Source organism: Melopsittacus undulatus, chromosome 6, assembly GCF_012275295.1.
Source record: "Melopsittacus undulatus isolate bMelUnd1 chromosome 6, bMelUnd1.mat.Z, whole genome shotgun sequence".
Taxonomy (NCBI): domain Eukaryota; kingdom Metazoa; phylum Chordata; class Aves; order Psittaciformes; family Psittaculidae; genus Melopsittacus; species Melopsittacus undulatus.
Genome location: NC_047532.1, coordinates 18,027,891 through 18,094,152, shown reverse-complemented (window position 1 = coordinate 18,094,152; position 66,262 = coordinate 18,027,891). Strand labels below are relative to the sequence as shown.

Here is a 66,262-nt window from a genome sequence, read left to right as displayed (position 1 = left end):
CCCCAAGTTCAGAGAGTCTGGCTATTGCCTGGGAGGAGAGGGAAAAGCTAAAACCCCAACTCTTCAACCATATCCATGTGAATCTCAAACAGGATGGCCAAGAGAAGAAGCACGGAAGAGTTGGCTGGCTTGGTGGGAATGGAGAGTTTCAGGAAATAATTATCCCAGATGCCAGAATAGAAGAAAATTGGAAGTGTAAACTATAATCAGATGTTAAGTTGCTTTTCTTCTGCTAATTGAAATAGTGTTTCCTCTGCTACCCACCACTCTACCCCTTTCAGATGCTAATCCCTATCAAACACGGACTTACAATTACGAATTCATAGGCATCTTTCCCAGGAGCAGAAATTGCTTTGCCCTGTAACCTCTAAGATGAGGTCTTAATAGGAATTCACGAGCAGTCGCTGGTAAAGCTTCATTAGCCAGAGAGAATAGACAAGGGCAAGTTGCAGTGCTCCCTAACCACTCTAGGGAAAAATTAATTTAAATTACTTTGTAAAGTAACAAGGCCAGATAATGTGTTTCCTTCTCGGATTATTGTTTTCCAACACTCTAATGTGCTCCTAGATTACGTTGCTCTGCTTGTGGTCTATGCTAAGTTGTGGGTTATGGAGAGCAAAAGCCTATGGAAAGAGAAACCCTTGGGCCAGAGGTGGATGAAGACAGGGTGATGATTTGGCTGTTACTTACTGGGTTGGGTTGCTCAGAGACTGTCGGGGAGGCAAGAAGCAGCCACGTTCAGCACAACTTCAACACATCCTAGAGAAACCTGGATATTGAAGGTGTTTCCCTGATTGAAAACTGGTCCAAGCCAATGGAAGGAGTCCTGATGATTTGGGACAGCTCCAGATTTGTTTCCTGGAGCAATGCTGAGTACTCTGCTCCCAAGGGCTGAACAGGCATGGGAAACCTCTTCCAGAAGCCATCATCCTTGAGTAAAGGTACAAGTGTGAGGCCTGATTCCCAACCAGCTAAAACTTAAAATGCATTAAAACATACTAAAGCCTGAAGTGCCAGGATGGGGAGCTGTGATTTCACACCCGATCTCCAACCCTTACCGAGCCTCTCCAAAAGGAGCTATAATTCTCTTCCCCTGGCACCAGGCTGGGTGCTCTTCATGCTGGGCTTACAATTCAGTGTGGTTTTACAGAGCTTTGCAGAGAGCCAAGCAAGGGGCCGCGGGAAGATGCAGTGATAAAGGTTTGGCAGAGGGACTGAGACTGTTCCCATCACCCTGGGCTTGCAGCCGGGCTTTGGATGGTGCTGCCACGGCCCAGAGTTATTAACCTGAGACTTGTCACACAGAATAGGCCAGTCTGGCTAAATCCTCGGGGACACGAGCATCATTCAATGAAGAGACAAAGAGTTCAAAGGGCCTTTCGGCAGCAAAGAGCGCTGATCATCTCGGCTGATTAAATAGGTTCCCAACTGACTGGGGAGTCCTAGGAGACCAGACTGAAGCTGGGAAGATTTATAGGGAGCTACCTGAATTGGAGAGGGAATATATTGATTTTATTCCTGGCTTCTGAAGGGGATAGCTGGGGGGGGAGGGGTCAGAGCAAAGATAGGGCTGGTGAGAGATGGATTGAGACAGAGGGGTAGATAGTCAGGTAGAGGAATGAATGGATGAATGGATGGACAGACTTCCAGCCTATCTAATCATTTTCTTGTCCCTACTTGCTTGGAGGAAGACAAAACCCCATGGCACCCAGACCTGCCTTCTGTCATTCTCCATGCAAAACTGCAGCATTTCAAACTGGGACTGTAACCCCCAAAGATGAGGGTTTATGTCAACCCACCTCCTGCAGTTGCTTGAATTTCTTTTATCCCCATCAGCAACCCATTGCCCTCCAAGCCCTGACAAATTCTGGACCACCTTTGCTGGAGGTGAGCCCTGTGTTTCAACAGCTCCAAGCACTATTAAGTGCTCCCTAGAGTCCTGCTTGCTTCTGTGTCTTGCAACAGGCTCCTAGAGAGCAGAGGAGCATCAGAGAAGGCTATGCCCCATGAGGAGGGCACCGCTGTGTGAGCCTCTGGGTCCCCAGTGGATAGAGAAGAGCCTGATTACAGTAGGAACCACCTTCTCAGCACCATCTGAAGAAGGTGTTTTCCTTCCTCCAGCCCCCACAGCCTTATTGGATTAAAGGAAGGGCCCTGGGCAGAGCAAGGAGCACCCACAATATAGGAAATCAGCCTGAGCATCCTTGCACTGTGGGGTTCAACCTACCAGAACCATGCCAGTGGGCACCAGCCCTATTTATTTCCATGCTCATCAGCAAAAGCAGCACATTTTCAGGTGGCATCTCTCTCCCTTCTCAGCACCAGGGCTTTTGCCTGGCATCCGAAGGAAAAAGAATAACGGGGCCATCAGCAGTGAGCAAAATGCATCTAATAACCTCCACTTCTTTTCAACGAGCTCCAGTTGTTGCTTTACAAGTGTACTCCAACCCCGGCAAGTGCCAGACAAAAGCTCCCCTCTCCTTCTCTGTGCCTTGTTAAACAGCCTTATTATTTCAGTGAGCTGCATCTGCTGGGTGGCAGCCGCGATTACCATAACACAGGGGCAGGATTTGGCCTGGATGCTTCACCCTCAGTTCTGCAACAGGCGAGAGCATTGGGCTGGATTTAAAATTAAATGAAAAATAAGGGGGGAAGGAGGAGGGAAATTGAGTGTACGCAGTCACTTTTCTGGCTGCCACCCAAGCAAACAGATGCAGGTAACAGAGGAGATGGGAAAAATCACGTCATCTGCTGCTCTGAGCAGTGGATCCTGTTGTTTAGGAAGGGGGTGGGAGGGACATGAAAGGCCAGAGGGATTTCATGCAAGTCCAAAGGGTGAAAGAGGCATTTCTCAGGATACATTGCAGTTGGGGAAGCTTTTTAGGAGCTTTAACCCGTTCCTGAAGCCTTGGAAGCTGCTGGCCCTAGCAGGATGCTGCAGTAGCCAAGCAAGTATTGTGAGATGAGGTGAAGGAGCCAGGGCTCCTGTGGGAGGGATGACATGGATAGGAAAGGGCTGAACAACACTGAGCTGTACCATTGTGCCACAGCAGCTGAGATCAGGCTGCCCTCAAATCCAGCTCTGAATAGGTTTTGAGGACAAAAGGTGAAGACCCCTGAGAGATGCATTTGCCTGGGACTGGGGAGAAGAGGCTGTTTCCAGGAGTGGCTATTAATTAAAACTCAGTAAATAGCAGTGCATTGCCACAGCCACCAGCATTCCCACCAGGAAGAGTGAGAATTCAGTCACCTCACCCCTGCCAAGGTCCTGGGGGATTCAGCAGCCTGCGCTTCCCTGGCAGAGCAAACAGGGAGCCAGTGACCACAGGCACAGAGCCCATTACCTCCATGCACTGGGGAACGGGGATATATGGGGCAGCACTGAGATGTCCAGGGCCTGGCTGAGCTGGGGGAGCACCATCTGTTCTGAACATTCTCTGTGCCTTCCTACCCACAAGTACCCAACTCTGCAGGAAAATAGCTGTGGTGTTCAAGTATAGAGGTGTTAACATAATGATTACATCTATGGTAACTCCATGAAGACCTGGAGAACTGATCACTGTAGGGGGAAGAGTGGGAATGGAGTGGGAGAATGGGAGAAAGAGAGAAAGGGTATGGGTATGAGGAAGGGAAGGGAAAAGGGAAGAGGAAAAAGGGAAAAGGGAAAAGGGAAAATGGAAAAGAAGAGGGGAAAGGTCAGCCTTTAACATACATCATTTGTGGAGCCCCAAGAACACCCTGAACCCTCTTACCAAATCGTTTCCTCACCCCACCTCGGGGCTGCACTCGTCGGGGCCGCGGGCGCCCTCTGGCGGCAGCAGGCGGTGCTGTGGCCGCGGTGGCAGCGCTGGGCCCTGGGGGGCAGCAGCGGGCGGGGATCGGGGGTCGGCTTTGATCTGCCGCTTATCGGCGACAAGGGGCTCCCCCAGACCCGCTCGAAGCAGGCGCTGGCCCGGAGGTGGTTGCTTCGGGGCTGCCCGTGGCCGCTGGGACCGGTGGTGGGGCTCGGGGTGGGGGGGACACCCCGTGTGGGACAGTCCTGCCCGGAGCCCCATCGGGCTGCGGCACTGCGAACACATCGATTGTGGGGTCCTGAGGGAAGCAGACCCAAGCGTGCAGGGCAGTGTTGATGGTGGCATCGTTATCACTGGGGCAGTGTCACCATCGGAGGGGACAACGATTGCTCGGGCTCACAGCGCCCTCCTGCCAGCCCTGCCCGAAGGCTGCTGCTGGCGGTGGTTGTGGGAGCTTATCCCCGGCACCTGCACCCAGACAGATAGAGCGGGGCAGCTGGAGGGTGGCCCCATGGAACAGGGCAGGCAGCCCTCCCGCCCGATGCTTGCCGAGATAGGAGCAACGGCTGTGGCCTCTGGCAAGCTGGGCAAGCTTCTGTCACCTTAGAAAACACCCTGGGAAAAGCATCCTGGGGTGGGCTGGTGTTCTGTGACATAGAAGGGAAAAGGCAACTCAACAGTTAGCTAGGATAAGGCAGGGAGCAGCTGGGGAGTGATTCCTGCTGATGCAACCAAAAGCAAAACCACCTTGGTGTTTTCTACAATGGGGACCACCTGCAGACACCAAGCAAGGGGCTGGAGACATATGTGTGAGCATGTCATGGGCTTGGGTGGCTTGAAGACACATGCAGACTATGTCCTCAGATGTGCATCCATGGATGTGCCTGCAGATCTGAGACGTACAAAAATGAGTTGTGAATGGGTTCATGCACCATCACACATGTGAGAACACATGGACCATGCATTTATGAGCAAGTCAGTGTGCACATTTGACTGTCATGTGCATGGACAGGTATTTGTGGGGTGGAAGAGTGTTTGTGACTTCTTATGCACATAAGCTTCCCACCAACAGCACCCTCAAGTGACATGTTGCAAACTGGCTCCAGCCACCCTCAGGCTACCCCCAGCTCCCATTTCAACACCATTCCCAGGCATGGAGCAGGCCGGGTGCTCAGAGGGGTGATGCTGCATTGCTGGATGGTTGCAAGAAACACTGCTGGATGGGTGTTGATGTGTTTTATTTCAGCTCCAGCAGCGTGTGAAGGGATGTGTCACTGGTGGAAAGCAAGTGAAGTGCTTTGGAGATGGAACAGCTGCTGTAAAGCATCTCCTTGCTCACATGCCCTCCCAGGCAGCATTGCTTGGGCAGTGGTTGAGACCCTTGAGACATGCCGGAGAACCTTGCCTCTGGATTTGATGCCTGTGGGCAAAAAAATGGGCAAGCAAGTAGGATGTTATTCCTGCCCCAGGGGCTGTGCTGCGGATGGTGATGGTGGTGGAAGCAGTCCCAGTTCCTTCCCTGAGGCATGGCCAGCAATACCTCTGCGGTTGGAGGGGTTGGTGTTCCCTGCCACAGACACAGCATGCACAACGCATGTGTGCAGCCACTCTAGGCTGTGATGCTTGGCATCTTTCTGGCCCTTTAAGCCTAGCTCAGGGTCCCATATCAGGAAGGACCACACAACAGCATCTCACACAAAGACCTGCCGCCTCCGCCTGCTGTCAGTCTGCTCCCTCCACGTGATGCAACCCAGGATGGTCTGCCAGGGCTTTCCCGGATGCCCTTGGGCAAGTCCCCAAACCTCTCCCAGCTCAGTCAGCAAGTCACCTTCTCCCCTTGTTTCCAGCATCCTTTAGCAACACAATGCCAGCAGCAAGCTGCCTCTACTTTGCACAGTGCACACACAGAGGAACACGATACCACTGTGGCTTTGCTGGCCTCTACCAAAAGCCCTTTGCTGCAGGACCCATTCCCACCTTGGCACAGCAGGGTTAAGCTGGTGCCATGCAGGATTTACTGGAGGGATGGACAAGGAGCGAAGCCCTTGGCCCCACCACGTGCTGCTGCCTGGGCTCAGCCCCGGCACATCAAAGTGATTTAACCACGATCCAGACGCTCCCTCCCATTTCCTGCTGGATTCCCGTCTCGCTCCCTGTGCCCGCATCAGCAAAACAGAGTGTAAAAATAGAGGCTGGGCTTCACCAAAACACAATAGTAAATTGTTCCCCGGAAAGGTCACCGGGGCTGCTGAGAATAGCTCCAAGAGCAGGGGAAAAGGAATGTCTACTGGGGGGACGAGTTTGAAAGTGCCTGCTGGACCCCCCATGGAAGGTTTCCTGCATCCCCATCAGTGGTGCAGGTCCCCACTCCTTAGACCCCAAGGTCTTGGAGCATCCTTATCTTGTCCCATCCAGCCCCACTGAGTAATCCCAGCTCTTCCAGCACCATTTTTTGTATGGATGCTGAAATAAAAGAACAGGGAGCAAGAAATAAGGCAAAAGGAGAGGCAGGAGGACCAGAGAGGAAGAAAATGGATGGGAGGAGAAAGGGATCCTGCTCACTGCTCATCTCACGGTGTGTGACAGCAGTGTCCCCTGGGCACCGCTGCCTGGCTGCAGCCTTTGTGCAGTGGTGGGAATGTCAGGGATGAGCCCGGGGATGAGGAGCGTATCAAGCAGTCCCAGAGAGCCATAAATTACTCCCTCCTGTTGTCACTGGCCTGTAATAGCGAAGAGGCAAAGCTTTCTCATCGCCTGCCGGGGTGGGAATGTTTGGGTCCTGTCATTTCTGTGAGCATATTTGATTCAATTATGTGGGAATGCTCTTAACAAAGCAGGTCCTTGCTCTTGGCTTCAGCGGTGTTCCCAGGCAGGGGTGCCAGTGCAGGCTGCCCTCAGCATGGCTTTGCCAGAAAGGCTGTAATTAAACCCAGGTAATGAGGCTTGAAAATAAAAGCTGTCCAAATTTGGGGTGATTTGGGGGGGGGGGTTGTGTTTCTTGTTTCATTGTCTCCCACATTTGTGTCCCTCCCACCTCCTCTAGTTCATTTCCATTTTAATCAATTTTATCTCAATGCCACTTCCCCTCTGTTCTCACTCCCCAGTGCTATCCAGGGGAATTTTCTGCCACCAGGAGCCTGAATGTCACCAGGTTCCTGGGACACATTAGAAATATGGATGAACAACATATCCTTAAGTGCACCTGCTCCAAGTTTGTGAAGAAACTGCTATTTACCAGACAAATTGCTGGAGAAAGCTTGTGGTGCCACCAGTGAGAAATGAACTGCAGCCCTGTCCCGGCCTAGAGCAATGGCAACCATGACACCCAGGCTATTGCCCTGCTATAGGGGATACTAGGACCTAAAGTGCCTTCACCAACTTTCTTCTCTCTTTTGCATAAACAACATAAAAACCAGGCTGGGTTGGTTTTTTTTTTTGTCCCTGTACATTTGAATCCACAGAGCAGTGCTCATCACCTTGCAACACAACACAGCTGTAAAATAGTAATACCATTTGATGGGAAATGAATGAAATATTCCACCAGAAGACAACAGTGAGAGGGGCTTCCAAAAACTACTTTAAAAGAAGATAAAGAAAGGCAGATGACGTCTGCTACCTTCAGTGACATTTGCATCTTGGTGACTGAGCAGCAGGGAGGTCCAGATGCTCTGGAGAGGAAGGTGCTGGAAAGAGGATGCTCCTTCCAGCACAGCCAACATAGAGCCACCAGCCACCCAGATGGGCACATATCCCTGGAGCCTTTCCCAGCATGGCAGCAACCTGGGTCTCCCCACCACTGGGTTACATAAGGAATGATGTATGTTGACCATCCCATTGAGGTGCGGGTGGCATCAGAACCCTCCCAGAACTTACTATAGTCTATAGAGCTATATATTAAGTATTAGAGCTATATATTAAATGTATATGTGCAGGGAGTGTTTTGAAGCCTTCACCTCAAGGATGTTCTTCTCTTTGCTGATGGCAAAGGGAACATGGCAATGAGGGACCTTTTAACTGAAGAAAGCAAAGAAGCAGAAGGGGGAGGTGGAAGGAGAATAGTCCTGGCAATGTAAGGAGGGAGAGTGCTGGGTGGTGGAGAGCAGAGATAAACGGTAGGTGAGCTATCAGCAGGATGGTGTATGAGGGTTAAACCAGCTGCGTAGCTGTGATCACCCAGCCCCAGATAAACACCCAACAGCCTCACATTGCCCCATGCCTGCCCAACACCTTGTGCCCATGCCTGAGGTGCAAACCAGCCTGGCCTCAGCTGCAGGGGCTTTGCTTGGTCATGCTGTGGGGGCCTCCTGTGTCCCTAGCCTGGGGCTGAGCCTGAATGGGGCTCCCTGCATACCCCAGGTTGGAGCCTGAGAAGGACCCCCTGCTTTCACCCAGGTGGAAATGTCCCCCAGACTCTTTAAAACAAGAATTGGCTGATGGGATGCTGGGTGTGAGGAGAGTTTAGCAGCTAAGCTGTTGGGGGGATGCTTTGAAAGAGTAAGGGATGCTCTAAGAGACCTTGTTTAAGCAGTTAATGACTCTGAAACGCATAGAAATTAAAGACAAGAAAATAAGCTGTGGCACCATTCCTGTTCATCTCCTTTGTGTTATGGATATGATGTTGGCCACCATCAACAGCATGGTGCCGTAGTCATGTGTATATATATATATATATAAAATATATATGCAAATGCGTATTCAATGGACTGTTTATCCTGTAAACACTCCCTAACTAATGTTACCAGCTCAGTTTGTTTTTAATGTATTTATGCATATGGCTGTGATAGCAACTTCTTTTTTCTGTTCTAAAAAAAAAGAGGAATTACCATCATTAGTCATAAAATCGAGGCCAAATACTTGCCATGGTGAGAAGGGAAGCAGCATGGTCCCTGGCAGCCCCCTCCTCACACCGTCCCCCTTGATAAAAGAGGGGAAAAGGCCACCAGAGCCTTGGGGGGACCTGCAAACAATGTCCTGGGGGTAACGCAGTGGTGGCTGGTAGCTCTGGCCTGCAGTGGGGGGATTGTTTTGCTGCCCATCTTCCTTCCTGCTGGCCCCACACGCTCTTCCTCCCTCATACTCTCTCTGCAAAAGCCCAGCCCAGGCTAGACAGCATGAGCCAAGCAAGGGAAAACAGCAGCAGATCCTTCTGCAAGGCTTCTGCTGCCTGTACATGGCTTTTGATAGCTGGGGATGGGCCATCCTGGCATCATCGCCCCACAATGCCCAGGAATGAGATGGCAAAGATCTGAGCTGTGAGGTGGGAGAGAGGCAGACAGTGAGTGGAGGCTGCTTTGTAAAACTTTATTTAGAAATATTCTTGATATATTCATTATATATATATATTTATATATACACACACATTACAACAAATGTGTTTGCTAAATAGCACATCCACAGTGGGTCAAGACTCAGGGTACCAGGTCTGGTTACTTCGTTTCTGCAGAAAAAATGCAGAAATCCAAGGGGAAGGTTGGCAGAGAAAGGGTTGGGGCTGAAATCAACCAACCAAAAGTGGTAAGGTGGGAATTCACTCACACGGTACAGCATTGCCCCGGAGCTCTGTTTCCAACAGGAATGGGGGGAGTGGTGGTCCACACAGTGAGAGGTGAAGCAGGAAGGAGGAGAGGTGGGCAGAGGAAATGTACCATTCAAATCACAATTAAAGTACAGCTGTACATACCCCAGGAGACCTACGGTGAGCTCTGCTAAGGGCTATGAGCAGGCACATGTGTGCATGGGGGTGATGGGGGATACCACCAAGGTTGTACCATTTTCCCAACTGTTCAGCTACCAAAAAGTTAAGGAATAATAATTATAAACTGGTGGGGAATGAGGAATTTCTGAGTGTCCATGATTTTTCTTGCAATAGTTTAATAAAAAGGGGGTAAAACTCCCACCCACCCCAGGGTTATTTTGAATGCTGAAAATCAAGAGCACCTTCCCTGTGTGACCAGAGGGACCCTTCCTGCCAGTCTCCTTTACCCCTGGTGCTGGGACCAGCCCAAACCTCTTCCTCAGCATCACTCCATCACCTGCCAGCACCTCTCCGTGGATCACTTTTAGTAAGAAAACCCCCATGCATGGGTGTTCTGGACCCAGGAAGGAGTTTTCCTCCTTTTCCTCAACTTAAGATGGAAGAGGTTGATGGTTTTGGAGGGTTTGGGGTCTATGTTGGAAACCCTTGCTTGGACCAGGACTGCTTCCCAGGCAATTAATTCCACCTAACATGCCAACCTCCCACGTATTATTTACAAAGAGGCATTAAAACCAACGGGGGACAGAAATGATGGGCTCTGAATTAAGCCTGAGATGGGCTCACAGACACCCACCCAAATCCTCTGTGTTCACTTGTACCTCAGCACCCTTAAAAAGGGATGAATGTGGTGGAAGATGTCCCGGCTTAAAGGACTTTTTCCCTTCCAAAGGATGTTTATGGATTTTGGTTGTTTTTTTTTTTTACTGTAGAATGGTAGAGAGCTCTGTGCCTTGACATATCTGCAGAGGGGGAGGATGGGCTTGGCGCAATTGTTCCATCAGGCATCATGTGAGATGGGCCTGATGCAGTGGTGATGGCATGGTGTGGTCCTCAGCTCCCAGCAGCAGCCTCCTGCTCCCCAGTCCTTTTGTTTCCCAAACATTCAGCTCCGTCACAGGCATCAATTTTGTATCAATCCAAGTACTCGAGAATGGAGGCGAATCCCACCTCTGCTCTTAGTGCTTCCCCCTCAGGATTTGCAGAGGTTGTAGGCTCCTACCAGCCTTGGGCAGCAGGGACCTTCCTATCACCAGAATATATCCAGCACTGTAGTCCAGCCTGCAGGCATTGACACAGCTGAACCACCACCATTTTCATACGATAAAACCAAAAAATCCAAAGCATATCATTAAACCCATTTATAACCCTATGTACACACACACTGTTGATGCATCATAAACCCCTTTTGCCTTTTTGTTGCTTGTTGGATTTAAAAATCCTTCGGTCCAAGGGGATGCTTCACTACCAAATGTTTATTTTTCTTTCCTTTATTAATTCATTTTCCTTGAGAGAAGCTCTGGCCCTACAGAAACCACTGGGGAAACTCCAGGAGACTGCAACAAGCCTGGAGCTTATCCGCTGAGCGTTACCAGCAGAAGAATCAGGGACTGGGAGAGCAGGAGAAAACACCTATGTACCTTTTCGTTCAGTGGATACTGCATGACAGTGTTAAACAGAAGTAATCCCATGTCATAAATACAACAACCCCAAACAATCGAAAGTTAGGTAGAAGGGGAAGGAAGAAAGGAAATAAAAAAGAAAAAAAAAAGGAAAGAAATAAAGAAAAAAGGAAAAATAAAAGAGAGGGAAAGAAATAGTCTTAATCCTTTTAATAGTCCTTTTGCTGAGGGTGTTTTTTCACCTCTTTAAAAAGATACAGTCAAAAGCTCTCGGACAGCAGGAGCATGTGGGCCCAGCTCCTGCTCAGACCATTTGTATAAGCCACAGGAGAAATGCTGCAGCAGTGGCAGGGTTCAGCAGTCTCCAGTGCCACGTGGAGCTGGAGAGCATCAGAGTCCTCTGCCAGCAGTGAAAGAGGAGTTTCATGTCTCAACCAGGCGACTGTTCAAAAAGCAACGGTCGTCCGATGGTCTGAAAGCCCTCTAAATGCTGGAGAGGTGCTGGCCATGTCTCCTTCCCCTCCACAGAGTCACATCATGAGCAGTATGTACAATGAAGATGACTTCAATGCTTTTCTTCTTTGTACGATCACGTACCTGAATATTGAACGTCCATCTAGTTTGGTCTTGTCCTCAGCCAACGTGCCGGCTGCTCCATCCCGGGCTGGGAAGGACAGGGAGCCCATGGGGAAAGGCAGAGTCACAAATCCCACAGGCACACAAATTCCAGCACCTGCATGCTCAGGTCTCGCCTTCCCCGTTGGGGCTTTGGGAGGGATGCGGAACATCATCACCGCTGCGCGTTGCCTTCTACAGGGAGAATGGCGTGATGCAGGCTCCGCGTGTGCTTTGAATCTAGTGTTTCGTGCTCTTCCGTGAAGCTGTCCGGGCTTGCTGCTCCATCTAAAGAACTTCCACAGCTAGAGTTAGGAGACAACATGTCCTGCAGGAGGTCTTCCTGGACTATCCCAGAGTCTTTGTTCACTTTGCCCCTTTGGTTTCCTTCTTCCTCCTGGTCGTTGAGCAGCTTGGCCAGGAAGTTGATGTATTTCATAGCCAGGCGCAAGATCTCGTTCTTGCTGAGTTTTTTGTCGGGCGGATGGGTAGGGATGAGCTTGCGAAGCTCTGCGAAGGCCCCATTGACGTTCTGCTGCCTCCACCTCTCCCGGCTGTTGGTAAAAATGCGACGAACCACTTTCGTATGAGGACCTGCAATTGTAACCATGAAGAATTAGGAGCAGGGCAAAAAAGATCATTTACTACTTTGCTGAATTAACCCAAATTAAGCAATTTATTTTAGTCACGTCAACAAAGCAGTGAAACAGGGGTTTCCAGCTAACCTGATGAGCTGAGGTAGCCATAATTTCCGTTCAATCCACTGGAAGGCAAAAACGGAGTTGTGTCTTTTTACATGTCCCTTGAGATGCCTAAATTTACCTCTCCAAGGAGGAAGGCTTTGGCCATGACCCATGTGCAGAAAGCTGCTGTATTTTTAGGGTATCTCAGCTCATCAGCAAGGGTATCTCAGCAACAAAGATCCTATTTAAAGTTTATCTCCCTAGATGGTTTTATTTTGTATCCCAGAAGTGTCTTAAGGACATACCTTTGGGATAGGAAGAAATTAGCTTGAACAGAGGCTTTGGCAACTCTAAGATCCAGAGATCTTCCCTAATATAGACAGGATCCAGAGCTAACAGGGACCATAGGACTGCCACCAGCCCTCTGGGTGGTTTGTATGAAACGGGGTGGCAGGATTCACCCTGTAGCAATAAAAATAGGCAGCAAGGTGACCCACAGCATGAAAGCAGTGTCCTTGCTAGAAGGGTGGTCATGGGTGGAGAATGAAGCAGTTTCACAGTTGACCTGAAGACCATCTGCTCTCTCTGCACTTAAGTGTTGCAGGGCAAAGACTCCCCCCTATCTGACACTAATTAGAGAAGGGACTCTAAACTGATGGAGGTGTATTCATTTGGCTGTTACATGTGAATTACAGTTAAATCCCTGTAATTTTACAGCTGTATTTCTGACAGCGCATGTTACACAGCATGGATGCACAAAATACACCAGTTCTCCTTCCAGATCATCAAAATAACTCCTGTTGGCACAAGCAAGACATTGTCTCTGTGTTAGAAGAGACCCAAAAACATCTCTACCCAAAAGCACTGTATTACATGAGTACCTTGGGTCCATGGAAACCAGTTCATGTAAGCAGACACTAGTGTAAGATGTTTTTACTATTACACCCATTCCATCCTCACCTCCAGGAGATACCAACAGTGGAAGGACACATCAATCCCATGAAAGGCTGGGAGAATAACCATAGCAGAAAGCCCCATAGCATGAGAAGCATCACATACAATGAAAATCATAAAGCGTGAAGCAGAGACTGGGAAGTGACACATTGATGAGTCATTTGCCAAAGGGCAGGCTGAGAGTGCTCCCATCCACACCATCTCTCCCCTGTAGCCCCCACTCTGATACACTTGCCTACCTACTCTGCCCTGGTGGGAGGAAGTCCCTGGCCATGGTGAGCAGCTTAAGCCATAGCTCTGCCATCACCCAGTGAAACGAGAATCTGGTAGGGGTGGGGGGGAGGCCTTTAAACATCGATATTCTTACATCCTTCACTTCTGCTCCTGTGACAGAGCAGCTGAACAGATGGGGTTTCAGAGGCATCCTAGTCAGGCTGCACCTCGACAGATCCTACCAGGCACAGTTCGAAAAGAGGGATCCACATTCCAGCTGATTAAACACCATCACACTTTCCTCCCTGCAGAGGAAACTTGAGCCCCCTTGGGCCAGCACACCGTACATGCACACCCCCACCACAGGGTTTGCGTGGAGACACACTCCCAAGCAGCCAGATTAAAGCTACTAGCTTCTCCAGTGTGTGAGCAGCCATACAACTCCTTGCAGCATGCTCAAGAGCAGAGGATCCCCCAAAATCACAAAGAGCCCCTGGGATAAGCTGGAGGATGTGAGAAACTCATCCCCTCTAAGATGCTAGTCTGATGCTTTAATAAAGGCAAATTTCCACTCCCAAATAGCACATAATTGCCCTTTGTATGAATTAATGTGCCAAAGCTCATGGAAATGAAAGGTTTCTTGTCCCTGATGTGCACAGACCGCTGTGCCATAGGGTCGTGGTGAAGGTGGGGACCAAGAGGACTTCAACACCAGGCACTGCTAGTAAGGCAGTTGAGAATGTGCCACAACCTACTACAGTAATCCAGCGGTTTTAACACTTAAATGCTCTTTCCAGACAAAACAAAGCAACCAGCCTTGAATCCAGGAGGAAATGCAGCTTAAAACCTTTTCAGAGGATGAAGGGAAATAAAAGGAATACTGTTTATTTAAAAAATAAATCCCAAGATATTTCCAGTCTTCACAGGCTCCAAACACACATCTGTTCACTGAAAGCTGCTGACTAAGGGCATCTATTCATAAATACACCAGAAATCGGGGAAAAAAAAGAACGGTTCGTTTTCATCCAGGAGCACCCAAACCAAGCACCAGCATAATGCTGACACCACTCACATTTTTGATTCCTGCAACAACTGAATTAAACCTGTCTTTTAGAAAGGGATGGGGTTCCGGCCAAAACACATCAGGCAATGGAGAAATGTAAAATGCCCCATAGCTGTGTGATAATAGAAGAGACTCATTTTTGGTAAAGAAACTTGATTCATAATTAATTCAAGCAGTCAGCTGAGAATTTTTGCCTGAATTTTGTTCCAATTGGCTGAGTGATGCTTTTTAAATCGTAATCAGAGATCTGATTAATACTAATAAAAAGATAAAACTTCCAAAGTTCCGGAATATCTTTGCAGATACTTTTAAACATTTTTATCTCCATTTACATCTATTTTTAAAGAAGATATTCAATGCATCAAACTTTCCCCGATAAAGATAAATCAATAGTTGCAAGAAAACCACCATTTGTTTCCTTACAGAGGAAACCGAACAGCAAGTGCTTGTGAAGACTCTCCTGCCCCTCTGCAAGTCCTGGGGGCTGAGGACCGGCAGGAGCGATGCTCAGTGTGCAGCAGATGTCAGCCGGCAGGTGACCATCAGAGCGATGAGCAAAGCCGGGCAGACCACACGGATTCCTCAGCATGGGATGCACATCCCTGCAAATCTCTCCTGTTCAGGCAGCATCATTGGTCTGATAATACCGATTTTTCCCCAGAAAAATCAGAGCAGAGTATTGGAAATTCACACGAGCCAGAATGTGCAGGACTAGGCTTGATCTATACACCTGCTTGAGAGCCCATATCCAAAAACTTGGTTACAGCCAAATATCCTTAATACCTAATTTAATAGCAACTCAAAAGGTTTAGTGAGACGCCGTGATTTGACGGACTTTTCACCGTAACCGCTACGCCTCTGAATGGAAACCCAGACAAAAAGACCTTCGTGTGCCGGGGGCTGAGGCAGTCCGGCCCCACGGGGCTGCGGGATGAAAGCACCAAGGGGATGGAGGAGAGCAGGGAGCGGGGAGAGAGGGTCTGATGAACGCAGATAATGCCCTGAGCCCATCATTTCAGACTGTGTTATTTTAGAGTGATGCGGATTATGATTTGATCTGATTTTAGATCAGCCGGGTGGAAGGAAAGTTATTTGTCGAGTAATTGAAATACAGCGTTTACAATTGCTAAAGAGAAAACGCAGTTTCAATGGATCTCGTTTGTACGGGCTGTTGACTTTGCATATATGAACGTGTCAGCCTTCCACGTGCAAACCGGAGCGGGAAGAGGGATCCTGCCCTGCCTTCTCCCTCCCTCCCTTTCAAATTATCCTGCCAGTCCGACAGAGATTCCCGCACCCTGGATATCTGCTCGGACACCAACCTGTCACCCTTCACATCTACTCCCAGGCTCTGCCATAAAACCAGACACAGGATATTCTCCAGGGCAGACCACAGCAGCGTGTGGATATATCGCAGAATCACAGTGCAGAGAAGGTGTAAAGGGACGGGCAATAATCCCATTGCGACCCCGCAGACTAGGACAGGTTTCTCTCTGCTTCTAGGCACTTTAAAGGCAGGTTGTATCTTTCTGCCCAGGGCTGTGTTCTGCGTTACAAACGTCTCCTGGCTGAAACGGTTTACAAATACAGCATGGCCCTGGTCCAGCCTCCACACTTCCAGAAAGACTGAAATTTAGTGCCTTCCTTCGGATTTAATCCCTAAGCAATGCGCAGGACAGGGATGTAACTACCATATATTAAACTCTTTGCTGCGTGAAAGCGAATCCACCGAGCGTGCTGTTGGACGCAAGTTGGGAACAGATCCGGGTTCTGCTGCACCGGGGGGGAGCTGCCCTTATTCCCCTTTTACGATTTAGGGTTTCCAGCAGCTTGCCCCCTTCAGCAGACAGGACACCCCCCCTAAGAGCGAGCACTGGGGCGAAATGTTCTCACCGTCGGTGATCTCCATTTCGTAGGGTGACGGTCTTCTCTTCACTCGGTTGCTGCCGTACATCGAGAAAGTGTCGGGTTCGCCGAAAAACCCGCTGCAAAAGAAGGGCAGAAGGACCGTGAGGACACACCGGCACCGGTCGAGCTGCTCCGTGACCTCCGGGGAGCTCACGGCTCACGACTCGAGCAGGGAGTCGTGCGCCGACAGGACACGCACCGCCTCCGGGGCAAAACCCACCCCCTCCTGCTGCTCTCTGCCCCGCTGCCGTCGGGCACATTCACACATCGCACCCCCGGGTGGCAGCGGGCTCCGGCGAGAGCGTTTCCCATCCCTTGGGCTTGTCTGCGAGACTTAGAGAAGGATGAAGCCATCCCGGGTAGCTCCGATGATTTAAACCCACTCTTGACAAGTGCCACCTTTACTGACTGACCCCTCTGTTCTGCCCAGGGCGCTTCTACACTGATTTTTTTAGGGGTTTTGTTATTTTCTTTTTTTATATTTTTTTCTTTTTTTTTCCCCCAACAACGACAGTTTTTCGTTTCGGGTTATTTTTCCCCCTCTCTTCCTTTGCAAAGTTGCATGCAAACCCGCGATGACTAAGCGCAGAGCCCCTCGCGGAGGAAGGGATGCTGCTGCTGCTGCCACCCTCTTCCCTCCCTCTGTTGCCTCCCTCTCTCTCTGTCTCCAAGCCCCGTGGACCCCTCGGAGAGCCGCTCCGAGGGTCCCCCTCCAAAAGTGAAGTGGGGTGGGATGGGGTAGACACGGACCTGTTGATGGTGGCCAGCGGTTGACCCAGGTTGTAGAGCATGGCCCTGCCGGGGGGCTGCAGCGGGAGTGCGGGAGGGCTCAGTTGCACCATGCGGGCCTCGCAGGCAGCCTCGGCGGCGCGGCACGGCTCAGCACCCGGCGCTCTCTGCATCGCCTCTCCCGCTGCCTCCCGGCTTTTTATGTCCAGGGAGCCCCCCCGGCGCACCAGCTCGATGACGGGCACAGGGGCGGCGGGGGGCCCGGGGGAGGGCCGGCCCGCCTCCTTGGCCGCCCCGTTGAGCAGCAGCTGGGGTTCCGCCGGCGCCTCCATGCCCCCGCGGCTGCTCTCCGGCTCGCTCGTGTTCTCCGCTTCCGAGTCGTGCCGCCGAGGGGGGCGGGCATCGCGGGGGTCACTGGGGGGCGGCGGAGCGGGAGGCCTGTCCATCGTCCTGCGGAGAGAGGCAGCGGTGAGGGGCGGCCCCGGCTATGGGAAGAAGGGGACGGTGATGTACCCGCCCCGGACACCGCCCCGACGGGCTGGGGCTTCGACGGCGAGGAATGGGGGTAAACGTGGTGGGGAACGTACTTGACGACCCCAAATCAGTTGAAGTTTGAGGCGGGACGGGCACCGTCACCGTTACGAGAGGGGCCGAGGGGCCACGCCGTGCGGTGCCGTGACGTCACGAGGCGCCCCGGCCCTGCCGTGACGTCACGGAGCCTCGCGGGACGGTGCCGTCCCGTGACGTCGCACAGCGCTCCGGTCCCGCATGGGAGGCTGCCGGGCCGGACACCCTCAATACACACATACACCCCGCTCCGCATCCGCGGCGGCTTACGCTGCTACACGCGGAGCGGTGACAGCACCGGGAGGGCGTGATGTGATGCAGCGAGGAGGGCTCAGCCAGCAGCCGGGTATTAAGCTCTATGGGCAAACCAGGAGGCTCAGTACCCCCGACTGGGGGATTCCTCCCTATTTTGGGGGCCCGGAGGCATTCCCCGCTTTGCGGAGTTAGACCCATGGCAGCCCGGCCTGCCGGCTGCGGCCTCATGAGCGACTGCCTGTCCTCCCGTTTTATTTATTAATGCTGTTATATTTAAACCAGCGAAATACACCTGGATCCGCTTTTTGGGGGAGAGGGGGTTAAAGAAGCCCGTGACGGAGTCAATCCCCCCGCGCATTCGCTACCGCAGGAAGGAGGAAGGGGCCCGGCGCGGAGCAGCCCTCCGGCCGCGCACCATCATCTTCCCCTGTCGCCTATAGAACGAATACTGTCGCGACAGGGCACCTCGCGCCGCGGGCAGGTAGCGGTAGCGCGATTATTGACGTACTGTTTATTCCACACCCTCTCTCGTTCTATTTTGTCATTATTATTCCTTTTCCCCCTTATAAATAAGGATCTTGGCGGAGCAGGGAGCTGCCACACAGCAGATCTCCTCCCCGTCCTTCTCGCTCATTTGCCTTGGGCATATTTTGACTCGTTTCTGCTGGGCTGAATTGCGAGAGAAAACCCGTTTTTTCTGGCCATATCTCATCATCTCTCTGGGAAAAAATACCCTCCCACCGCCCAACCTAAAGAAACACAAGCTTTGTGCCTGCCTTCCAGCCCCCTCCCCTCCAGCCCTCGAGAAAGAAAAACCTAATTGCCTATTCCGATATTGTATAGGAAGAGATTACTCACATGTGTCATATTTAAGTAGGGACACCGCAAGTCTCTCCTGTTTCAACAAAAGCGCTCTTGGTGTCAGGCTGAATTTACTCCTCCCACCTCAAGGTACTTACGACTTTACAGGGAGGAAGGACACCCGCACCGGGATAAAACTGCTAAATCCTGGGAGGAAGAGAAGGAGGGGGAGAAAAAGAGGAGAGGGTGGATCTCATGGGCCCGGATTGCCTGAGATCAATGGGAGAGAGGGGTGTAGGGGAGAGGGAAGAAGCGGACAACACCCCGGGGTGGCCCCTGTTATGGGGGGGACAGCGGCCACCAGCGGGTCTCCCCACACCGCCACCTCCTCGCCTATGGGGCCACAACCCCCGGCGGCCATAGCCTGGCGCGGAGAAAATAAATATATTGAAAAGGAAAAAAAATAAGGGGAAAAAAAGCCTCTATTTGGGGCGAATTGGGCGTGTTTTGGACACATTGCAAGGCCGGTCTCCCCGGGAGGAAATCCCAGACGGGGCCGGAGACGGGGTTGTTTTTCTCCCGTTGGGCTCGGAAGGGAGAAACAGCTTTGGCGTTTCCCCACGCCCGGCTGGAAAATCCAATCCCTAAAGGGCAAATTGAATCCCTAAAGGGGCCGGGTACCGGCGGCGCTCCCGGCCGAGGGGCCGCGACGGCCGGGGCCGGGCCCACTCCAGCCGCTGATCAACAGGAAGGCGAGGCCGGTTCCCCCCCCCACCCCTCCGCACCAACGAAATCATGAAAAACACGGGTTTTCCCTTCGTAAAACACGAATTAATCCCGATGGCGTCTCCTGCCGTTTTCGTTAACAACGAAATTCATAAACCCGCAACGACACCAGCGGTCTTTTGCCGATATTTGGGGTGATTTCGTTTAGAAAAATGGGGGGGAAGGCTTTAACTCCCCGCCCGCTGGTGTCTGCTGTGCAAAATCCTTTTGTTTTCCAGCAGCGGATAGGCAGGAAATTTCCAGCCCCGAAGCGCACCTCTCCCGCCGGCCCGTTGTAGGGAAATTGCCCCCGAGCGGAGGGGCTGGAAGGAGCGAAATATGGGGGACCCCCCTCGGGAAGAAGCCATCAGCCCCTGGCCACCGGCCGGGCTGGGGCCGGGTCCCGTTCTCCTCCCTGGAGAGGCTGGGAAAGCCGGGCCTGGTGGGCGCTTCCCTCCGGCTCCTCCATGCCCGGGGGTCCCCGAGGATTTGGTTGGGGGGAGCACCCCCCAGTTTCCAAGGGGAAAGCGTGTTCTTTTCCTCCCCCACCCGCATCAAAGAAGAAGCACAAATGATTAAAACCTAAAACCCAACCGCAGAAAGGATTTGGGGTTTTTTTTCCCCCTATCGCCTGTCTTTTACCTGGGGCAGAAGCCCCCCCCCAGCACCCCTCATTGCACCCCGAACCCCCCCAAACCCTCCCCTTGCCCCTCCACTCGCTGCAGGGCCGGATTCCTCTCTACTCACCATTTGCTTTTCATTGGGAAAAGTGAGTGGAGCCATTTTGTGGCCTACGCATCGCGGCTATATTTGTAGTAAGTGTTGGGTGGCTTCAGCTGGGTAGGCTCTAATTCCACATCACGTCCAGTTTCCTATTTAGTATGGAGAGCGGAACACTACTGCAATGTGGCCGAGAGAGATAAAACCCCAGCAGTGGCCCGCCTGCCCTGATAAGCTTCTAAACCCATTATTTATGAAATGATTCATTATTATTTGGCAATTTTATCGAAGGAAAGCGGAAAATTATTGCAGGGATATGCATAGGAATAACTCCGGAATGCATGCCTTCTAGCTTTTTATGTGTGTGTGCTTAGATGCTCTTAAAAAGACACTGCGAAAAAAAAAAAAGGCGAGTAATAAAAAATTGCACTGTGGCTGCCCGCATCTGAATGGCAATTCTTTATTTCAGTCCTCTTGGAGGTTATTATGCCCCTGTTTTTATTTTTTTTTCTTTTTCCTTTTTTTTTATTATTAAATATGGAAAACCTACTCCGGTCTTAATTAAATTTAATGAGCCAAAATAAATCGTTGGAGACGCAGAGAGAGAGGGAAGGGGTGTGGGCTGCTTTGGGACATGAGGAGGTAAATAGAGCACATGCAGAGGACATGTTTTGGAGGGAAGTGGCCCCATTCCCAGCCTCCCTCCCCCCACAATGGGTGTTTTCGATGAACGAATAAATCGGGGTGAGCTCCTTGTCTCAGCCGGGGAAGCCGAGCATCCCTGCACGGCTGGGGGATAGGGAGCGGAATGGGATTGGTACCCCTCGCCCTCGGGGAATCTGGGGTGTGAGCGGAGGTGAGAGCTTGGCTCCTGGGGGAGAGGGCTCTGGGGAAGGGGAGGAAGAGCCCGTGCCCCCCCCTCCCAAGTGGTGTGGGGCAACCGGCGGGGCTGGGGGGCTGGGACCGCCTGCGCGCCCCGTCGGGGCTGCGGCTCGGCCCAAGCGCGGAGGGATCTGGGATAGAGGGCACTGGGACGGGACCGGGGACAGGGATACCCCCGGCCATCACCATCGCGGCCGTGTATAGGAGCTGCGGGACGGGGCGGCGGGTGTGGGGTGCCCGACGTGGTGTCGGGAAGCGTCTGAAACCCTTCCCAAATTGCAAAAGGCTCCCTGTATAAGCACTGGGGAGAGGTAGGGGCCGAGGGAGGGTTCTGGGTCCGTTCCTCCGGACATCCACAGGTAAAGCAGTCCCACAGCCAGCGGGAGGAGCGGTTTCTGTAGCTCAGGGCATCGGCTGCGGCTCCAGGCCGAGGGGGAGAAGCGGCGGTCCCGTCCGGCGGTGGGGCGGTGAGGACCGGCCGCACCTGCCGTGCGGGCCCAGAGGGGGCGCGGGGCCGCTATTGTGTCCCCACCACCTGCACGCCCTCCCGCAGAGGGAAATGCCGGAGCTGTTATTCTTCCTTTCACTCCTTCCCCTCGACCTCCCACCCTGGACGCTGCCGTGGGAGAGGTTTCCAGTGATCCCCCCCATCCCGGTCCCGGTGGGTGTCGTGGCCCGGCCAGCAGGAGCCCGCACGATGCCGGCAGCGCGCATGGGGCGGCGGGGCAGCGCCGGTCACGAATCAAGACACGGTGCAGAGCCCGTCGTGCCTCCCGTCAGGAAACACGACCATTTTCAAGCCGGCTTCTCTTAGCAACAGGAAGCGTTAAAGATAGAACGGCCGGGGCTGGGTGGGGGGGATGAGGAAGCCGAGCATCTTCTGTGCACCGAGAGCAGCCGCCAGGCCGTTCCCACCCCCGGGTGGGAGCTGTGGTTGTGGATGACCCCCATTTGTCTGCTTGGCTGCCCCTTGCTGAGCAGCACCCACCGACCAAACGGGGACACTGGTGTGGTGTTAACTGGGAGAGTCCTCTACCACTGGTCACAGTGAACGACCCTGGCTTTGCCTCCTAATCCACAGGAGGTAGCAAGCCCCAAAGTCAAACGGAATAAAGAAGTCAGTGATGCTCTGAGCAGGCCCAGGACCTTTTGAGCAAGCACTATAAATAGCTTCCTTTAATTATAATCAAATATAGGTAGAAACAACAGAAGGAGAATTAAAAAAGAAGAAAACCCAACAATAACAGCCCACACATGTCACTGCCTGAGCAAGTGATGGAACCAGTGCTTGGGTTTGGTCACTGGTGCTCAGATTAACAAAGCCAGACCTGGTTTCCCATCTAATTTTGACTTCAAACTGCCATGGGTGCTTCAGGGAAAAAGAATCCAAGCATCTTACAGTCACTCACTGCTACCCTGTGAAAGGAAAGGCCACTGCAGGGAAGGGTGGTTTGCACTGTTGCTGTGGTCAAGCAGATGAAGGTTGTGCTGGCTCAGAGGTTGCTGTCCAGGGCTGTGTGATTTGTGTAACTCAGTTTAACACCACACCCTGGTGCAAGTGGTTTGGCTTTTGTTTCCAAAGTGCTTCTAACCCTCGAGCATTTGAAGAAAGTCTTCCAATGCAACTGTCATCTTCCTGTGTTTCCAGACGTTTTACAATAGGAAACAAAGAACAAAACCCTACAACAATAGCTCAGAGGTACCAATTGCCTCATTCATCTCACTGGAATGTTCAAAAACATTAACTGTTTTTTGACTGATTCAGCAGAAAAAGGGCTGCCAGATAATGAGCTTGTGCCTGATCCAAGGGAGAGTCAGGGATTGGGGGAGGTTTTATTTTGCAGCACAGCAAAGTAGCGCCTTTCCTGAAAGGAAACAAATACGGTTGTGGATAGAAGAGGCTGCGTGAGAGGAGAAACTCTGACATGGCTCGAAGGGAGCTGCTGCCTTCCTCTTTCTGTACTGGCAGAACATAGCAAAGGGCTTATCTCACCCCTAATTCTTAATCCACAAAGGCCCACAAGGGTGGTTGATGCTGGAAAAGACTCTCAAGTCATTGTAATAAATTAATTAGCAATTAGTGCCCGCTCAGACACATCGTGAGTGAGCAGTGCAGTCCCTTGGATTTGATCAGTTTACCTCGCAGTGTTTTAATCTCTAGTTTAACACTGCTGGAGCAGGAAAGACAAGGTCAGCACCGTAGGCTGAACTCCTGTTGAAACAATGCCATCAAAGGTTGAACAAACTCCCATTAAAGTGTGCCAATGAGCTACAAACCAGTGAGAAAACAGAGAGCTCGACCATCATTCCACACTGTCCTCCTGTCAGGAATGGTGGGAACGGGAATGAATCGCCGCTTCCAGCGCTGCTGCCTCCTTTCCAAGCCCAAGAGGTCAGGATGGAGGATGCCACGCTCACCCAGCCATGTCCAGGCAGTTACTGTGCACGCAACAACACAGACTCAGCATCAGGACACCTACTACAGCTACGCACTGGACAAAGGTCCACATCTTAACAGAAATAAAATCATTAAATAACTGAATTCTTCTTAAGCCTGTGATGATAATACCCCACCAGCTAATGGAAAAGAGCTATTTTGCCAATAGGCTGTCACACTCAATGAGCTTTTCCTTCTATGCTCCTACAGAACAATGTAAACCTGGTATTTTCTGCTTACCCCAGCCCCTGGTATCAGGACTCTTGAAGGGCTGACCAGCAAGAGACATCCTCACACTTGCAGTTAGTTGTTCTAAACAACAGCTGGGAAGGGGCACATCTTAAATAAAGGCTACATCAGACAAGTGATGATTTTTTGTTCTGTTTAATGGAACCTTTGACTTTCATGAGCAATATGTACTCCTTAAATAAATAGAAAACACACATTCATTCAAGAAAAAAAAAAACAAATCACAAAAAGGTTTAAAAAGTGCTCAATTTTCCAATTCCCTTCCACGGTTTCATGATACAGGGAGTTACATGTGCCGTGTTGGCTGCATTCAGGGTAATTTTCTGCAAAGTAAAGCCACGGTTAATCTTCCCTTCCCACTAATCCAACCATTTCAGCTGCTTTCTAGAAGTTAGTGCTTTAGCTCAGGTAGCCCTGCTCTGCCTCACACAACGGTGATGCCTCACGTGGCACAAACATGTAAAAGTCAGTGTTTTAAAAGAGCCAACGGAAGAACATTTAAATAAGCATTGTTAAAAGCAGGTTAAGAGAATATCTTGGTCTCGGGTTGATTTGCCTTTTAGATTCCTCAAAATCACAGCAAACTGTAAACAAAAGTGCACACATACTGCAGTGCTGATCAGCACCTCCTCAGCCAGGCACTCAGAGGTGGCTGTCCCCAGCCTGGGCTGAAAACACTGCTCTGCAAGTCTGATAGTGCTACCACAGAGTGACCTCTTCAAAGATAACTTAATCCTTGGTTTCCTGCAGTCTTTTAGGGAGAAATCCCTTCCAGAGCTGAAACCATCTCGGGGGATGTTCAGAACAACTTTGGCAATTGCCTGAGTTGTTTCACATCAAGAATAGTGCCAACAGAATTCATGCTGTTCGACTGGTTTAATGTTTCAAGGACTGGAGTATGCACATTTCCAGGGAAGACCTGAGTATCTCCTTCGTCCTTCCTGCCAGGTTGTTCAGTGAATTCAACCCTCCCAGGTAACAATTTGGGTTTTGATTTTAAATCCTTTAAAATATGAACTGAGTTCTCATCTGCTTGATCTGTTCTAGGAGGAAACATTTCATTTGTAATACTTTTTAATACAGGGCTCTTTAATGTTGGGGGAGAGGCATTGGCACTCAACTCTCTGCTGTGACTTTTTAGATGAACTGGAAGTTTTCCATCAGTTTTTCTGGATAATTCAGTCCAGTGTGTGAAGCCTTCCAACACACAGTTTTTGTCCAGTGTGCTTTCACTTTTGACAGCGTCAGATCTGCCATCTTGAACCTGCAGTTCCTCTTCATCTTCACTACTGTCATTGCCCTGTATCAGCCCATATCGCTTCATGTACTTCTTGGTTGCAAAAGACATATTGTTTGGTGAAATTAAGCTAAGACCCACCATGCTCTTGTCCGTATTTGTGTGCAAAATGTCCTGGAAAGAGAGATCTACAGGAGGGTTTTGGCCTGAGCGACTGAGGGATAGTCGAGATAACTGATTCTCACTGAGATACTTGAGTGCTATAGCATTTGCTTCCATGCTCAGGTCAACAACATTAGGAGTTAAGCCACACATGCTGACATTGGCAAATGACATATAGTTTAGTCCAGGAACCACTGCTTCAGGATTTATGCAGGCTAAAATGCTGAAAGAAAGCATCACAAAGTTAGGTTACCATAACAGGAAAAACTTGCATTTCACAATATCATCTGATAATTTCTATTTGCTTGCTGAACCAATTACTCCTTCCCTCTGATCACCATAGCTTGATTCCGCAGTGTCCAGATCATATGTTCTGCATTCACTAAAACAGCAGCTCTCCAGCTACTTGCACTGGCAGTACCCAAACATCACGTAAAGAGAATTGCTGACATTCCCTTCTAATATTGTCAATATTCCCTTCCAATACTAACCACAATCCTCTCATGAGGAAGAACCTGGCTCTAGTGGGTTTCAGAGCTGATTTTGTTTTTAAAGTGGGTTTGTAAGCTCTTGGCCTATTCTCACCAGTGAATGTGACATTATACATCTCTGATCCTCAGACTCTAGAAGATGCCATCTAACTTAAAATTTACAGATAGGAGATACAAGCTCAATGGCAGAGACCAAGAACATCTCTTTCCCAATTCATGCCAATTCCAGGATTTTTACAGGAACTCTAACATAGTTTCCAGAAAACTGCAAGGTTCGAGGCTTTGAAGGCATTCTTCAGTAAGAGTTATGTTCATTCATTCTGTGCTTGAAAACACATATGGTACACAAGAAGCTGGTGTAAAGACTGAAAGAATAAGCTCTGGTACACTAGTAGTGGTTATAAACAAGTGCATTTAGTACATGCCTCTCATACTAGCTCATAAACACAAAATCCTTGTGTTGATTGTTAAGAGTCTTCCTCTTTCACTGAGCCCAGATCGTGAAGTTTGCTTAGGGAGAATAAACAGGATCAGATGAATAACCACCCCTTATGCTATGGAGTTCACTGTTGCTTCCTTCTCTGCTGAGCTGTAGAACTTTTCTCAGAATTGCTTATCAGTCATGTGAGTGGCAGAAGGAAGAATCCCACCCCGCTCCCCAGGCTGGAAGAGAAAACCCCAAGAATTCCAGTTCTGTTTTACAGGTTCACTTATTAGCATCCTATTGACATTAAAAGAACACTGACAGACTCTCCAGCCAGGAAGGTAGCCCAGAAATTCCAGAAAAATACCTAATGACATTCAAGTGAAAAGGAGATAAAAGAGCTTAGAAACTGTAGCCAGCCCATGCTGAAGCAGATACATAAGTAAATTCCAGTGTCTTAAACATGCCCTTCAGAAACTGCTTCTGCTCCTTCTTCTATTTCATCAAGGCTATCTTACTTGTAATAACAAACAATTAGAAGAGAAACAGTTTTGATATATATATCAAAGCCATGATAATGATTTCACTTGTACTGGTGAAGCACAAGACAAAGGTTAAGTAGCAGTGACAAAATATACAGCTGCTTAACGTTCAGCCTCCCAAGTCCAGTGTTCCTCTGGAATATTTTGACATAGCCCAAAGGACTGAAATTACTCAAGCGGCTTTGGTATTATTCTAGGGAATTGTGTGCTACTGCATGTGCAATACTTTAAGAATCATCAGATACTCTAACAGCTAGAGCTACTTGTGTTATATTTAAATAATCTGAGTTTTGCTAGCAGAGCTCTTAACCTTATCTGAAATACCCATAGCACGAGCCAGTGTTTCATCTTTGCAGGAAATGCGGATCAAGTTGCCAAACAAATCCCCAGTGGCAGTAAACACAGTCCCTTCTTGTTACTCTTTGAGCCAATCTTCATTTCTGCTTGCACCTACAAATTCCTGCTCAAAACAACCAGTATTTTACCTGGCATTCTCCACTTTGTGGGTGTTTTTCTTCAATTTGCCAGGTGAGTCAATTGTCACTCCAAGACTCTTCAGCTGTTTGAGCGTGGCACTGATCACACTCTCTTTGTCCACTGCTTCCCTGTCAGTCTCTGAAGCCATTTCTGTTGTATCATCAATATTCTGATACTTAGGACCATCATCATTAATGAAGCCTGATTTTACAGGCAAGTGATCTTGCTCTTCTGAGGACTTTAGGAGGTGGTTTACTTGGCCCTACAGGAAAAGGGAGCAGGAGAGAGACCACATGGACAAAACCATCACGACATGCAGCTGTGAAAACCCAAAATCCTGGTGTATTCTTGTGCCACTTAAAACATAATTAGATGGACTAACAACTTATTCTGACAAAGAAGCCAAATTCAGGTTCAGTTCAGATGCAATCCCATAAATTCACAGCAGTGTAGGCAAATGCTACAATATCTTACATTTCAAGCTTTCTCTAAGTCTGTTCTGAATACATATTCATTCTGAATATCACATACTGATATTCAAGATTAAAGCCCTTTAAGGGACTTGAAGGTAAAAAGCTGTGCTATTTTAAAGGGCACTAATTTGGGAAGTTAAGAGCTGACATTGTCTTTGAACTACAGACTTATTAGACAGTATTCCATATATGTATGGGAGAATGATGTACAGAATAACCATTAAAACCTTGAAAAAAAAAAAGAACAACCAGGAACTTGGAACTTTTCCATAAATGTTAAATTTCCATAAATGTAAAATGTGAACACCAACACCACATGAAATTTCCATTCATGTGCCGTTTCGACTGTTTCGTTCAGTGCAGACTACCAAATGTACATGAATTACCAGTAAGTCCTGGTAAAGCTTCTGATCCTCTGATGGATTCCGAGGCAGCAACGAGGCGGGTGGCTCCGAGCTCTGCTCACTTGTTACCACCACGTGGTTGCTGGCTCCCTCTGTTGGTTCTTTCTGTAAAGACACGCTAATACTTTCTTCCAAGGAGGAACTCTGAACAAGTGCTTGGGAAACACTTCCATTTCTGAAAGAGAACACAGAGACATCGAATTGTTTCCTTGAAACAGAAGAAGCACTATGTGTACCTTACCTTTTCATGAAGAGGAGAAAATCTGAGTACTGGAAACAGATACTAACGTTTCTTGGTTTGTCTGCTGCTTGAGGCCTTGCTCCTTCCTGCAGTCATTTTCTTTCAAAAGTCCTTTGAGGACTGAAGAAATACACCTTGCAGAATGAAACTACAACAGTCTGACTAGATTTTCAAAAGGCGACTTGAAAATGGCAATGGCTCCTCTGGACTAGGCAAAACTCAATGATACTCTACAGCTAAACCTTAGAGCAGATGGAAGTTATTAACAAGATGAAAGAGTTATTAACAAATTTGGAGTTTGTCTTACGTTTTCAGCATTTTTACGGACACTTAAAAGCCTTTAGCAATAAGTATCTTCCACATATTCTGAAACCTTTTTTGTACCAAGGTAACTGGTAACAAGATTACTGGGGCAGTTTAAAAACACCTTAAAAACTTCTCAAAGACACTGCTACAGGTACCCACATACACAGTGCACACCGAGTATCCTGAACTGAGAACAAACACCTAGTTGAAATATTTCTCCATAGCAGATGTGAAAGAAGAACCATAATCTATCCTGAAATTTCCAGAAAAAAGGATAAATATTGTAGACTGAGTTACAATGTGATGCTCTCCGTCCTCTTCAGATAGCTGGTGTGTACATTGCAAAAGCCATTTGAGACCAGACATATCAATAGTACTATCATCCCGAAGAAGATCTTTAAACGGCCCTCCTCCCCCTTCCTGTTCCTCCTCAGGAGACAAGTGTAAGATAAGGGAATTTCAGAACTCAACTGATCAATTGCCTGTGTTGAAAGCGATAAGATTTAAATCACGTGACATACTAGATAGTCAATGTAGGTTATCAGTTACTGTTACACTAGCAATTATTCATCGTTCCCAAAAACATTCCCCTCCTCCTCAAAGAAATCTGGGTGATGATCTACGTTCTTACTGTAAGATACTCCTACAGCTATTTTACAGGTTTATGAATACAAGTTGAAGAGAACCTTACAATGGCATCTCTCTCCAATACAATGTTCAAAAGACTGATTTGAATCAGTAACATTTATGGTAGCGATATATGTTTGCAGATAATGCTTTAATCAAGGACTATGAATATTCAAGTTATAGCTTAATTACCAGCCTCTTTTCCAACATGATTATTTTAGAAACCTAATTTAAACTGGAAGGGTATTCCCCCTCCTTTGGCTTTTCATACTTAGAAACTATTGGATGATTAGAAGTCCTAAATTGTTGAGCTATTCCCTTTGTAAAAATATCATCCATATAAATAATTAAAAATATGTTTAAAATCACTTCCCAAATTAGTCTGAGATTAGGCACTGCACTATGAAGAATCTGAGCTTACAAATAATTAAATCAACAGTATTGAAGTTGGCACCTGCATTCACCACACACAAAGTAATTAGGTGTAAAATGCAGAGAAATTCAGGGAGCAATCATAAATCCCCCATTCTAAGCCCCTCAGAACTGAAAGGGTTCTGAATATTGACAGGGAAAAGCCACTGTAGAAAAACAACTGACTACAGCAGCATCCCATTCCCCCCACCCTGTGGGATTTAAGGTAAGAAAGGGAATGCTGCCAGCACTGTACATGCTTTTCCAAGTTAAAGGCTTTTGCCATCAGCTGCTGCTGATAGGTAGGCTAGCTAAACCTGCATGACTGATAAATGCAGACTCTAAAGGCAGCTGTTTTTTGGGTGAGCTGTACAATTCAGTGCATAATTAAAAAACAAAGAAGGGAAAGAACACAACAGCCAAAATCAGGTGACTGTAATTCCTGGAAAAAATACTTACGAAAGTAGTAACTTGTGAAAGGCAGTTCAGCTCATTATGTGAACACAAGGTATTTCAGGTTACTTACTGGAGAATATTCTGATTAGTTCCTTCTTCCACATGGTGAATACTGTCTACAAAGCTGGGCATGTCAACCACCTTTAAGGAAGAAGCAATACTTGTATTACTTGCATCTTGTTCAGCATTAATTGAAATGATTATGTCTTCCTTAGAAATCTCTTCATCCTCTTTTTTCCCCTGTGGTGTGGAGTTGTCTTGTTTTTCTGAGGCTGTATTCCAAAATAAGCTAGCACCTAGAAGAGAAAATTACTTGTTTAAAGGAAACTCATTACTGTCTTCTGAGACCCTTTGCCTTTATAAAGCTAAGGGAATCGTTTTCCTCGCATTCAGGACTTTTCACTAGTGTAAAACCGATTTAGGGTTTAGAATAACTAAGAGTTGCCAAAACATCATTCAAGTCCTAGTTTCTTCCAAGGCATCCTTGATGAAAATAAACAGTTGTATTAAAGCATGTTAATGCATTGACTTTCAGCCAGTTTGAAAATTTTCTCCAGACTAACCACAATATTTCCATGGGTTTAAGAGGAACCAAAACATTAATATGTAACTTCACAGACACAGCTGCATAACTTGCTAAAATTAAACCAAATACAGTCTCTGTGCATGTAAATGACTTACAAAAAACTTCAATAATATATTTAATAAAACACCAGATGGGAGAGAAGCTATTACTTTTCAAAGCAGTTTATTAATAGAAAAAAGAGATAGATTTTTTCGTTCAATATGTCAAAATTTAAAGTAGAAGACTAGAGCTATTGGGAAAATACTTCTTCCAGTGATGGCAATCACTGCTATTGCAGAGCCCAGAGGAAAAAATACAACTTCAACCTAAACTTGCAAAGAACACCTAGAGAACTGAGCTGGTTCTTGTACCTGGTGGATGCTTGTGTACATTCAGCACTCCTGCAAAACATTTTCTCTATGCCCAAATGTAACTCAAACATCCAGGAAAAGTGATGCTAGTCTATCTTTACAGACTAAAGCGTACCTGTGCTCACAGCCACACTCACACTTCTCCTCATGTGTGGGCCAGATGAGGATGGTGTTTCCATAGAAACAACATCCCCTTGCTTCTCAGGCTGCAGAGCATGGCCAGTTGCAGCTGGATCCAAGGAACAAGCCTGATGAGCCTGAGCTTCCAGTAAGCGTTGGATCTGTAACAGTTATCAGCATGTTACAATTTGTACAACAAAATATAAAGTATAACAGGCGGAAATGAATTACTAAATTGGGCTCCTCCAAAATCTGGAGTCAAATCCAGACTGCATTGCCACAGAAGCCTGATAACCTTCCAGTTCTCAGCAGTGCATGCAGCGTAAATCAGAACATCAATTTTGATGTTGGCAGAGCTAGCAAAGATGTTCTAAACAAGCTGGCAGAACTACACCAAGACAACTTGAGTAAAACCTATTTGCACTGCATTTGTTGGAAATATTCTCTGTCCCTTTCATTCATATACAAAGCCTATTACCTACTTAACAGCCAAGTATTTATATGCCAACTGCCCCTACATCATGCTAAACCAACTTTGTACTAATTACAAAAATAAGCACTTAAATGATAAAATTAAGTTTGCCCAGGCAATCTTCACTGAAGTATTTGCATCCACCCTGTTCTCAGATTAGTCCACAGCTCCATGGAGAAATACAACAGTAAAGGCTGCGTTTAATAAGGAGAGGTTTCCCTCTCTTGTGCACAATCCATGCTTTGAGAGGTTGATTTAACACACAGCAGTTATATCTAAAGCCTATTTCAGTTGTAATTGTCTAGTTTAAGCAGGAAAAATGTTTTGTGAGCAACTTTCCTATTCCTATCATTCATCACCAATTCATCATCAGTTTCCACTCTAGCTCTTCAGCTCCAAATCAGACTCTGTAAAGTACAGTGCAAGCAGCATAACTCTCAAGAGGCCAGTATTTAGAAGAAACTTCACCTGGTATCAAACCAGAACTGAGCAAGACCCCAAAGCCCAATTTTCCAGCACAGCAACAAACACCTGATGAATCCTGCCAGTCTGCTGCAAACAGAGAACTGTAGTTTCCAAAGCAATAGCCTCAACAGCTCAGGAAGTTACAGGCTTGAAAGTGAGCAAAGTAACACATGAGAACATTCTGTATCCTTACAGTAATTCCAAAGGCTATAACCTATGCAATTTTTTTTTTACATAGATAAGTATATATATAGGAAAGTATATATATAGGAAAGTATTTATACACAGGGCATATCAGTTTGCATTATGAAAGAGTCTGCTAAAAGGGAAACCTTTCTGTTATGGAAACAGGATAAAAATAAATGTAAAATTTAATCAGGCAAGAGTCTAATAGTTTTCATTTAACCACACCAATTAGCAGAGCTAATCAAGACCTCCTTCTATTCCCAAACTGCAGCTGGTATGACAGGTTCTCTTGTTCCAACAGGGAGAGACAGCAGTTTATTTAATTCCTTTGGCAGGGGAATTATCAAAGCATAATCACTAAGAGGGCAGAGGAGAAAGCTGCTGTTTCCACAAACCTGAGCTTGAAGTAATTTGAGTTGTCTATCTTGTTCCGTAAGAACCCGGTATGCATCTGGAGATAATCCCATCATTCCATTATCTGATCCTGCTTTAGAAGCAGGCATGTGCAGGCACGGTGAGTGGGCTGCACAAAACTGTGGACTAGAGGGGCTTGCACTTGAAGGCAGTCTTATTCCAGGTGATAAGCTATTGTCGAGAGAACAGCCCCCTGTTCTCCCATGATATCTCATGCTTATAGGGCTGCTTGTGGTATATCCTGGATTGCAGCAAATATTTGGGCAAATGATATTTTGATGCAGCCCTGTACAAGGATTCTGCTGAGCCAACTCGGACTGGATTTCTGCTCCATGTTGGTGGCTCATTTTACCAATTCCTTGCCATGAGTTTATTGGGTGATACTGAAGGGAAGCAGGACACTGACAGGCACATGCACCAGCTGGACTGCAAGGTGGCCCTTGAGCTGACACCTGAGGATCTGGTGGTCTTCTGCAGATCTGTGGTGAAAACACGGAGTTGCAGAGGACTGGCTGCAGAGCAGCAGGAAGCTGCTTAGAATTGGATATTGATGTTCTAATTGGAGGCTCTCCTTGCTGGGATACTCCACTGGGATTTAACACAAGTCTCTCTGATGGTTTTCTGGGGTGATGTGCAGAGGTATCTGGGGAAGGCCCACTACAAGGGGTTGAAGGAGAAGATGATCCTGAACTTTTTCTTGATTGAGGGCAAGCTTTCTTAGGGTGAAAGGGTTGCTGTAGTAGAGCTTGCTTTCCTCTGGAAGGCCTTGAGGTTGGAATTTTCTGGTTTAAATGGTTTGGTAGTTGCCTTAAAGAGGGATCTCCCATTTTAGCAGAAGAGTTTTGCTTGTCTTCAGAGTGCTGGGTGGGGTAATATGTAGATTCCAAACACCATTTCTTTTTAATAGGCTGATGTAGTGCTGTGGGTTGACTTTTAGCATTTGAAGTCCCCATAGGCTTAGACGATTGTCCTGATTCTATGAAACTCCCATCCAAAACAAGTGACAGTTCAGGAACTGAAGGAAAGATCCTGGTAACCTGAAGGGACAATTATACAAGCAAGTTTAAGGTCATTTTAAAATACTGCCTTTCATCTTTTCAGATGCAGAATTTCTTAGAAGAAAATGTTTCAACTTAAAAATCAATATATGACCCCTACTAGCTCCAAATCAGCTACACACTGAATACTTTTCTGAAGATTGGAAAATCCAGATACAGAAAAAACAGCAAGATCTCTAGGATCATTCTTAGACAAAATTACTGTCATATGGCATAATAACTATGTCTATTAAATGAATGCTCCAGGTCATCCTCAAGGGCATTTCAGAGTATGGCTCCTTCTCTTTCAAGCAGATTACGTGTTCTCTCTTACTATTTTTAGACCCAGCAGACAGTTGTTTATTGTAAAATGTACTGTTGCACCTCCCACATCCTTCTAGACCTATGGTGTTTGAGGGCTGCTATTTCATAGCATTTGTATTATGCTGCAGTAGAAGAGGGCAGACCAGCAGATCTTTACTTCATTTACCCAGAAGTATAAAAGACAGGCTTTGCTGCCTCTATCTTTACCTCAGATACCACAGCTCTTCCATTTAATGGTACCAAGATTCCGAGAGTAGAACCTACTTTTCTCTCTTCCCAAATCTTAGTATATACAGGAATTAGTGTCTATAATCCTGGAAAAAAAAGGCAGGTTCCCTAGAGCAGGAGTTGGGACTCTTGGTCCGTTTCTTCAACTCTGTTTCCTGGCCCCTTACAATGAATGTTTTTGTTCTAAGTGTCACATAGAGATGATAATTATTTACTTAGTTACCTGTTGACTCACTGGGTGAGGACTTGGAATTGGTCTGGGTGATAAATCCTCATCTTCTACACCAGAGTCATGATCGCTTGCTGACAACTTGCTGGGTGAACAGCCTTGGGAAGGACTACAACCAACATAAATCAAACTAAAAATGTTTGCTTGTCAAATCTGGCAGCAGTAACATGAATCTTCACATTTTTCACTGTGTCATCTATGGTGTAATATCAGCACCATTTTTTAAGTAGTAGCTGCTACACATCCCCTCACTGGTTAGCTACGGAGGGAGCAAACAGCTCTAACAATCATAGAATCATAGAATAGTTAGGGTTGGAAAGGACAATGATAATACAAAGGCTGCTTTTGGACAAGAAGAAACTAACCCACCCTCCCCTCACCCTCAGACATACACACCCTCTAAGTGACATCCTAACAGCAAAGCACTGATTTACATTAGAAAGATCAGGACTGCTACCTTGTTTAAAGGATTGTAAAGGCAATCTTATAGTCATAGATAAAAATTTGAAAGATAAGTCAGATTCTTAAAAACCCCTAAGTTTCAACCTACCCAGGTCTCCAGCTCTGAAAAGTGGAAAAGGGATTTTTTACCAACTTAAATTTGGAGATTTGCTTCAAAAGGACAGATCTCTTAGAAGGCTTAATAAAGTAAACTAAGTTCCATCAGTACAGAAGCCTTTTTAGAAGCATCCACTGTACAAGTTAAAATCACCAGTATCAAGAGTAGAACTACAGTTTCTTTTGGAATATAGTCAGCTTGACCATCTTACTTGAGGAATATTAACTCTAGGAATAAACAAAAGCTCATACATAGATTTTAATGCAAGATCATTATTCACAGCTAAACTGACACCTGGCACAGGCGGTCAAAAAACCCTCATCCAATAAATATTTTTGCATATATGTGACATCTAAAAGATTTACCTTCTGAGAGGAAGTTTCTTGCAAACTCTGCTGAAGAACTCAGTTTCTGCATTTTGGTTTTCTGCACTCAACTCAAACCGGAGAGGGTTTTTGTCTGAAGGTTCGACATTCTGGAATGAAATTTTTTGTATGTGTGAAGCATGAAACTTTCAACCTTTAGCCACTGAAGGACTACTCCTAAAGAAACAGTTTTAAGAATGCCTGTATCTGATTACTTGCCGCTTGTCCTTGACTTTCAATTCTCAATTCTTTCACCACTACAAGGAGGCAGGCAACTTCCCTTCCTGTTTAACACTGTTCCCCCTGCTACTCTGTAAAGTAGTTGGCCTAATTATAGCCATGAGCAGATGCTTCCTTGTGGTAACTGCCTAGATACTCTTCCACAAGCCTTCACCACTATAGAAAACAGCAACTGTTCCTTATACTGTTTCATGCACCACAGCTGGAGACAACAGAAGTGAGCCTCTGTTAAGAGGCTTGTCATCTTCAGGAAGCTAAGCTGTACCTAGGGAAAAGGTGGAAGGCAGCCTTGAACATGGACATTTAACTGGAAAGAGAAAAGTAAACATACAGGACACATGTTATAGTAGCTGCTTCTCTACCAGGGTATAGGTGCATTTATTGAGCAGACTACACATCAGCTTCAGGTTCTGTACAAGAGTAGGAAAACATGTAAGGAAATGAGATCTCGCTGAATTTCCTCAAACCTGGTTAGTTATATCTCAGACCCTGCATCAAACTCTTTCAAAGAATTACTTTGCACAAAGATGAAATTGTTCCTGCTTTCTTACTGTAGCACAAGAGATATGCAGATTACTAAGCACTGAATTCCCTTCTGCATTTGACTTCAAGCAAAGCACAAGCACCAGCACCTAGCTCTGCTCCCCAGAAAGCACCAATGTGCATCACCCACCACAGTTGTTCGATGCGTCCAGCACATACACAGCACACCAGATTAACAAATGCTGCAGGAAATCAGAATCTCTGCTCATAAAGCCAAAAGGGCACTAGAAGAAGCAGCATTGAGTCCAAGACAGCACAATACATTTTAAGAGACAGATTTCTGATTGCTATCAGAAAAGTGAGCAGTTGCTGACTTCTGGAGGTCATCTCTCAATTTGAGACACAAACTGAATTTACAGGAATCACTGTGAAAAGGTAGCTTTATAGAGCTATGCCATTTTCAAACACTGCAGCTCCATTCAAGTCAAACTGTAGTGACTCTTCCTTTAAGTACTTAAACTAAAAATCAAATTTGAAAGTACCACAATGTAGTAGGAAACCAAGCCACTTACTTTGAAGAGGTGTACTGTTTCATTGCAAGTTAAGATCTGAAACCCTAGTTCAGTCTGTCCACTGCATGGGATGCATTCATAAAACTCTGGTTCCTTGTGTGTCAATGAATAAAGCACAATAAGAAAACTCCCAGATTCTGAAAAAACCCTAAAATAGAAAAAAAAACATATCTTAAAAAAAAAACTTAAGAAACAGGAAGGAGCCCCTTAGTTTCTCAATATACTGAGCAAACTATCATACCATTTAGCAAACTGGTGAACCACTGTACTTTGAGTGGTACTGAGCTATAAATAGAGCAGATGGACTTATGAGTGATGCCACATGCAAGTGTCAAAGCAAAGTAGGGAAGTGGGAATAATTAATCTACTTTCTAGCTCAAACCTCTAGGATCACTTAGGACTTTAAATGAATTCCTGTAAAACTTTAATCATAGCATAGAAGAAAGCATCTATAAAAATGATATTGCAATTTTTTTAATAATTCAATTGAAGATATATTATAAAGACACTTAAAGTGTTTCAGCTATCCCTAAATATTAAAAACAAAATGGATCTGGAATAATTTTTTTTTCAAGAAAAATTATACTTAAATAATTTTTTTCTACATTTTTTTAGTACAGCAACAACAACATGTAACACAAAAGATCAAAGGATAACAAAAATAATGTGCATTTCCACAAAGAGGTAGTACTACTTTCAGAATAATTTTTCTTTTTATAGCACTTGCAATACACTTATTTATAGAGCAGGGTTGATTGTTTTTTTTTTAAATAAGATATACAACGGAGAAAGCAGTACAGACAAAGTATTTAAAAAATGTATTCACACACAACTTTAAAATGATACTTACAACTTCAAGAGTTAAAAACAAATGATACACAGATTAAGCAGTTAGTCTGCAGAGGTTAATTCTGGTTGCATGGTTCATCAGCCCTGCCTAATCCACTTCCAAGATGGAATCAGTGAAAGTTAATGAGAGTCAAGCATCTAATAATCTAATTGGGCTCTTATCTGTATTTGGGCATATTTAAATTGTTAAGGGGAAAAAGTAATTTCTGTAATTACAGACACATCTGCTCACCAAATGTAGTTTTATTTCAGATTTTAAAAGCAAATGTGGTGAAGCAGAAGAAATATTTATGCATACAGCATATTTAGAAGTTTCATTTGCCTGAAGAGCAGTTTTAAACTATAAATATCTGCACTCCCTCCTAGCTTCAGCGCAAGCAGAACTTGACAAATATTACAAGTGAAAAGATATAGAGGACGGGGAACGATTATCTACCAACATCACAATGAAAACAATCAGAATGGAAAAGAAAAAAAAAACCCCACAGAATATTTAGCAGGAAGTCAGGACAGCATTAGCTGCAAATCAATATCCTTCAGTATGTTAGTCAGCTACAACCAGAGAGTAAGCTTATGTCAAGGAGAAAACCCATAAGCTCAAACCTGAAACACATCACTGTTTAAACTGCTGTTTCCCACTTGCTGCTTCTTCATTAAGGCAAAATGCAGTGACCTTAATGATATTAAGGTTCTGTGTTTGAAATATCAGCCCAGCTTTCTAACACTTCAGTCATAAAAACTCTGGGAGGCAGAAGTCAAAACCAGAAAGAACAAAGAAAACAGCCTTAACTCCTGTATAATATATAAATCACAGAATTCCCTTAAATATCTTTGAGCAGAGCCCATGTTGCCATGCATTTCTGTGGAATGCATTTTTAGGCAGCCAACAGCTTCCTTGATTTATAGATAAAAGTGACTTGCCTTTCCTGAATTGAAGAACTGAATAAATATCGCAAGCAACAGGCCCAGACTTGAGGACTACAGATATGAGTAACTCCACTCAGCCAACTAGAAGCAAGAAGAAATATCCAGTTAGAGATCATTTCATTAGCAAGTTTCCACTACATAGTCCCTCAAATGTATCTCAAATCAGTATGCATATCAATCTGTAAAAACAGAGGCAAAAACTTACACTCCAACTAATGGTAAAGCATAAGCCTTGGGATCAGACTCAAGGAGCAAAAGCAATTTTCGTGTTTGGTCCATAGTAAGGTAGCTGAAAGAAAGCAGAAGTTGGGGTTTTGTTTAGTGTTATGGAAGGCAGTATTTCAGAAAAAATCCTGAAAAGACAAATACATGTTTAGAAAACACTAAGAAAAAAGTTGGGAGGGGGACAGAAAAATAATCAAACCCATCCTTCCTTCACACTTGAAGCAAATCCTCAGCTTTCCACCAATTTCTTGTGTATCAAAAAATTATCAAGGACAAAATTTGCTTAGTATTATAGTATTCAAACAAATCCAGGAGTGCAAGTCATGTTAAATTTGAAGAGGAACTTTCAGAGAGGCATTCACAAAGTCTCTTTTCAAATAAAATAACATATAGTTGTTTTAAGTTATTTCCCTGGTCTATCTTAATTTCACCCTACTAAATTAGCTGTCAGTCAGAAGGATGATTCCCCAATACCATCTTAAGAGCATGATCAACAGAAAAGATGTTTCGCATTCATCTGATTTTCATTCTAAGGCTAGCACTGATATTATTTAAGCTCAGTGCTGTTTGTATTTATTGTGTTAACTAGAGGCACACACCTATGCGCAAGCAAGACGATGCTTCTACTGAAGTCAAAAGCAAGAAATCTTACCAAGCCAGTTACAATTTTCATCTCACCCCATTTCATGTTTCTCATTTATAATCTTTCAAATTTTTTCCAAGTCCGAGAGTTTATGTTATTTTTATGCCAGTTATTTCACAAAAAGCAAAGCACTGGCTGAGATTTTGCCTACCCGACTACTTTAGGAAATGCAATAAACTGCCAGGCAACTTTGATAGCTTTATCATCACCATTTACTCACCCACATTTACATGTTCCTTGAACTTGTGCAATATTCATTGGACTGCTCAAATTTCTTGCGAGGGCTGTGGGAATGATTGGGACAGACTTCACAGGGGTGTATTCCAAGATATTTGCTGCAGTAATTGAAGCCCAGTAAAAATTAAAATGTAGATTATCCAGGTTTTCTGTGAAAATAATGTGAGCTCTCACAGTGAGCAGTTTAGAAAGGTCCAGTGATTCTTTACTGCACAGACTGTGCTGCAGACCCTAGAAATGGGGAAAAGAGAAAAAAAGGTTCATTGTTTTCATATCACTACCATGATCCAAGTTGTATTATACCAGGAACTCAAATCATTCACCATAGCTACTACTAAAGCAGTAGGCACTGTATAGAAAGCCATTAACCCAGGTTTCCAAAGCTCATGGCTATAATGAATATAATCAATGATGTAAAATATACTTGAAATTAAGCTATGCATATCTTAGCATCATTTTATGATATATTAAAAAACCTGGGGTTACTTACATTGTATGAAAGTTAATAAAATAGTAGGTAACTAGAAGGCTCAGTGATCTAAGTTTTCTTACATGAAAGAAATTTCTATTTTAACATTTGGATGTATCATCAGGAGAAAGTTTAGATGTGAAATAAACATTATTTGTATTGTAAAATATACACAACAACAACCACAGGCACACATTTACAGGGATTCAAGGTGTATTTGCTAAATTAGATGTCTACAGCAGAGCACAGAAGTGTCTGGCACACATTCCAGTTATAAGTACTAACCAATGTAGACTTTATGTGCACAGTTATAAGTACTAACCTACGTAGACTTTATGTGCTTTCTTGCAAGTCACTTGCCTAGCAATAGTTTATCTACAGGAGTGTGAATACTGAAACTCACTCATGATAGATTTGAAAGAAAAACTTGTTTTTTCTTGTTTAAATAAGTTGCAGTCACTGTTCTCTTGCTGGATTTGGTGCTCAGACCAGCTGAAAAACTTTTGGTCAGTGAACAGGATTTTAGCCCAAGATTAAAGACTCTGTGATCCTTAAAAACCCATGAAGAGTAACTGATTTTAATAGTTTCTGATACACTTTTCAATGACTCTCAAGCAGGTACTTTCTCATAGCCAACTACATCATCTTGCATCAGCCACAACTTTTCTGTGTTTGAAATTGATGGCACTTGGAAATCAAGTCCTCTACATAGTCCAGTTGTCTGCCTAGAAGACAGTTTAGGAGACCCAGAAGTTGCCAAGAGGTGCCTACCTGGAAAGCCAAGCTGATATCTTCAGCACCATGCACTATAATATCTGAAGAAGGTCCCCAGGCATTAACTGTACATGGAATCAAAAAGTCTCCAGGAAGAGACGCAGTTGGAATTTTGCCCGATCCACCAGCAATTTCTCGACCAGGATCAAAGCGGTCTATTGTTACTGTTATGCCTTCCCCATCTTTAAAATAAATAAATACATACAATTAGAGCACAAAAGTAACTTGGGCTCCTTGATAACAACTTATGCAATCAACTGATAATGTCTGTCTACCTAATGTTTAGAGTTACCTTCATCTACTGCAAGAGTCCCAAGCAAAAAACAAGAAAACAATCTCTTTTCATTCTGCTTAGCATGGCGATAGGCAAGTCGCAAGGTTTTCTCCATCATAGATAACTTTGGGTTTCTAAAAAGAGACAATAAGCAAGCTTAAGACCCAAATCATATTTCATGTTTGTTTGAAGAAGTATTTATTATATTGCAATTGTTTCCATGAGGGTTTTTTTGTCCTTTAAAAAGAAAGTATACAGAAATATACCAAAGCCCTAAACAACAAAAAGGTAAGAATTAACAACATTGTATAAAATGTCAATGAAATTTTAGCTTCTGCTCTGTGTATCACCCCAGCCATTCATCTTCAAGAAAGCTGTATTTTAACAGAGTAGCTCCTCAGGATGCTCTGTAAGACCATCTCAACAATATTGTTGCTTGCCTGGTCCAGCAAACCAGTAACAGGGGGGAAATGATATTTTCTATGGACAAACAAATAGCAAAGAGAAGGAAGAGCTTTTTTTTCTATGGAGAATGAGCAACAAGGAGAGGGAAAAGCTTTTTCTTCCGCTGGCCCACATAGTCACAAAAACTATAGATGAATACAAGTGAATTATTTTAATAGAAGGTGGGAAAAGTTAGGAGCTAAGACCAAAACACAAAAGTCTCTGAAATTTAAAGATACGAATTGGCCAAAAGGCTTAATTAATTTTGACATGGTGTTCTCTCATTTTAGCACAACATTTAGTGCGAATGCTTAAAGTAGCAGCAGACTGGTCTCAAGTTCTGAATCTAGGGCAGTAAATACATCAACATTACTTTAGCCTGAGATAGCTTATCTGACTTTGACTTGGAAAGAGGTCAGACTTGAAAGTGAAGCTACTGGTTTATGTGAATACTATGATGATAGCTCGTATCATACCCAATCAAGACGAACTAAAATTAAATGCCTCCCTAAAAATAATTTATTTCAAACTTTGTTAAAACCTTGAGGTTTTAATATTAACTCAAAGAACACTATGTGGGAAGTACAAGTGGAGGCCCCTCTGACCTGCAAGGGTTGTCCACCCTTATATGCATATATGCATATACTTGCTCTTACAGTAAGATTTTTGTAACATATGTATGAAATTACACATTTAAATAATAAGGATTAATTTTTACCCTCCCTTTGTTTTGCAAGTCAAATTTGGAATATCCTGCCCTAGAAATTCCCAGATATCAGAAGTTTGGTATTTTAAGCAAGATTCTTGACGCAAGCAAAATATTCAGTTTTAAGTTTTACTTAAATCACCCAATATGTACCCAGTTTGTCAGAAATACTTGTTTCTCTGTAAATATTTAGAAACAAGCAAAAACGTGTTAAAGAAAATGACAAATATAGTCACCTTTACACTTTTCCATAAGAGAAGGAAACGAACAGAAATTGTAACATACTTTAGGATGAGGGACCTCAAACCCATTTGACTGTATTACAGCACAGAAAGAAACTCTCAAATCTTTTCAATTAAAATCCCTATATATTTATAATCCATAAACCAGTTGTTTCTTTTTCCTTTGTGGCTTGTCACACACTAGGCTCAAAAGATAAATGAAGCTCTGAGTTATGTAATTCTTGATTGATTTTAACCTTTAGCTGCTTTAAAAACGTTATTTATACCTGTAATAGGTAATATGTGAGCCAATGACACCACCCATAGGGCCTGGGTCCCAAAGTGCACACTTTGACAGAGGGAAACTGAAAGGGACCATCCTCTCGGGAACAAATCTGGGAAGAAAATCACAAAGATAAACAATGAAAACAGAATAAGCTTTCAAACACATTCAAAGATCACTTATAAGAAGGAACAAAGGAGTAACACTAAGAAAAACAACAGATAGCATGAATAAGCTGTTGGTACTTTTTGCTTCAAGATCAGGCCAATGAAACAGAAACTTTATCCTACAAAGTTGTCAAGGATAGGAACTACAAAGTCAACACAAATCTTTTGTTTTCCACCTGACAGTTCCTTCATGGAATCTTGGAAGATGTGTAGGGCAAATTACAAATTTGCAGATGAAGCTCAAGAAGCAGCTGCTTTGGATATAATGTACGAAAAGAAAAGCTTATCGGCCATTAAAACTCCAACGGCACACAGAAAATCTTGATATAACAACAGCTTCCAAAAGCCCTGTTTTAGTCACTTTTTCAAGTCAGCATTCACTCCACTTCAGCTTTGAAGATTTCTGAAAAAAAGCCTTAACTCAAGTCATATAGTGCAAAAATTGAAAAAAACACTTCAAAAAGGCCTGAAGAAATTAGTATGTTGTCATATGAACCAATCTACACAAGTGAGATTACACTTTAAAGAGTTGCCTGAAATATGTTAAGTAAAATACAAAACATTTGATGGTCTACAACAGTCAGCAAGCATCTCAACAACTTTCAAACAAATACGCAAGAACTTCCTTCGTAGTTAACTGAAGCGTCAGGCTTTGCCAAGGTGCTCTCTTTGTATTTCCTCAAGTTCCCAGGAAAGAACTCTATTTTTAAGGCGGTGCTCTAAGCAACTCGCCTACCTCTCATGTAACCGCTGATTCCCACGAAAAGCCAACACCTTTCAAAACAAGTCCCGTTTAGCGTGTTAAAAGGGCAAACTAAACTTTAAAGACCCGCTATTTTCACTGGGTTTTGGCAAGCACGGATCAGAAACACGCCCCCAGAGCTCCTTATAACCACTCGCGGGGCGGCACCGGACCCAACGTGGGCCACAACGAGCACCACCTATCCCCCTCAGCAGGAAGGGTACAGCGCACCCTCCCTCCCAGACCGGGTACCTCAGATCCGGGCCGGGCAGAACAGGGTCCATACAGAACTCTGTCCCCTTCTCCTCCTGTCCTTGCTGCCCACAGCAGCCCCTGAGCACCAGAGCGGTCGTGCCAGCGTTCCCCGAGGGAAAGGGGGAGCGAGCAGTGACACCCGGACCCCAAGGCCTCGCTACGGCCGCAGTCCCTGCAGCGAGGCTCCGGGAACCGCCCAGGCTCCCGCCGCGGCACGAACCGTCCCGCCCGGCTCGGGCGCCTCCAGACACCACGACCGACCCCTCACTCCCCGCCGCCAACGCCCGCCAGCCAATCAGAAAACACAACCAGCTGCGCTCCCGCCCCCTATTGCCTGCTGCCACCCAATCGGCGCACGGTGTGGGAGGGAAACAGCTCAGCTTGACCAATCAGAGCGCACCCCGGGGGGGAAACAACCGCCAGCGCGCGAGTAAGGGGGGATTTAAAAACGCCGGCGGTCTAAAAAACGGTCAGCGGGTGGGCGGGGAACGCGCAGGCGCAGTGCGGTTGCCATGGCAGCGCGGGGCGCCGCCGCCGCCGGGTCGGGCTTGTCGTTTGACAGAGGTTCCAAAGCAAACCAGTACAACCGACTCGGTGCCCGCTCCGGCTGGAGCGTCGCTCCGGCTTTCACCTTCCCCAGCCGGTGTCCCGGGCCGTGAGCTGCCGAAGACAGCCCGTGGCTTAGTCGGGGCCTGCACCCGGGGACACGCCTGTGGCACCTATCGGGGCCCAGTGGCAGGTCCGGGATGCGGCAGCCCCCTCACGGGGCAGCCTCGGTGCGCCCCGGACGGAAGAGCCGCCGCCGCGGGCCCCGTGCGCACGTGCCGGCCCCGCCCCGCCCCGCCGGGGACCCGGAAGCACTTTTCCATCGGCGGGGACAGCTCAGCAGCGGGTGCGCTGTGGTGGCTCTGTTTCAGTCTCCGCTCCCGGTCTCAGTGCTGGCCCCGGTGGCCGCCGCTCGCCGCCAGCTCCACGGCCGCCCCCCGGCCGCCGCCCTGACGCCGCTGTCCTGCTGCTGCTCCGCCGCCGCCTCCTTCTCCTCATGAAGCCCGTCGTCGTCTTCGTCCTCGGCGGGCCCGGGGCGGGCAAGGGGACGCAGTGCGCTCGCATCGTGGAGGTGAGGGCAGCGCACCGCACCCGCCGCTGGGGTTAGGGATGTGGGGGATGAGGGACTACGTGTCCCAGCGTGCCGCAGCGTGCCGCGGGGCTCCGGCGGCGGGAGGCTGTGTGGGCGCGGCCGCGGGGCACGCTGGGGGTTGTAGGCCCCCCGGGTGGTCCGCGCTTCTCCTTGGGGTGGTCGCTTGGGGGAAGGTGTCCGGCGTGGAGCGCCGCATCACCCTTGTGGCCTGGGCTCTTGTCTAGCCCCGATCCGCCCCTTGGAGAGCGCATGGATGATCCGCATGCCCCCTTTAGCGGGGGCAGCACCCTCTCCAGCCCCTCCATTCCTTTCCAGCCCCTGTCGGCCTTTTTCCTTCTTCTGCCTTCCCTCAGCATCAGGGATCCCACTCCACCTGTGGGTCTACGTTTTCTGGCATCCCCCCTGGGCAATAGGACACCCGCTTAGGGTTAGTGGCAGTGTTTTCGTTGGGAGCACCGGTCACATACTGGGCCTTGTTAGAGGATCAGGACTGGAGCCCTCAAGAAGTTCCTGCTTTCCTGGGTAGTGACACGTTGTCCAGCCTGTCATGCAGCCCAACCCAACCTGGTTGCTCTGTACACATCCACACGGCCACGTAGGTGACTGTGGGGCTGCCACCCACATGCCTCAGGCTGCTTGTTTTGTGGCCTGGGATTGGAGGTGGCTTACAGTGCTTGGGAATACGTTGACTTCAAATGTGCCGGATCAAGGTCCGTGTCTTCTGAAGCCTATCCCATAAACATACAGTAGACGTTGCAGGGTGTTGGCTTTCTGACCCGACGCCATCTCTGTGAGATGTGAAAGTAAAATGTTACAAATAGAACAAAAATTTTGCTCTGTGACAGAATGTGATAGAGGTCAAAGGATATCCTGACCACAGATGGTTAATCTTGTTCTCTCTTTCAAAGAACCTAACCCTGATGGTATAGCTTGAGAAGACTTTCTGCTATATTCTTCACATTTTCAGTTTTTGAAATACAATTTGTACACTGTTTGAGACAGAACAAGTATCTGAGAGAGAACAGTGAACACTATGTGGTGTAGTACAGTCCTTTTAAAAGCCACAAAACACAGGGATAATTGCACCATATTGAGGTGGATAATTACGGAAGTAGTTAAGGCTGAATGCTTCCAAACGTGTGCCTGTTGGATTTGAAACAGCTTGTCTTTTTTTTTTTTCTTCTTCCCTTTCTGAGCAGCTGTATACATTTTTGTTGTTGAGGGCCATGTAGAACTGAAATTTATCCATACCTGGACTGAAAGAAAAGACTAAGAACTGTAGCAATGCCCATGTTCCTGAATCTAGCTACTGGGGGGGGGGAACCTTGGAGCTCCTGGTGCAGGCACGTTATATGTGTTGTCTATTCTGGTGGTGCCCTGGCAGTGCTGTTACAGTTTATCCACGCTGCCATTATATCCCAGCCCTTGGTATTGTATAACTGAGTTATGCGGATTTGGTCCAGACTGAAAAATGCCGTTATGATTTTGGTCCTGAAGGATTGTAACCTCAAATTATAGACTCTCATTCAAACCGGCTTATTCATTAAACTAAATTGTGGAATGAAAGGTTCATAGTGCTCATAAAGCCTTTTTTGGTAAGGTCGAATTCTGCCGCTGGCACATAGCAAACAAATGAGTTTAAACTGTAGGGGAATCTTGTAGGCTGTCATTAATGGCTTTCACCAAACCGTTAATGCAGCCTTAGGGCTGAAGTACTGCTGGCCTGTGTGTAGAAGTGTAAATGCCTTTGGCTTGATAGACTAATATAATTGGATAAAGACCACTTTACTAGGAGGAGTTCAAATGAGTCATTGCTACTGAAATTGTATTTGCAGGTAAAAATGAAAGAAGAATGCTAACTTTGCTAGTACTGTGTTTATTTTCTTTTCTAAACCTAGAAAGGGATGTCCAAATACCAATAAATGTAAATTTGCTTTAATTCTGCTAATCCTGTTCATTGCGTGGGAAGAAGTTTATTGAAGTCAGTGGGCTGACAGCAGAAAGCACTCAGACCTGCTGACTGCAGTGAATGGCCTTTCTGCTCACTTGGACACTTCCTACAGGAACCTCTGACGAAACTTTGAGGGAAAGAAGGTCTGAGGTAGTTGAAGGGAGAGTTGGGCTGAAGCCTGCTGGAAAACTTTAGAAAAGGGGGACACGAACAGGGAAATGGGATGAAATGCAGCAGAGGTACTGCAGAGCAGCACCTTTTTTAGGCGTGCATCCTTGGCCTGGCTCCCAACAGCCCCCCCGGAGAGCCCTGATGCAGGCAGTCGAATAGCTTGTATGCAGTCATTGCTGCATTTGGGTTGAAGGTGTATTTTTGTTTGGATTTTAAACCCTCTTGGCAGCTTGCCATAGAGGAAAGGGGCTGTAGCTGACTAATAATAAGCCTCATTCATCCTTGTTGTAAATGGTCTGAATAATATTAGTTTACATTTGGAATGAATCTGACCCAGTATGTTGCTGTAAATCTGAAGTTTGTCCTGAACAGAAAGTCAGTATGAGCTATAAATACTTCTCAGTTGCTATTCATACTAGAGATCTGGGACAGAGCACATCACATGTGAGAGAAGTCTCACTTTGCTGAGGTGAGATCTTGTATGATTTTAACATTAAATTATTTGATTAATGAACCAAGGGTAGTTGTGTTTTGTACAGTAAAGAGGGCATTATATGCTACCTGGGAATGATTCCTCAAAGAAATGTTGTAATTGTTTTGCTGACTATGCTTTACATTGCCAGCAAAGGGAGATGGCTATCACATATTGTAGGTGAAATATGTATTTAAGTGCTAGGCTAAATTATAAATACTCATTATGTGTGCACTGGAGTCCCTTGTTCCAGAGAAGTCATGTATTCATGTCAAATTTAGACCAAAATGGAGAAATTATTTGAGGGAAGAAAATGTAAAAACAGGCGGAAATGGGTATTGACACAGTGTATGAAAGGGAACAGCAGGTAAGCAATTAGGTTACTTTATCTTTGCAGATAAGGTTGGAGGAGACAGCTGAACTAGGCTGGGTTTCTCTGATACAGGGGAAAGACTCATGTGCATTCTACAAACTCACAGAATTGTCACTGAAATGCAAATGTAGCAGAACTGTTGGTCTGGGTCAGTTCCTCCTATATAAGACGGGATGAAGCAGAATTCACTTGAAAGTTTTTATCCTTTCCCTTCTAACTCTGCAGATTAACTCCAGAAACCTTCCACAGCTATGTTAGGTGGAGCTTGCCATCATCTGGGGTTGTTGTGTAGTTGTTGTTTGAGGCAGAATACTGGAGCAGGTTCTTGCAATAACCTTCATGCTTTCCACATTGTATCTTCTGTGTATGTGAGATTATTATGTGCGTGTAGGACAAAATGAGTGTGCGTTATTGCTGACTTCTGAGCTTTGCTTATAATATGGTTATGGTAAAGTCAAGGAGAAAAATGCATTCTTCAAATCTGCACACAATATGCTTTCATGTACTTAAACTTTAAATCCTTACAACCGTTGCCTGAAATTCAAAGCTCTTTGGTTGGTGGGAAGAATCATAACTAAATAAGTTGTCTTTATTCCAAGCAAGATGCAAGTTATACTTTTAGTTTGTCAATTGGTTTGTTTTGGCAAGATGATCTGTAGGTACTTGGGATATGCAAGGCATCCTTCTCTGTGCACCTAAAATATAATTCATCTTTACCACAGCCCTATCCTGTATGTTTGTGGTTAAATCTAAAATTAATTCCACAAGGTGGGATGCTGAGCCTTCTTTCATAAGAGCATAAGTTAAAATCCAAATGGAATAAGCTGTTAAGTTGCTTTGGGATATATGATAAGGAGATTTCCTAGGGTAAAGAAAACAATGCAAAGAAGAAGTCATTGTATCAGAAACACTCTGCTGAAAGTAGCAGTGGATTACCATTTTGCTGTCATGTGTTAATTGTCTTCTGGAAGTCCACTGAGAGAAACAGCTTTAACTTCCTTCTGAAATAAAAATGGTTTTTAAATTGTTTTCTTTTAACTCAAATTCTGAACTCCTCCAGGAGTGCCAAGTATTAATATTCTACTTGGCCTTAAGTTCCCATAGTTCTTTTTTGGAATATGTTTGTATTTCTGAACGTTGGAGATTCTTTAAAAACATGATGAGTGATCATTTAAATCTGCCCCCTGAAGTTTTAGCCCTGTATGCTTCCATTTTGCAGAACACTGAGCATTGAATTTTGGACTTTCCCAAGCATACTGGGTATCCTTTATTGAGCTCCGTGTTCCTGAAGCACTGGGGTGCTCTGTTTGCCCCACTTCTCCCTGGAGGCGCAGTCAGTGGGATCTTCTTTGTATGTTTTGCTTTGTTAATGTGGCTTTTTGTTTGCTTTTCCTCCCCCAGGGGCAAGAACATATTTCAAACTAATACAATATCCTTTTCTCTTTTTTTTTTTTTAATTGGAATAAGTAGACAAAAGGTCTATTTCTCCATTATAGTTTATGTCCCAGAGTTTTAATTCCATGGGCTAATTGCTATAGGACAGACAAAAGCTTTTTAGGTTGGAAAAAAAAAAAGAAGAAAAGCCTGCAAGCTTTACATGGTTCTATTTTTATTTTAACTAGTTCTTGAATGATGTATGTAGCAGATTTTGGTTGTTTATTAAGGTTGCCCAAGATATGACAGGTCAGAACTAGGGCAATAAAAGTTTGTATTTGATTTGTTTATGTCTTAAGCGCTGTAACTTTCAGTTTGAGAGTAACAGTGATAAGCCAAGATAGAAGTCAAGGTCAAAGCAGAAATTTGTGTTTCTCTTGCTTTTTCTTGGCTTCTGCTCACTTAAGGAAGCTCAAGCTGTGTGTTTAGTGGAGAGATGTGTTGCTGGACCACACAGGGCTGAATCAGAAATAAACCTTGTGCCCCTCAAAAGCTGGCTGTGTAAGGAGTCCCCGCAGCAGCTGCTGCACACCACTGATTTTACTGCCTTGAGAAGATTGCTAGGGCAGATTCTGCCTTATTCAAGTGTGACACAGATATGACTCATGTGTTTTCAGTTGTATTCATCTGTTTGCTGTATTTACTGAAAACAAAGCATGTTTTGTCTGCAGAGTGGAAGTTGCAAATCCTGGCTGACAGAAGAAAGCTACAAGTGGCTGTAGAGCAGGGGAGCAAAGGGCATTCCAGGAAGGCAGCAGTCTCTGTAATTTGGAGATGTGGATCACGCAGCTTGCATGTCCCAGTGGGTCCTGCTGAATGGCACTGATTTATCAGGCCACTGTGAGATAAGCAAGTAAGCAATGATTTGCTCTGCTTACACAGTACTGCAAAGTGCTGTTATGAGTGACACCTCCATGGTGAGATTGGTGGAAACTTGAGCTTGCCTGTCCACATCACTGTGGGGTTTTCTTCTTTTTGAAAGCAAAAAAGAAAGATGTCTACAGTGGTACTGAAGACAGCTGATTTTTATTTTCTTCATTCACAATTAATTTTTGTATTTGTACTTTGAATTATGGTTCTACAAATATGAAAATAGTTTTAAAAATCGTGAGAACTGTTTAATAGCAGCTTACTGATTTAATCTATTTTCTTATAGAACAGCACGCCAGTCCACTAGCATAGCAGAAAACATTATCTCTGAAATAAGTTTTAGAACAGTTAATTCTATATTTTCTATTTTCTTCTCTGTAATCTAAAAATCTGTCCAGATTTTAGGTCCTTGGCATTCAAGTATTTAGAAATTTTATTTAACCTAGTTTCTGTTTCAAGTCTTCCTTTCACAGAATCCCAGAATTCCAAGGGTTGGAAGGGACCTCGAAAGATCATCTAGTCCAACCCCCCTGCAAGAGCAGGGTAACCTAGAGTACATCACACAGGAACTTGTCCACGCGGGCCTTGAATATCTCCAACATAGGAGACTCTACCACCCCCCTGGGCAACCTGTTCCAGTGCTCTGTCACTCTTACAATAAAGAAGTTCTTCCTGATGTTAACATGGAACCTCCTATGCTCCAGTTTACACCCATTGTCCCTTGTCCTACCACTAGATATCACTAAAAAAAAGCCTAGCTCCATCATCCTGACACCCACCCTTTACATATTTGTAAACACTGATGAGGTCACCCCTCAGTCTCCTCTTCTCGAAGCTAAAGAGACCCAGCTCCCTCAGCCTCTCCTCATAAGGGAGGTGTTCCATTCCATCATCTTTGTGGCTCTGCGCTGGACTCTTTGAAGCAATTCCCTGTCCTTCTTGAACTGAGAGGCCCAGAACTGGATGCAATATTCGAGATGTGGCCTCACCAAGGCAGAGTAGAGGGAGAGGAGAACCTCTCTTGACCTACTAACTACACCCTTTCTAATGCACCCTAGGATGCCATTTGCCTTCTTGGCCACAAGGGCACACTGCTGGCTCATGGTCATCCTCCTTCAGTCAGACATTATGAATCTGCCATCTATGCTTCCTTTAAGACTTGCTTGTTCATTGTTTGGCCACCACAGTCCTGCTCCCTGTCTGATTGCTGAGGAGAAGAATTAGGCAACAGTTGCAACAAGTCACATTCTGGGGATTGCATCAAGATGTTCCTGGCGCTGCTGGGAAGTCATGCTGGCACAATGCAAACCTTGGCAATATGCAAGAGTGTTTTGCCTTGGTTTTTGTGCAGTTGCATTACAGTCTCTTTAGCAAGCTCTTGGGGAATGTGATGATTTTCTCCAATTCAGGATGCTTGCTGAGGGTTTATCTCACCTAAGATGAAAGAAAACTTTGCGTCCTGTATGCGCTGGTTAAAACTGGCAAGAGTAGTGAGAGCACCGCATCTCTGAAGCCTTCTGTGTATGGAGCAGCAGCCAAGCCTTTCTCTGTGCTTGTTTGCATTGTTTAAACCGACATGTTTTCTTTGGCTCTTGACTGAGTACAGTTAACAAATAGATATTTTGCCCCTGAAGGAGAGGTTTGTTTTTCTTACTGCCTGGTTAATCCATTCTGAAAGTTACTCGAGAATACAATTTACTATTATCTAAACCAAGTCTATTTATACAACAGCACTTTAAAACACTTCTATCTTTTACTTTCCTGTTCAGCTGTTGAGAACTATTTGAGTTTGATGTTGTAAAAGACAGAGAATTCCAAAACTTGTCTAACTCAATTTCATTTTCATGCATGAAAGGGAAATGCCAAGGGAAGTTAAATGGTTTGGTAATCCTCTAAAACCGAAGGGATTATATTTTCCTCCTGTTTTCTCCTTTGTAGAAACTTGATGTTAAAAATACTATCCTTCCTTAACTTTAGCAAGGACTACATGTTAATTTAGTGTTCAGCAGAGTAAGGTTTTTTGCTTATAAGGAAGATTTAGTCTGGTTTATGGCTTCTATAGTTGGTAGTTAATATTTAGATTTGCAATTAAATAAGCATATCCAAATGAAATGTACTTTAAAGCAGGAGTACAGTGAGCTTATAGAGGATGTCTGTGGAGCTTTTTCTTCACAGTTATTTAGAGCAAAATCTTACTTCCTCTTTTTTTGCCAGCTGTGTAGAGTTTTGGAGATTTAGGTAATTATATCCCTTCTGAAATTATGACTGTGGCAGAACTGACTTTTCCACGCTTTTGTGGATGAAATTGGAAAGCAACTGAAATGTTTTTAAAATCACTTAGTGGGTTGTGTAATATTTCTGTTGTACTTAGCCCTGTAGCCAAGTTTTTAAATCCCAAGTTCACAGCCTTAAAAAGTGTGTAGTCACATTACTGTGCTGATCAGGCACCTTTCTGAAATCTGCTTTGGATGTTGCTGCAGCCAGGCTGATAACCCTGAAGCTTCTTGCAGCTCCCTTTGTTTTGTATTAAAACTTTAGGATGAGTATAGATGCACTCTGGTTTGGATGTATAGCTAGCTTAGGTAGTCACCAAGAAGATGTCTTTGTTGCTTGTTCTTATGAACTAAATTTGGTTCAAGAAGCATGGTGTACTTGGTTAGTTTTCTCGTGGTGTTAAATGAACTAAGAAAATGATCGCTTTGTGCTCTGAAATTTCCTTTATAACAGTTTATTTCTCACAAGGTGCCTTTTTATGATGATAAATGCCTGAGAAATTTAAGTGCAATAAGTGCTTTTCATTGATATTTTGCATTAGCAACATTTCTCTAGATGTAGTTTGAGGTGAAATAAAAGCGTAATGATGTTTGCTGTTTTCCTGCATACTGGTACCAAACAGATTTGGACCTGATTTCTCTGTTCTTTCTGTTTACTGTATCTGGTGTAACATAGGGTGGCACCAATGTTGTTATTTACCACAGGATTTCTGACTATTGCTGTATTTGAAACATTCCTCCAGCTCCAAAGGACCTGGAATTGCCTCATGTGTTTTCTTTAAGTAGGCAATTAGATAAAATCATAAACCTATTGCATAAACATAGCAAGTAAAAGCACCATCTCAACTTTTTCACTTTGTAAATCAAGACTTGACCCAGTCACTGATAACCACCTTTTTAAAGTAGTTAAACTGTTTGGATGGGGTATAGCTTATATCTAATTTGGTTATTGTTAAATGTTTAATTGCACAATGTAACATTTTAGGGTCTCATTTCCAAAAATTACTAAATTACCTATGAAAACAGTCTACAAATGCCTGACCAAAGCCACACTGAGCATTTTCCCCAAGCATCTCTCTAGTGCTGTGCTTGTTGTGAATGTAGAGTATGCTGTATTGTCAGGTTACGCATTGAGGATGGAGTAGATCTGTCACCAGCGGAATGCTATTTGCTGTGTTTTTTTTCTGTTGTAATGCAAAGATAAATGTGGCTGACGCTGATGACTGATGTTAACTTTGCACGTGTACTCATTCAGAGGAGTCTATGCCTGTTTGTTTTGCACGTTTACAGAAATACGGCTACACACACCTTTCTGCTGGTGACCTCCTTCGTGATGAACGAAAAAGGCCAGGCTCACAGTATGGAGAACTCATTGAGAACTACATTAAGGAGGGGGAAATTGTCCCGGTTGAAATAACAATCAGCTTAATCAAGAGGGTAAGGAAAGAGCTATTTCCTACTGATTCACTCATGAAGACTAAGCAACAAAGCAGTGGCTGTGTTCTAGAAGAATTGTGTTTCCTCTGTGTGAGTAATATGAAATGGCAAACACATAGGTGCACATCATGTACTGGGTTTTTCTTAGCAATTACTCATGTTTCTTTCTAACTGGTTGGGGGACAGTAGGTGATGGCTTCTGATACCTGGGGATCTGTGAGAATGGGTAATTTTAGTTTAATTTTATTATTTTAAGTAGCTCTAGGGAAATAGTGAGACTCTGTATTTCTCATTTCCGTTAAGTAGCTTGTACACCTCTTGGTCAGCTCAATTGTATTGGACTCGAGAGTGGAGGCCGTAAAGGCACTACGTTTCTGTAAGTTTTATCAAAAGTGATGGCCAGGTGTAGGGAGAGCACCTCCTAGTATTCCTGTGTCAGGAATAACTCCAGCCTTATCCTTATTACATGTCCAAGAAAAGAACCAGAGTATCTTCTTGAGGACAGAAAAGGCTTATGTTGCTCATGGCGCTAAATTTATCCATAGTTTTCCTGTTAAAATTAAGTCTAAATCAAAGATGTTTTGGCATCTTACTGTGTAACAGTACTTTCCAATATCTTATGGAAAATTGCCTTTAAAACTGAGGTTGGGTGTTATAAGATTGAGCTTTTTCAAACAGTGAATTGAGTTTGAAAGGAAGCAATACTGGTGTGTGGGTGAATTAATTATCATTCATTGAAGGTGAAACAAAAACACATTTTGTAATTCTGCAGTAATCCTAAAATAAATGCTGCTCAATTTACCATGCCAACGTTTTGGGGGAAATTTAATAATTAGATTAATGGTTGTATGTACAGGAGAATCATGAACTGGATTCTCTTTTATCAGGCTATGGATCAGACAATGGCTGCCAATTCCCAGAAGAACAAGTTCTTAATTGATGGATTTCCCAGGAATGAAGATAATCTTCAAGGCTGGAATAAGACTATGGATGGAAAGGCGGATGTTTCCTTTGTTCTCTTTTTCGATTGTGACAATGAGGTAATGAAGTGTGTTATTCTGTACCTTCCTTTCTTGCTATATTGTTGGAATCATTCAAGAACAAGAAAGCTGTCAGGTAGTGAATGGACAAGTGTAAGAGTAGGAGGGAAACTTGGTATATAAGTTTTGAGGATATGTTTTTTGGCAACTTGTTTTTGCAGATGAAAAACTATGGTTTTGAAGTGGCAGCTCATTGCGCCTTGTGTAATCATGTCCTAATAAATTATCTTGAAATTCTTCAGGCAGTTGTATTCTTAAGGAAAATCTATAAAATCTTTAAATACATTGTACAAAATTACTTGGTTAATTTTCAGGAAGCATTACACTGTTTATTCTTAGTAACTGGTCAGTCCAAAATTAACTTGCTAGCGAGGCCTGCTTTAATTCTAATGTGCTGGCTTCATTTCACAGTTGTGAGCTCTGCTATAGGATAGCCGGTAATCAACATGTTATTCAGCAAGTCATTAGATTACAAGGACATTTTGACAGTGATACATTATATTCATTTAACAAGTGCCATGATGTGCTGTCTTTTTAATATGTCAGTGCCCTTGAGACATAAAAACTGATACTCAGATCCCAGCACCTTAAGCTTTCTTCCTTTTACCCTTTTCCCCAGTTTCCTGAGAAATTTTGTTACTTTTTTTTTTTGCTTAATTGCTGTTCTTTTTTAATCTCAACAAGTCAAGGGTTATTTTTTTTCTATTTAAAATTTTAAGTAAGGTTAAATGAATTTTTTCACTTGGTGGAGTATTAATGTTGGGGTTCTAACTTTTTTACTAGATCTAACAATAGACGACAATGCTTACATGATCTTCTGGATGTTTTTTTTACTGTGAGTGTACTATATAGGAAACACTAATTTTTAACCATTGTCCTCATGCATGAGTCAGATAAATGTATTCATTAAATGTACACGTGTCAGTGTTGCTTACGTAACTTTAGGTTTCAAAACTTCAAAACGTTCATTGAGCAGCTTTTAACTGGTTAGTTTTTCAGTTTTTACTCTGATTTTGAAGTCTTCATTATAGCAGTGTGAAGTAGGAACACTTTAACCTATAGTAATTTAGTATGTAGCCTTATGAAATTGTTGGGGGAATATACAATGACTTTCTTGCAGTGCAGGCATGTATTAGTAGTCTCATTTGACATTCTGTTTTTCAGAAAGCCTGAACACGTCCTTGAAAGTCAGGTGATTTTCTTCATTAAATGTCTCAAATCGGAGACCCAGTCAAACCACTGAGTTTGTTGTTTTTACTTCCACTGATCTCAGTCCTACCTTAAGAATCCCCATTATAATAATGACGAAGTGTAAAGCCTTCCTTTTTCACTGTAAGAATCTAACATTCCATGTGAACTCTGGTTATACCCACCAAATCTGGGTAGTATTTTGTGTGTCAGGCCTATTTGGATTTTTCAGGATTTGTTTTACTCCTGCTTTCAAGATTGCACCTTGTGTTCCTGGTTGTGATAATCCTTTTGGTGTCTTTCATAGATATGTATTGGCCGCTGTCTTGAAAGAGGCAAGAGCAGCGGTAGGAGTGATGATAATCGGGAGAGTCTGGAAAAGAGGTACTATCTTCAGAACTTTTCCATTCCCTTCTGTTTATGTTTTACTGTGTAATGCTTTTTTCCCCCTGTGCTTTCTCCTAGAATTCATACATATCTGCAGTCTACTAAGCCTATAATAGATTTGTATGAGAGAATGGGAAAAGTCAGAAAAGTGGATGCCTCTAAATCTGTTGATGAAGTAAGTACATAAGCCAGAAAGCATGGGGATGACAGTGGCAGGGTGTGTATTTTTGGCATTGTGATGGGTGTTACTGAGGGAGGTTGTGGAGCTCTCATTTTGACTCTTGAAGAACTGGTTAAAATGTGAATAACTTTAAGAAATCAATTAGTTCTGCTTGAACATGAGCTGGGCTAAACGCACTTTCTGTGTTTGACAATGCCTTATCTTTTTCTCTTTCATGAGCTTTTGCTTTTCTGAAGAAGTGTTGCTCTTCAGTCTCAGCTTCTCAGAACTGATGCTAATTTTAGCTAAGAATTAATTGTGAATGTTCTAAGAAAAACCTATATATTTTACAAGTACTCCCAATTATTGTAGGCACTGGTTTAACTTGAAGTAACTGTTTAACTGGTACGTGAGAAACTTAATATTCTTCCTTCTCTTTTTAGGTTTTTGAAAAAGTTGTACAAATTTTTGACAAAGAAGGCTAATTCCCAGCTTGAGAGTTCATTTCAGCTTGTGCTTGAATCTTGCTTGAATAGCTGCTACTGCAGTCCACTCTTTGTAATTGTTTTAAAAGATTCTTTTCTTTTTAATTGTTTTCCACATATCTACTGTTGATTGGAAAAGCAGATATTTACAAACGTTTTTTAAATAGGAAATCATTTCTTGTGGCTATAGTATATAAATTTCAGGGTTCTCCATTAGTGCAAGTTCAGTTACACAGTAAAACCACAGTTAAAACATCTCTCTGAAGAGACTATTTATTGTCACAGTGCATTGCCTATCATGGGCAGCCCTTATTCCTTATTGCCATACACCTATTTATTTATTTTAAGGATCAACCAAACAGCAGCATTAAGTAACGAGAGAACTGTGCCCTTGTTTGTTTTTTGGATGCTTGGACCAAATTTAGCAGGTATTTTTTTCAGAGTGTATTTAATCACAAAGTTCCCTGTTATACCTAAACCTGAATTCTGTAAGTCAAGCTACAGTTAGTAGAAGAATCTGTCTTAGCAGTTCTCACAAAATTATTTAATCTGCTGTTCAGCAGTAGACATACAAAGTACTTTATGGGAAGTGGTGCTTTCTTATGACTCTGGATGTAAACTGTCTTTTAAGTTCCTGAGTACATGGATGACATGGCCCTGGGCTTTACTTTGTCTTCATTAGCAGAAAGTTAAGAATATAATTTCTAAGTCAGGTCAGTATTTCCATACTCACTTATTTTAAATTATAGCTACATTCATAATTGCAGCATGGTCTTCAGAAGGCAGCAAAACTCTTAAATAGTGTACAGTAAGCAGAATCTTCTAACAGTTCTTTCTTTTGTAACAAATGGAAGGGATTTTCTGTATTATTATTATTGAAATACTGTGTTACTGAATGCTTTAAGGTTTGTTACCTGGGGAAATATTTTTATGGTTAAACTAGAGATTTTTTTTCCCCAAAAATTGTATAATTTTAATAGCTGTTTGGAAAGATTATAAATTATTGCACTTCTGTTATGATGTGGTCAGCGAAAGGGAAGATACCTGCAGAAAATGTTCCTTTCCCTTAAAAAAATTGGGTCCTGCTTCATTGTGTTCTCTTGCATTAGCCAAGTATGATCAGTAGCTATAGTTGGGATAAGCAGATAAGTAGTTGAAACAAACCGGTTTAAATGTTTGCACAGATGTGATGTAATTCTGCCTTTTGTTTAAAGTAACCTTTTCTCTCCCCTGTATAGTATGCATAGGTCTGTGGGGGCCCAGCCATGCATTCCTTGCACGCCCTAAGCTTTCATTGAAGAAGGCTCCAGAGGCATAAAGATGAGTGTTTTAACTAATTCTAGTGATAGAGTGGTTCTTCTTACATTAACTGACACTGTAATTGGTTTGTGATACAGTAATGGATGTTGTGAATTACACGGAATCACAATTTGGAGAACTTGGGGTTCAGCTTTTTCTTACTGATGACTTTCTCTGTATTTAGGAAAAGCTTTAAATTAAGCCTAACTTCTAATTAGAATCAGACGTAGTGGTCCTCATCCTGCAATCTGATCTGTGCGAGCAGATTTGCATTTGCATGAATTCTCATCTCGGTGAGGTTCTTGAGGCTGCTGGACTGGGGAAGAGATGGGTACAGAAACAAAGGGTAAGCTGTGGCATCCTTCCCAGTATGGTAGGAGTTCAAACAATGGACTGAGCACAAATAACTGTTTACTACTGCAGAATATGTGGACCATGACTACTTTTGTGAGTGTGGGAGGATAAAGCTTTTGCTTTATGAATTTCCCCTTAAAAACCCCCAAGAAATCATGGAATTTAATTCCTACCATATAAGTATGCTGACATAGGGTAGGATCCAGCGAAACTGCATGTTGTGATATGAAGGTTAGAATCAGGGTTTTCCCCAAAAGACTTCAAACAGGATTCTTTAATAAGAGAGATTTAATTATCTTTTGTTTCCAAGTTACTGATTTTTACAAGTTCTGTTCAGAATAGAGTATCTGTTTTCTCTCATCATATACTTTTCTGTTTATTTAAGTGCTGAAACAAAGGGGGGAAAAAAACCCTTTGGAGCAAGTTTTCAGGAAAAACCCAATGGTTTTGGCAATATTTGGAGTGGATTGTAATGTGTCTGTGCAAAGACTAGGTTTTTTATTTTGTCATTTTATTTATTGAAAATGCCATTAAATGTGTTACCAATTCTTTCAAGTTGGTCTTCCGGTTGAAATAAAGATTAAAGGCAATATGCCAACGTGTTGTGTCTGTTTAGCAGCAAAACTGTACAAAGAATTTGAGGAGATCCAATAAACTTTGCTCTATGGCTTCAGACGAGTGCTTGCCTTACAGTTACCTGTCATGAGGGATATATTTCATATATATATGTATGTAAAATGGGTATTCATTAGTGTTAGATACTTTTCATGGCCTCCTATGCACAGGTAGGTTTATAGAAGTTCAGTTTTCACTATCAAAACTGAAGACCCTATTAGGCATAAGATAACACCAAGCAAATGCCTGAGGAACTGGTATCTTTTCTTGATTATATAGGTTTATCAAATTAATTGCATAGTTGTGCATTGATAATTCATTTGGCACATCTATAAAAGAAGGGGGTCTTGAAGCAGGCTAGGAAGCACAAACCTATTGCACAGCTGCTGTTGGAGATGTTTTTTGGTCTTGATTTCTCATGCTTCCTTGCTCAATCACCAGCTGATTTCCCGAATGCCATCCTGCTGCTTTGCTTATGCCTATGTGCTGTACTCAAGACTGTGCCCTTAAAGGAGATTAGCACAGCATAATGTTCTTTATAAGGGAAACTGAGAGGTTGCCAGGCTTATTTTAAAATAAGCCTTCACATTTTGTGTTAACGTTTGTCACTAAATGGGTTGTTTATTCACGTGTAGGTTTCTACTAAACACCACATTGGACTTGAAATGTTACCCTGCAAAGATTTGACCAGCTGGCCTTGAAAGGGGGGGTAAAAGCAGGGCAGTAGGAGGTATCTTTCTACTGCTAAAACTACATAAACCAAACTGTGTTCTGCTGAAACCTCACCCTGAGGTTCCAGTGTCTCCTCAGGGATTGACTGACATAGTCAAGGCTCTGGGAGCTGGCCCTAAAGCAAACATCCCAGTCCTGCAAGTGGGAAACTTGAATGGAAAATCCCTGCCCCAGAGGTGCCCATTGGATGGAATAGGGACAGGCGGTGACCATAAGCATGCATTTGAGGATTGCCTCCATGCAAGATATTCCCCACTAGGAACATTGCTCCTTAATAAGGAGAGATGGTTCATGAGGGAGTTCCAAGGTCTTGTGGAAAATGCAACAATGGGGACATCTGTGTGCTGCTGCCCCGGCTGAACTGGGGAGAATGGGCGAGTTAAATGGAAAAAGCCCTCAGTTCAGACTGGAGCTGCCAACTGTTGTTACTGGTTGGCAGTTCTTAGCTGCCAGCATTTAGGAAAGTTGCATCTTAGGGGATTACTTTTCTGCTTAGTTTGAAGTTCAGTACCGGTTTGGTCCCTACTGCGATACAGATGTCTCTGAAAGCTATGGTGTGTGACTGTGCAGCTGGCTGCCTGCTCAGAGCCTAGCACTTGCCCCCTTGGCTCAATCAGATTATTTCTTCAAGACACAACACAGAAGGACTTGGAGACTGAGCTGGGTGCTTGCCACAATCCAGAGATCATGGGGTTAACAGTTAATAATGAAAACTGCAAGACACCACAAGGAGGATTCACCTGATCAGGTAACAAAGAAGACAGCAACAAAAATACTAAGAGCATTGGTTTCATATAGCAACAGTTCTTATGCTCTTTTGATCTGCAGACCCTCATAAATCTTCCAGTAGAGATATGGGGGTATAGAGGAATTTAATCTTGCAGCTCTCAGCTATTTTTCATGGATTGCTTAGTTTAAGATGGTGGGTTTCAGCCTGTGGTCTGTAGAATATTTCTGTTGGTAACAATAGGCGCCTTTATTGAGTTTTCTAATCTGCTCAACTGATGCTCTATCCTCTTTGCTTTCTGCCTTTTAATGTCTTTTCCTTACCTTTCTGAGTTGCCAGATACTCTGGGATGGGGAAGGGGGTGCTTGTAAGAGTCTGTGTCTTTGCAAAAGAAACAAAATCTTTAAATACTTTCAACTGGAGTAATCAGAACCTATTTCTGCCAATGAGCTTAGTACATAATTTGTTATGAAACTGATGTAAAGCATGTTGTGCTTCTTCCTTCTCCCCCCCTGCTCCTGAAAGTCTCACTGTAGTACCTCTGCTCTCTCTCCTCTGAGTGAGATGAGCTGTGTCTGTCTTGCTTCAGCAAAGTGCTTAGCAGCAGTTGCATGAACAAACTCCTCAAGCACTGGATGTTAAACTAGCACTGACCTGTTATGCTTCAATGGATGCAAGTGAGCTGATTGAGGATGGGAGGAAAGACGCTTAAAGAAGCTCAGTCAATTCTGCTTCAGTAGTCAAGCTTCAGCTTTAGATACATATCTGTTCCTCGCAGCTGTGATGCTTGCATTTAGTCTTGCTATTTCATGATTATGCTGTATAGAAATTCATGCAAGAGCATTCCCTTGCCTGGAAGTTGCCTGTCTCCCCTTACTGACTGCCACCTTGAATTCCAGGGAATGTGTAGACAGGAATTTGTCTTTAGGGTAAAACAGTAAGAAGGTAAACTGGGCAGGATGAAGACAAATTGGGCTGTGCTTGCGAAGGACAGGATGCACAGTGTATTTCTCTGCAGGCAGCACTGCCAGGCTATTTTGTCACCCTGGTTTATAACTACATTCAAACAGCAAAGCAGAAATCTTCTCTTTTCCCTCAAGTGCTTGGCAGAAATCTTGCTTTTGTCTAAAATGCGTTTTAAGCGCTGCAAACCATTCAGTCCTAAACCAAATACCAATTTGAGTTGTGCTTTTTCTGTCTAATTTACAAATAGGAGGGTTTGGGTTAGTTTCTTGTAATAGCTGCTGCAGTAAGACAAGGAAAATACAAGGCGCCATCCCAAAAGATATTATCTGCTTTATTCTGGAGGGCTTTTTAGCACAATGCAGTTTCTTTGTGTAAGAAATGGCAAAGATTGCTGTGCGATACCACACACGATACGTGTAATGGTATGTGGATGGGACGTGGGAATAGTATCTTGTACAACTTTTGTAGTCAGCATGAATTTTAGTGCCATGAGGTGTGGAAAGAGATTTTAGGATAGATTCTCAATTGGATGAAGTCTTAGGAGTGAAGCTTAATCTATCATGGAGGTCTTCAAGGGCTATCAGGATCTGTCAAGGAGGGTGTTTGGTTGATGTAACATGTGCTGGTCCTCCTTCCAGACTGAGCAGGGAGCTATCCTTTGGATTGCTGTTTGGGATGCTATTACTGTTTTCTTCTTAAACCAGAACCCTGGTCAAAAAGTACCTTGAGATCCATGTTATGTTCTAACCCACATACCTCTGTTCTTGTGTGAATACCTCCTCCAGTTTTTTTCTGGCTATGATGGAAATGATTAGTGCCTTTGTTTCAGGGGGAGGACTGGCACGGTCTCAAGTTGCTGCCCCACCTCATATTCCACATACAAGAACTTCTGTGAGGGAGACACTCTCTGGGAGCTGTAGCAGCTTCTTTACTTCCATTTTCCTTTCCAGGCCATGCATCTTGCATGGGCAAGATTTCCCAAGGTATTGTAGCATCTCCCTATCCCAGGAAGGGAGATGGTAGCTGGATCATGGGAGAAGCCCTTGGCCACAGGAGGCAACAGTGGCATGAAGCATCCTGGATGCATTTTTCAAATGAAAGTATAATCCGGAGCCACATATTTGTTGGATAATCAAAATGTCTGTGGAAAATAGGAACAGGGATACTTTTACCATGTTCTTTCTAATTTAAAATTTTCTGTGGAAAGAAAGTGCATTTGACCACTTCCTTGCAACAGAGAGCTCAGGATTTTAAGTGCTGCTCCTGAAGCAAGCATTGCATTTGGATTACCATGTGTGACTTCTTCTGAAGCTTCCCTGGGCTCTTGGATGCTGTTCTTGCCAGGCAGAGCAGATTGCTTCCAGCAATAAACATCCCACAAAATTATGTATGTTCTTTAAGAAAAGTACCAGGATTTTCTGCTAATTGCAAAAATACATAATGGATGCCTCCAGCATCTGTTATTTATTCTCTAACCAGCTTTCATCCAAAAGTAACCTTTAAACAAACATTAAGATTGGGTAGTGTAACGGTTCCAATGTGTCACACACGTCTACACCCTCCAGTTTAATTATGTTTGAAACTCGTGCTTACAGTTGACTTGAAGTGAGAGGGTGAAGTTGTTTATATCTCTAGCTGGGAGACGTTCACGACCTGGCAGAGACGATGCTCGGTGCCAGAGCTAAAAGCGTTTCTTGGGCGTTTAGACGGGCTCTTCTTGGAAGCCAAATCCTCGCAGAGCGAGTGTTTGCTCACACGACAATTGCTTCAATCTACCACAAGGAGGGGTGCAAAGCTCGCAGAGAGGACGATGAAGCTTGGAAATGTCATTCATAGGCTGTACGCTAGCTCCCATACATTGAAAAACCTCGTTATTACTTTTAAAGACTGCATTTTTTTTAATGGTGTAACTTAAAAAAAATAAAATTCCCCTTAAAGAAAAAGATATTTTTGGACTTTTTTTTTCTTGTGTTAATATCTGCTGTATTGGTGACTTGGCAACATAGTGCTTTTTTGTCAGTTTATTTAATTGCATCTAATGAGAACAACTAGATGGAGCCAACTGACTTATTATTGTGGCTGTCTGTGCCACTGCAGTCATGATGGGTTTGTCATTCCCATCCTGGACCAACTAGGCAACTTTCTGAGACTGGCCTGGGTGAAACCTTTCCATTAGCAAAGGGTTCACATACGTGGCACCACAGCAGAGAAGCATTCCTGGTGTCTTCCCATCTCATAGTGCCTCAGAAATGAGATCTGTCCTGTGCTGGCAGAGGGAGCACTAAACACAAAGCTGCTGGGAGAAGATGAGTGGTAAACACCTGATTCCCTTTCACAGGAATTTTAGAGGGAAAATACTGTAGCTACACAGTCAAAACCTATATTGCTTTGTCTGTTGATTGATGGTTTCTGACAAAATCTAGTTGCCCTTTCATCCTATTATTCTTTCCAAAGGACTCCGATGGAAAAGCATGGACTTAATTTACTTCTTCAGCCACAGCTGTGCAGATACTGCCTGGGCATCCTTCAGCAGTAGCAGTCCCATGCTTCCCAAAATGACTTTATGGTAGGGGAATGGGAAGAAGCAGAGGAGGGGGTTGGCCTCCCACCTCCCATCCCATGGGTGGAGAAATAGCCTTTGCTTGCAAAGAGCAGCTACTCATATTTGACCCAACTAGACCCTAACTCAGTGTGGTTAACAGAATGAGGTGCCTTAGGAAGGACAGACTTGGGAGTATTCACCGCATCGGTTCAATGAATTGAAAATCATTTACCCCAAAAGTTATTCTAGGTGTTTAGGTCAGGGTGTTAAACAAGTTCTGTTTGTCCGAAGTATTGAGAGGAGATAGTTCTTCAGGGAAATTCATCACTGCAATATTTTAGGGCACCCATAGAGAAGGGCTCAACTAACAACACAGTTGTGGGCAGAGTCTAAGAACCAAAAGCAGTTTGAAAGTCTGGACCTCTGTGGAGGATGTGACATCTCTCAGCAGTCGTGTCCAACCTGCTAATGTCCATCTCCACTGCAGAATAAAAGAGTAGATAATTATGCTTCAGATAATGTGTGTTTTTAAAAGTTAAGAAGGTCGGTTAATTAAGATGATAAAGCACAAGTGACCTTAATAGGAATAATAACAATAAAAAGTGATAACCTTAATTTGGAAAATTAGTGAAAAAATTATTCTTCCATTAACTGACACTGTGATGGGGATTACTCTGGAAAAGGGAGATTTTGAGTCCCTTTGGGAGAGCAGGTAGATTTCTACTGCCTGAGGAGACAGAGGGTCACCACAGTAGCTAATGACAGGGGGCATATGAAGAGCTTTGATTAGCTTTGTTGTTATTCTCCCATCACAAGCCATTCGTTAACTCCTGCCTTATCTACCCTGCTGTCCCCAATCTGAACTGCACAGTCCCATAAAAACATGAGCTCTGGGGGGAAAAAGATAAATTTGGGGAGATTAGACCCCCCCCCTAACCAGCCAAGGGGATGCTGAAGGTCACAGAAATGGGTGAGGTCCTTGGCAAACACCTACATGTGACAGTGCTTGGTACAAATGCAGAGTAACCCTCATGTGGTACTAATTGGTCTAATAAGAACCTCAGCCGAGGTGGGTGAGGGCAGGTACTTGCTAAGTGGGCTTCTGTTGGTTCCTGGAAGCTAGTGCAGAATTGCTGATTGGACCCCAGGATGGGAAGTACTGGTCCTGCAGCCCCTGCTTTAGGATCCAGAGTAGGAACAGAGGTGAGAGCTTGGGGTGTAGTTATTATGGCAAACCGAGGCTGTTTTCTTGGACTGTCTGAGAGGGACTGGGTGACTGGAAGTTGCTGGGGGTGTTTTTGAGCAGGGCCAAGCACCTGTGGCTGAGTAGTTTTCTTGTATTTCATCTGGTGTCATTGGGGGAACCTGAGTACAAAACCTTGGGATCCCTTAGGCGCAGGTCTCTATCAGGCACAGGTCTTTCCTTGCTGCTGGTACCTTTTCCCACCAGCAGTTGCCCAAAGCTGCCAAGGAATTTGGTGTTACTCAGGGAGATTTTGGTATTCCAAAGGCTGTGTAAGTGGAAAGCCTGCCAGGCACCTGGAGAGCTTTATGTTTGGTTAGAAACTATCTGAAGCTTGTACCTTTTCCCTTCTGATTTCCCTTTCTTTGGTCTGTTTCTGTCCTGTAACCACAAGGAGATTGGGAGCTGCTTTTCCTTCTTAAAGCAGACTCAGATTTCTAGATCATCTCTTGGAGCTTTATTTAAAGGAAAATAAGAAATCCTACCCAACATACTCTAACTCCCATACTGTGAGCCTT

The 66,262-nt window shown here is 44.5% G+C and overlaps 3 protein-coding genes across 4 annotated transcripts; 1 reads left to right on the top strand and 2 right to left on the bottom strand.

Annotated features, from left to right (window-relative positions):
• Positions 1-9,186: 9,186 nt before the first annotated feature.
• On the bottom strand, positions 9,187-20,429 carry TAL1 (TAL bHLH transcription factor 1, erythroid differentiation factor). 2 transcript variants are annotated; one of them, XM_034064396.1, is made up of 5 exons: positions 20,250-20,429; positions 18,795-18,944; positions 17,136-17,564; positions 16,371-16,462; positions 9,187-12,158 (listed from the first exon to the last, which is right to left on the bottom strand). In XM_034064396.1, coding segments are annotated over exons 2-5 (942 nt in total). In that variant the 5' UTR covers positions 18,797-18,944; positions 20,250-20,429; the 3' UTR covers positions 9,187-11,739. The 2 variants fall into 2 exon arrangements, with proteins under 2 accessions (XP_033920287.1, XP_030906796.2); XM_031050936.2 differs by lacking the exon at positions 18,795-18,944 and having other exon boundaries at positions 20,250-20,339.
• Positions 20,430-26,842: 6,413 nt separating this feature from the next.
• STIL (STIL centriolar assembly protein) lies at positions 26,843-44,069 on the bottom strand. Its single transcript, XM_034063759.1, has 15 exons — positions 43,885-44,069; positions 42,728-42,835; positions 41,088-41,203; positions 40,793-40,977; positions 39,536-39,783; positions 38,653-38,736; positions 38,442-38,528; positions 36,672-36,819; positions 35,377-35,486; positions 34,447-34,561; positions 32,616-33,671; positions 31,093-31,258; positions 30,112-30,337; positions 27,983-28,175; positions 26,843-27,385 (listed from the first exon to the last, which is right to left on the bottom strand). Exons 1-15 carry the CDS (start codon positions 43,914-43,916, stop codon positions 27,128-27,130), a joined length of 3,132 nt encoding a protein of 1,043 aa, XP_033919650.1. The 5' UTR covers positions 43,917-44,069; the 3' UTR covers positions 26,843-27,127.
• Positions 44,070-44,721: 652 nt separating this feature from the next.
• CMPK1 (cytidine/uridine monophosphate kinase 1) lies at positions 44,722-59,594 on the top strand. The gene is made up of 6 exons (XM_034063760.1): positions 44,722-45,004; positions 53,860-54,006; positions 54,894-55,046; positions 56,542-56,618; positions 56,700-56,796; positions 57,225-59,594. Exons 1-6 carry the CDS (start codon positions 44,930-44,932, stop codon positions 57,264-57,266), a joined length of 591 nt encoding a protein of 196 aa, XP_033919651.1. The 5' UTR covers positions 44,722-44,929; the 3' UTR covers positions 57,267-59,594.
• The last annotated feature ends 6,668 nt before the right edge of the window (positions 59,595-66,262 follow it).

Coding starts and splice junctions, on each gene's coding strand:
- TAL1 (XM_031050936.2), bottom strand. Junction 16,463..17,135: donor CCGCTGGCCACCATCAACAG/GTCCGTGTCTAC, acceptor CTTCTTTTGCAG/CGGGTTTTTCGGCGAACCCG. Junction 12,159..16,370: donor CGAAATGGAGATCACCGACG/GTGAGAACATTT, acceptor TTACAATTGCAG/GTCCTCATACGAAAGTGGTT.
- STIL (XM_034063759.1), bottom strand. CDS start 43,916: ATGGACCCTGTTCTGCCCGGCCCGGATCTGAG. Junction 41,204..42,727: donor TCACATATTACCTATTACAG/GTATAAATAACG, acceptor GTCTCTTTTTAG/AAACCCAAAGTTATCTATGA. Junction 30,338..31,092: donor GAGTGTGGCTGTGAGCACAG/GTACGCTTTAGT, acceptor TTTCTCTTCTAG/GTGCTAGCTTATTTTGGAAT.
- CMPK1 (XM_034063760.1), top strand. CDS start 44,930: ATGAAGCCCGTCGTCGTCTTCGTCCTCGGCGGGCCCGGGGCGGGCAAG. Junction 54,007..54,893: donor CAATCAGCTTAATCAAGAGG/GTAAGGAAAGAG, acceptor CTCTTTTATCAG/GCTATGGATCAGACAATGGC. Junction 56,797..57,224: donor CCTCTAAATCTGTTGATGAA/GTAAGTACATAA, acceptor TTCTCTTTTTAG/GTTTTTGAAAAAGTTGTACA.